Genomic DNA, 72,089 nt, shown 5'->3' on the forward strand with positions numbered 1-72,089 from the left:
ATCTACATTGCTCTGATAAGCCTACCATCTGGTGATCCCTGGGTAAAGACTCCTAGTGCCCGTGACATAAAGTATGAAATAGAATTAAAGTATTAAATAGAATTAAAGTATGAAATAGAATTAAAGTATGAAATAGAGTGGTATATAGAGTTGTAGTGTGGTATAGATAGAGTGGTCCACACAATATAATAATAATAAAACCCTCAACTGGTCTGAATTCCACCAAACAAGTATCTGGACTGCGTAGCGTGGTGGCCCCGGTACACAATTTGGTACCGAGGCCACAATATAATTAAAAAACCCTCCACGTGTCAGAATTCCACCAAACAAGTATCTGGACTGCATAGTGGAGTGGCCCCGGTACCCAATTTGGTACCGGGGCCACAATACCTCCTCCAAACATGGTACAGACAATTCGTCATTGAGATCCCATCAAGTATGTTAAAGACAGACAGGGTCGAAGTGTTATTCGTTGAATTTGTAAACCCAAAAAACTGTCCCTGTTGCACATAGTCGTGCAATGAAGACTGACTTTTTCATTTAAAGGCACGATCTTTCAAGTGTAGTGTTTGTAAGTCTAAGTCATATTATAGTTTTGGTAAAATTGGTTTATTTTGTTCCTCTTTATGGTAATTAGTAATAGAATTAAAGTATGAAATAGAATTAAAGTATGAAATAGAATTAAAGTATTAAATAGAATTAAAGTATGAAATAGAATTAAAGTATGAAATAGAGTGGTATATAGAGTTGTAGTGTGGTATAGATAGAGTGGTCCACACAATATAATAATAATAAAACCCTCAACTGGTCTGAATTCCACCAAACAAGTATCTGGACTGCGTAGCGTGGTGGCCCCGGTACACAATTTGGTACCGAGGCCACAATATAATTAAAAAACCCTCCACGTGTCAGAATTCCACCAAACAAGTATCTGGACTGCATAGTGGGGTGGCCCCGGTACCCAATTTGGTACCGGGGCCACAATACCTCCTCCAAACATGGTACAGACAATTCGTCATTGAGATCCCATCAAGTATGTTAAAGACAGACAGGGTCGAAGTGTTATTCGTTGACTTTGTAAACCCAAAAAACTGTCCCTGTTGCACATAGTCGTGCAATGAAGACTGACTTTTTCATTTAAAGGCACGATCTTTCAAGTGTAGTGTTTGTAAGTCTAAGTCATATTATACTTTTGGTAAAATTGGTTTATTTTGTTCCTCTTTATGGTAATTAGTAATAGAATTAAAGTATGAAATAGAATTAAAGTATGAAATAGAATTAAAGTATTAAATAGAATTAAAGTATGAAATAGAATTAAAGTATGAAATAGAGTGGTATAGAGTTGTAGTGTGGTATAGATAGAGTGGTCCACACAATATAATAATAATAAAACCCTCAACTGGTCTGAATTCCACCAAACAAGTATCTGGACTGCGTAGTGTGGTGGCCCCGGTACACAATTTGGTACCGAGGCCACAATATAATTAAAAAATTGGGCATCAACTGTCACCGTTGTTTAATATCTGATACACCTAAATATGGACTGCACAGTGGAGTGGCCCCGGGAGTGAATTTGGTGCCGGGGCCACAATACCTCCTCCAACTTCCAAGTGTAGTGTTTATAAAGACAGACAGCGTCGAAGTGTTATTAGTTGACTTTCTTAACCCTAAAATTGTCCCTGTTGCAAATATTCGTGCAATGGACAGTTACTTTTTTATTGAAAGACTCAAGCTTTCAAGTGTAGTGTTTATAAAATATAAACAACAATACAGTAGTTTTAGAGCACGTCAATACCTCTTGTTTTAAATTATGACACGGCATTTTACTTTTGGTTTAATTTCTTGTATTTTTTTAAATTTGGTTTTACTTTTTGAACATGGCAAACGACTGTTGATTGGTCATATAATGCAAAAAAAAAAGGTCCAAGATGGAATTGTCCTTGGGCCCTCACACCCACCCTTATGTTGTTGAAATAGGACATGCACACTTTAACAAACCAATCATTTCAGCGACAGGGCCTACCAAACAACTTTGGCTGAAATGATTGGTTTGTTTGGGCCCCCACACCAAAAAAGCTATTCATCTCTCCCTGTACAGACTAAACAGGCTCTACTGAGGCAAGATGTCGTCCTCATCCTCAACCTCTGATTCCTCTCCCCCTACAGTGTGTACTTCCTCCTCATCACACATTATCAATTCGTCCCCGCTGGACTCCACAACCACAGGTCCCTCTGTACTGTCTGGAGGGCAGTGCTGTACTTCATTGAGGAATTGATTATTCATTTTTATAAACATCATTTTTTCAACGTTCTGAGGAAGCAACCTCCTTCGCCGCTCACTGACCAGGTTCCCCGCTGCACTAAAAACTCTTTCCGAGTACACACTGGAGGGGGGACAACTCAGGTAAAATAGAGCCAGTTTGTACAGGGGCTTCCAAACTTCCTTTTTTTCCTGCCAGTAACAATATGGACTGTCTGACATGTCTACTTGGATGGTGTCAGCAAAGTAATCATCCACAATTTTTTCTATTGTGACAGCATCCAATGCAGCGAGAGTAGACATGTCTGCAATGGTTGGCAGGTCCTTCAGTCCGGACCAGATGTTATCAGCATCCCCGCCAGCGCCTCTTTTGGGAAAACTGAGCTTTTTCCTCGCAGCCATAGATGTGGAAGAAAATGAGGGTGGAGCTGTTGGCATGTCACGGTCCTCTTCAGAGGACAATCTCCTGACCAGCAGGTCTTTGCACCGCTGTAGACTTGTGTCCGCCGGAAACAGAGACACAACATACGCTTTAAACCGAGGATCGAGCACGGTGGCCAGAATGTATTCCTCTGACTTTAAAAGAGTGACCACCCTCGGATCCTGGCAAAGCGTACGAAGGGCTACATCCACAAGAGCTACATGCTTGGTGTAATCGCAATGGCTTACCAGCTCCTCCCTCACTTTCTCCAGCTGCTTCTGCAACAGCCTGATCAGGGGAATGACCTGACTCAAGCTGGCAGTGTCGGAACTGACTTCTCGTGTGGCAAGTTCAAATGGCTGCAGAACCTTGCACAACACGGAAATCAGTCTCCACTGCGCTTGACTGAGGCGCATCCCCACTCCTTTGCCTATGTCGTAGGTGGCTGTGTAGGCCTGAATGGCCTTTTGCTGCTCCTCCATCCTCTGCAGCATATAGAGGGTGGAGTTCCAACGCGTCACAACCTCTTGTTTGAGGTGATGGCAGGGCAGGTTCATGCTTTTTTGATGTGCCTCTAGTCTGCGGTAGGCACTGGCTGAATGCCGAAACTGTCCAGCAATTTTGCGCGCCACCGCAAGCATCTCCTGCACACCCCTGTCACTCTTGAGGTAATGCTGCACCACCAAATTAATGGTGTGGGCAAAACATGGGACGTGCTGGAAATTGCCCATATTTAATGCCCGCACAATGTTACTGGCATTGTCTGACACCACAAATCCCCATGAGAGTCTAAGTGGGGTAAGCCACTGGGAGATAATTTCCCTCATTTTCTCTAATATGTTGTCAGCATTGTGCCTCTTATTAAAGACTGTAATGCACAATGTTGCCTGCCTTTGCACGAGCCGCCATTTTGTAGTTGCTGCTACTGATGCAGCTGTTGCTGTTGCTGCGGAAGGGGATGCATCTACCCAGTGGGCTGTCACAGTCATATAGTCCTTCGTTTGCCCAGAACCACTTGTCCACATGTCCGTGGTTAAGTGGACAGTGGGTACAACCGCATTTTTTAGAGCACTGAGGACACTTGATCGTACTTCTCTGTACATTTTTGGTATCGCCTGCCTAGTGAAGTGGAATCTCGACGGGATTTGGTACCGGGGACACAATACCTCCATCAACCCTCTAAATCCCACTCCACTGATGGCGGACACCGGGCGCACGTCTAACACCAACATTGCAGTTACAGCCGCAGTTATACGCTTTGCAATAGGGTGACTACTATCGTATTTTGTGGTCATGGCAAACGACTGTTGGACGGTCAATTGTTTTGTGAAAGACTTAGCGGTCTTACGACTTCCCCTCTGGGAAGATGACCGACTAACAGCAGCAACAGCAGCAGTGGCAGTAGTAGGCGTACCGCTGCAGGATTCCTCGGATGAATCCTGTATTGAGGAGGACTCAGTCTGGCTGCTGACTTGGGCTGCAGGACTGAATCTGATGGAGATTGTGGAGGAAGTTGACGAGGAGGGTGTTGCTGGTGTGTATCCAACTGGACCACGGGATTTAGGTGTCCCTGTACCGATGAGGGTCCTAGCCCCAGTTCCTGAACTAACCACTGAACTATGAAGGTTATTCAGGTGACGTATAAGGGAGGATGTTCCTAGGTGGGCAAGATCCTTACCCCTGCTTATTTGAGCTTTACATAAGCTACATATGGCCATACATTGGTTGTCTGGATTTGGATAAAAATAACTCCAGACCGAAGAGGTGCATTTTTTGGTCTTCTGACCAGGCATGACGATGGGCTTTTTCATCCTATGGACATCAGCTGTTTCCCCCCCTGGTGCCTCATTTACAATAACCACATCACCATCCTCATCATCAAGTTCCTCCACAGCGCCAGCTACATCATCAATAGCCTCCTCCCGAGCCACCTCTTCCCGTACAGTGATGGGAAGGTCAGGCTTGACAACCACCAACATCCTTGGACTCGCCTTGTGGATTTGTGATAATTTCTCTTTAGAAGGCAGAGTTGTTTGCTGTTTTGTTGCTGACAGCATAACTCTCTTCAATTTTTTGTAGGGGGGGGGAGGAGGAGGAGGGCTAAGATCCGTGGGTGAAGCTGAACCACTAGTCATGAACACGGGCCAGGGCCTAAGCCGTTCCTTGCCACTCCGTGTCGTAAATGGCATATTGGCAACTTTACGTTTCTCCTCAGATGATTTTAAGTTTCTCTTTTTGCTACTTTTTCTTAACTTGGGCTTTTTGGATTTTACATGCCCGGTACTACGAGATTGGGCATCGGGCTTGGAAGACGACGTTGATGGCATTTCATCGTCTATGTCATGACTAGTGGCAGCAGCTTCAGCATTAGGAGGAGGTGGGTCTTGATCTTTCCCTACTTTATCCTCCAAATTTTTGGTCTCCATTATATGTAGCACAAGATACTGCAGAATGTGTGAACTTGGTAATATTGCAGTACCAATGGACTTATACTGCTGGATTGGTTTTGCAAATTTGGTTATAATTATTATATATTTATTTTTTTTTAAATTTTTTATTTTTTTTTACTTTTTTTTTATTTTTTAAAAACTTGGGAATAATGGGGAAATAACTATGCCCTTAGAAGCACAGAGCACAGGACACAGCACCACTGGACTGAACAGGACACGGCACAGGACCCAGCAGCACTACGGAACTCAGCAGGACAGAGCACAGGACACAGCACCACTGGACTGATACTGCAGAATGTGTGAACTTTGTAATATTGCAGTACCAATGGACTTATACTGCTGGATTGGTTTTGCAAATTTGGTTATAATTATATATTATTTTTTTTTAATTTTTAATTGTAATTTTTTTTTTACTTTTTTTTTATTTTTTAAAAACGTGGGAATAATGGGGAAATAACTATGCCCTTAGAAGCACAGAGCACAGGACACAGCACCACTGGACTGAACAGGACACGGCACAGGACCCAGCAGCACTACGGAACTCAGCAGGACAGAGCACAGGACACAGCACCACTGGACTGATACTGCAGAATGTGTAAACTTTGTAATATTGCAGTACCACTGGACTTTTACTGCTGAATGTGTGAACTTGGTAATATTGCAGTACCAATGGGCTTATACTGCAGGATTGGTTGTGCAAATTTTGTGGTAATTAAAAAAAATTAAATTCGTTTTTGGTATTTTTTTAAATAACTTTTTTTTATTTTTTTAAACACAGGGGAATATTGGGGAAATAACTATGCCCTTAGAAGCACAGAGCACAGGACACAGCACCACTGGACTGAACAGGACACAGCACTGGACCCAGCAGCACCACTGACCTCAGAAGGACAGAGCACAGCACACAGCACCACTGGACTGATACTGCAGAACACAGCACAGCACAGCACAGCACAGAACTAAACAGCACAGCACAGAACTAAACAGCACAGCACGAGATCTACCAGGACAGAGGACCACCTAACACACCCTCCCTCTACCCTGATCAATGCCCGAGTGAAGATGGCGGCGACTAGCGGGGAATTTATAGGATCTGAGTATCGCGAGATCCGACAACGGGATTATGAGTCAGAGCCTCAGTTTCAGATTTGAATTTGGCGCCAATACCCGGATCTGTCTCGGATCCGACTCGGATCGGCAATGTTCGGGTGGGCTCGGATTTCAGATATCCGAGCCCGCTCATCTCTAATTAATGGTAGTTACAGCACATAGTTATTTATGTCGAAATATAGTACAGTTTATGTGTAATATTATAAGTTATATGCATATCAGTAAAACATATGGTACACGTTGAAGGAATCATGTCATGTCTGGTATCATACTAATCCCCTTCACATTTGCGACTGTCCAGTTCACTCTGCGAAGGGATCGCAGAGTGCATACGCAAGTTATTAATGTTAAGGAATTATGGACTATTATGATTAGAAATCTTGGCGGGAAGATCAGAACCCATCCCCTCGAGAGATGACCCCCTACTTTGGATTCCTGAGCTTAAACTAGCCTATGATCTGCAACCCCCTGGACCCTCCTGATGCCTGGACCAATAGAAGCAAGCCACACCTTTGCATTGTTTTACTGTATCTCTGTTTGCATATAAGCAGTAGCTCCTCATCTAGTGTTCAGTCACCTATACCACAGACTTCAGGACTGAATGACTGTTCACTGGATCCAGAGCGCCTGCGATAAGTAACGGCTGTACTTACTATTATTTCGCTTTAATATATTCGGCTACTTTTTGAGAATAAATCTTTGTGCGTTGGAAACACAAATCGAGATTCGACAATCGTTATTGGATAGCGACAACACGCTCATAACAGCTGTAATGTTAAGCAGCGTTACAGGTAGTTATATTTGGACCATATGCACAGCCCATCAAACGTAATCCTGTGGGAAACAACGTTCCATATTTATCTAGAAATTGTCTAAAATTGGATAAAAACCTTCAGATCCACCGCTACCGTGGTCTATGAAATAGTCACTTTTCAAGCAGTGATATCTGTATAAAGCAAACTGTCTTTGTGCTGTAGCTAAGCTTTAGAGGAAAGTGTCTTCATATAGCAGCTAGTTCATCAGTATAAATGTAAAAACTCACATTTTGTATGTTAGTCCATTCAGAAGAAACAGAACCGGTTATTGAAACAAGTTATCAAATGGTGCACAACAATCTTCTTTATATAAGTCACTGAGTTTCAAATACACATGGCAATCAGGAATAACGAAAAAGGTTCTTAACTTATTATTTGCGCATTCTAGTGTGTTTCTTCAGCTTTCTGTGGTTTCATCAGCGAAAGATGAGGCTATGCTATGTTGCCTGTCTTATTTACAGAGTTATCCCATTCATGATTGGGGTACCAGCGCACACACACCAGGGCCGTAACTAGGGCTGTGCGAGGGGGGCGACCGCCCAGGGCGCAACGCTGAAGAGGGGCGCAATTTAGGAATATTTTAGGTTCATTTGGTTAAAATTGAGGGCTGTCTTTCTCGCCCCTGGGGCTAGAATTCTAAGTTACGGCTTTGATACACACATTGATTTATTCGATATAACTTAGGGTGATAGAATAAGATTACACTTCAGCAATGCAGTTCTGAGTGTTACAGTAACTGCAGTGTGAGACACTGGCTGCCATGTTTACACAAGCTACATCTGTATGCCATCAGGTATACTTGTAATGCAAAAAGAAACATGGCTGTCTTGTATCATATACATGACTGCGGAAAAATTGATCTGAAACTTGAACATGAAAATAAGATTTAAAAGTATCAGCACCAGTAATAGTTAATTATTTTGTGGTGGAATATTGGGTCTGTTGGTGGCATAATGAGTTTGTAATATTGTAGCATTAGAAGGCTATACTGTATAGGTAGGATACTGAACTGTAGACCTGCCAAATCCCTTAATGGTTTTGGACAAAGTCACAAAGTAACTGGAGCTCAACAAACAGTGGTAACCAAAAATTACAAAACACAATGACAATTTTCACTCAGGAATGTATGACCTTTCAATTGGTAAAACAATACTAATAGTTTCCCAACCAATAATAGTTCAGTAGAAGTTACAACCTATAGCATTATGATATTAGGTATTTTTGGGGTGGCAGCAGGTTGAGGAGATAATGGCTAACAAGTACACTCTAGTACAGCAGAAATCACAAGGTATTAACTTAATATCAGCAGCGCAGACTATGTCCAAAGCCTTTTTAGAAACATATTTTTTTAGGGTGCAGGGACTAATATGAAGGTGGACTGCATGTGTATAAATCAGCTCAGGTCATGTGAGGAGTAGTAGACCTTCACGAGGAGAAGATGATAATCTACTAGAAAGCATATGTTTTTTTTAAACACCTCTATTGTGGTTACTTTTATTTTCAGATAACATCAAATGAAATTTATATTCATAGGTAACACCCAAAAAACCTGCTAATAAATGTATGTCCTTTCACACCTCTCAAATGTGTTAGAAGCTAGACAATTATCAAAAGCAGTTCATATAATAAAAAGGAAGTATCGTTTTCATTTTTAGTAAAGTTCTGTAAATTACCATTCAGTTCAGAAAACCAATTTTTTTTGGCAAGTATATTTTTTTTTTTGCTTTTTTTTAGATGCAGATAATATTTAAGAGTAGAAGGCAATAACTTAGTAAGGCATTGAGGTACACGTCCTCACTCTAGGACACCTTGTAAAATCTCTTCTTACAGATACAAGGGGTGTACCTTTATTAACATGTCTAATCAAACATCAGTCACAGATAGCTTCACCAATATGTACATTGCAGTAGAGGCCATCATTGGAGTTCTTGCTATCATTGGGAACACTTTGGTGATTTGTGCAGTGAAACTGAATCCAGCTCTTCAGGATACAACGTTTTACCTAATAGTGTCACTGGCAGTGGCTGACCTGGCAGTCGGAGTATTTGTTATGCCTCTGGCAATTATCTTGAACCTGGAGATACAATTATATTTTCATACCTGTTTGTTCAATTGCTGTGTGATCATCATATTTACCAATGCCTCCATCTTGTCTCTATTGTCCATAGCGGCTGATAGATATGTGAGAATAAAGTTACCAAACAGGTAAGATTTATTAAATAACTATTCTGATTGCCAAAAGTACAAACATCACATCCAAGTTCTGCCTACAATACAATCACTTTTTTTACCATTTTCCCCTAAAATACTACTCATTACAGCCTCATTTATGTATTTAAGTAATCATGAGAGTAAGGGGATATGATGTTACAAACGTGAACATTTTTTTGTCTTTATTATGTTTTCTTTGTTTTTTACATTACTTGTAAATTGAGTGGTCAATGCAAAAAGCACCACATTAAAAATATTGTATCACACCATCTGTAAGGCTGTGTAAAAATCAAGTTGTTTTGTTGGGGATAGGGCGCTACAGCTGGCCATTTAAAGACATTTAAATTTGATGTCCTGCAATATGAAATGTCATTTTTGCATTTGCATTGTGATGCGCATTGCCATGGTTAGCCCGCATTTAGCAAGGAACACCCAAATCTTCCTAGCTTTTCCCATCAGTAGTCATCTCTGCAGTCAGTGGCTGGCTGGCAAATTTTAGCCTTGGGGGCGAGACTCAACTCAGCAGTCTATTAGGAATGTTTTAAAGGAAAAAAATGCAGGTAGCCCAGTGACCCAGCCCAAGGTAGCCCACTATGGGACCGTCTGGGGTGGGAGATGACTACCAGCTCCCCAGCCCAGCGAGCCCATGCCTGCAGTTATAACTGTCTTGACATCGCTAGCCCATGCATTTAGACATACAGATATATGCTATACAAATGAATGCACTTACATGATATATTCATGTAGATGTGCAAATAAATATATATAGTGAAAAACATTAACAATAAACTGTATATCTGATATTTGTATCCCAGCTACAATGAGAAGTACTAACCATACCTAGACTGCTGTATAAAAATAATAATGAAGGCTACAAAAAAGGGTAAAGGACAAAAGAGTAAATAATCATCTAAACTGAATAAACCTCAATATTGCAGAGAATATCTACCGATGTGCTGCTTCTTATATGCTCCATTCAACTGACTGTGCTCTTTCATGGGATGTGATCTTGCGCATTTATAATATTTGCTCTGATTGTCAAAATGTGACACTATCTGTATTTATTTCTATATATTTAACAAGTTTGTGTATGACATTTGTTTCATTTAGAGGTGCTTTTCACACCAAAATCTTCCTGCATCAGGGGCCTCACATGCCTATCTTGTACATTAATATCAGGAATTGGATTCTGGCAGAATCAGAAGTGCAATGTCTACAGCAGTACAGCTCAGGACAGGAGCCCATTAATATAACTTCCAACAACTCCCATTTGTCAGGCACCATCCCTGCTCTCATTCTTTGCAGCGGGGACAGACTCCTTTGACTAGCAATAGGATGTGATTTCTGGCCAGATAGAATAGCCGGCTAGATAGAATAGAAGCGTTCCGTTGTTAGGCAATAGGAAGTAACTTTTAAAGTCATATTGGCGGTCAGTGTGACAAACTGACCACTGGAAATACCTCTGGGCAGCCTAGATAAGACAGGATTTTGCACTAATCTAGTGCCATAGTATTGAATCGCTTCTAGGCTTGTTCCTGGTCTCTGTTAGTTACTTTCCCTTCTGGTACCTTTCTATTTTGGACTTCCTGTTGCTGACTTGTATGTTCCTGACCAATCCTTTGCCTCACGTTCTGATTCCATTTGGATCTCCTGGTTTGATCCTGGTTAAATTGACTACCCTTCTGCTTCATGTAATGGCTTGTTCACTATGCTCTGTCTGTGATTTCAGCTACCTCGCTAGTGACTGGCTCTGAGGGCCACGACCTGCACATCCTGCACGTGTGGGGCGTGTTAGATTCTGCGCCTCTTTGCCCAGTAGCATCAACTAGTAGAAGGTATACATTCTCCCAAATGTGAGAATTGCCAAACATACATCCTGTAAATTTAAGAAGGGAATTTAATAAGCAGAGAGAATAAAAAAAAATGTAAAACACATATAATTGTTAGAAATACAGAGAAGTAGGGTATGGGGCAGAGTAGAAGCAGAAGGTTTACAATACACAAGGAAAGATGGAAAGGGAAAAACTTTAGTTAGTGAGGGAGTTGTGCAGTGGAAATTAAAGGAAGGTAAAATTAGAGTTAGATAGTTATAGATAATGTGGTTTTACAGTCCAGGAGGGAGAACAAAGAGACAGAAAAACACTGTGTGATACTGGAGAAGGAGTGGACAAAAAATATAAATGATAGTATAACAAAAAAATATGCACAAGTTGAATTTAATGAATATACAGCAGTTATCAAAAATAAAGATGAAATCCTTAAATGGGATTATCAAAAAAACAGTTTTGTAGGTTGACATTCTGTCTGTACAAAAATGAAATACTTATCTGCCGGTAACCGTAGAGCACTGCATGAAGTAACTGCAGGGGCCGGCTAGGCTGGGGGGCAGAGCGGCATTTGCCTCCGGGCCGGTTCCATAGTGGGCTACTTTGGACTGGGTCACCTGCATATTTTTTCCTTTACAATGTGACTAATTGAATGCTGATTGGAGCCTTGTCCACCGGGCTAAAATTTGCCAACTCTCCCCTGAGTAACTGGATGTTCTGAAAATGGATGTCCAGAATGGTGTGGCACAGAAAGCAAAGGTCTGTGCGCAGTTAGTGAGAGAAAGAAGTAGGATTATATCTATGTACTGTTTGGGTAGGCTGTAATGTACAACTGCATTTGTAGATACCGATGATGATGACGATACCGTGTGTGAGTGTGGGATTCACTTTAATAATCGTTATGTACTGATTGCTATGTTATTCATCCTATGTCTTAAAGATTATATAAATAAACTAGAATGTGACAGTGTTTGTGCATAAATAGGGTATAACTTTTGTGTAATATGACTGAGTTGTATAGTCATATTCACATATACAAGTATTGCTATTGAAGTGTATAGTTAGTGTTAGTAGTTTAGGTTCCAGCAGACGCGATACAAATAGCCATTGTGTACTTCTAGTATATACTTTCATGAGTAAAGTACTGTAAGTGGTGCGAGCAGGAGTACAGATATTTGTGAATATGTGAGGCAAGAAATTATGAGGCTCATGTATTGTTGGACTTAAGTCCTAAGCGTGAAATGTGAAACGTTAATTAAACATGTGCAGTAAAACAGCATACGTTTAAGACTGCAACCTCCATTAAAAAAAAAGAATTCAGCCCTGTGCTGACCAGACTAGGACTTGTTTTCACGGTGGCAGGGGGATCCCATGCTGTGGGTTTCCCTGTTCTAGTGCCATCAGCCCTGGCTGGGATAGTCTAGTGCAGGTATCGGAATTTTCAGAGGGACCCCATACTTTTTGTGCCCCCAATTTTGCTGATACCATCCAAGCTGGTAGCTCTAGAGCTGGTTTCCCTTTTTTTTTGCTTTTTTTTTTGGGGGGGGGGGTTCACGTGTTTTTCCTCATTATTTAGTAGATAATCATCATCACTATCATTTATATAGCGCCAAAATATTCCATAGTGCTTTACAAATAGGAACTAACACAGTAATAACCAAGCTGGGTAAAACAGACAAAGAGGTGAGAGGGCCCTGCTCGCAAGCTTACAATCTATGGAACCATCAGCAGCAGCAGCAAAACCCTTGCACTGGCTATAAATACATAAATCCCTGCACCCTATAAAAGTATGTCCCCCCACCCCATGAGTCAAACCAGCAATACTGTAGCCAACCTAGCCTGGTATGGGCAAAATCAGGAGGACCAAGCTGTGTCAGGTACCGTCCTGCTTTTACTTCTAGACGGACGCCTGCCCCCTTGAGATGCCCGCGTCCCGTTGACATTCTATGGTCCTAATTCGCACGCATGTGCAGGGCACTGCATTCCATCGCATGTCGACGAGACTTAACCAGTCTTGATCTGCATGCATGTGCAGAGCATCACATTCTGTCACATAGTGACTAGAGACATTCATTCCCTGCTAGTGGTTGGTTGCGTTTTTACCGCCGAAAACCGCAGCACCAATCAAGGAGTACTTCCCTTTATTTAAAGATCACTCTAACACCATTAGAGTGCCAGAGTATTTGGACTTTTGCCTTGCTCCTGCGTTTTTTGTTCCTGTTTCCTGTATGCTCATTTGGATTCTGACCCCGGCCGGTTCCTGACTTCTTCTTTGGCTCCTGATTCTGGCTTAGAGTGATTTCCTAGTTCTGACTCGGCTTCCTGACCATTTTTCTGCTTTTGATTTCGGCTGTGACTGTCTCTCTGGTTTTGACCCGGTTTTGCTAACTATCCTTTGTGTGTGCATTGCTGCATCCAGGCCTCCACCCTGTATTCTGCTGCACCGTCACCACTGCCTCGCTGGTCACCTCTCCAGCTAACTGATACTGAGAGCCGTGACCTGCACACCTCCATACTTCCTTGTGGGGGTCCCTGATGAAAACTAGAGTCGTGTTAGACTCTGCGTCTCAGTACTCAGTAGCGCCAACTGCTAGTAGGTGTCACCATCTCCATCCTCGTGGTTGTAACAGTATACTCTGCCCATGTCCAATACTGAAGGCACCGGTGATCTCTCCGTCGCTGACCTTCTGCTGCAGCTGGCACGCAATGTCGATCAACAGGAGGTTAATTTGACGCAACTCCTGCAGTATTTAGAGGGACTGGCTACAAGTCTGGATCCCTTCAGAGAACTCTGACTCCTCCAGCCCACATCCTCTGTTGCCAGCCCGTCTTCTTCAGTTAATCCAAATTCTGCTAGTTCGATTCACATTCCACCTCCTGACAAATTTGGTAGTGATCCAAAGAGATGCAGAGGGTTCCTCAACCAGTGTGCCATCCAGTTCGAATTATCCCCTGGAAATTTTTCTACTGAACGAGCCAAGGCGGCAGACATTATTTTGTTGCCCATGGATCAAGCACTATCATGGGCCTCCCCTCTCTTGGAGCACTTTGACCCCCTTTTGCAGAATCCCTCTTTCTTTATTGAGTCCTTCAGAAAAGTGTTCGATGACCCAGGTTGGGTTGCATCTACAGCATTCAGTATTCTGAAGCTACGTCAGGGAAGTCTCAATGTTGGCCAGTACGCTATTCAGTTCAGGACTCTCGCCTCAAAAGTAAATTGGAATAATGAGGCACTTTTAGCAGCTTTCTGGCAGGAGCTGGCAGATCGAATTAAGGATGAATTGACCTCTAAGGATTTACCTGCCAGCCTAGATGACCTCATCTCTTTATGTGTCAAGGTTGATATCCGATTTCTGGAACAGACTCAGGAACGGGAACTGTCTTGCCGGGCTGCTCCACGCTTGGTTCCCACCTTTCAAAACCCAACTATTCCTCCTGAGGAGCCCTTGCAAATAAGGTATTCTCATCTGACTCTTGAAGAGCAGGACCGAAGGTTTAAGAATCATCTATACCTCTACTGTGCTGACCCTGCCAGTTTTGTGGCCCTCACCAGAAGCTCATCCAAAGTCCCTCCCATTGGCTGATCATTCCTTGCTTTGAGGCTTTGTCTTAAAGCTCTCAAATGGGCCCATGAATCCCTTTTCACCGGTCATACTAGTGTCAAGAATACCATCTTACTCATCTCTAGGCATTATTAGTGGCCGTCTATCTAGGCATATGTGCAAGCTTATGTTTCTGTTTGTGGAGTCTGTGCCAGACATAAGACGACTAGGCAATCACCATCAGGACCTCTGGTTCCACTTCCTATTCCAGAGAGACCATGCACTAGTATTTCTATTAATTTTGTCACCGATCTACCATCTAGTCATGGATTCAATACCATTTGGGTAGTAGTTGATGACTCATTTCATCCCTCTCAAGGGACTACCTTCAGCCTCTTTTTTTGCAAATCTTTTTATCAAAGAGATTTTCCGCCTTCATTATTGTCCCCGGGATATAATCTCTGATAGAGGAGTTCAATTTGTTTCACTTTGCAAAGAGTTGGGTGTCGGTCTAAAATTTTCATCAGGCTACCCTCTTCAGACCATCGGCCAGACCGAGTGGGTCATCCAAGACCTGGAGCACTTTCTCAGTTCTTATTTCTCAATCAATCAGTCTGAATGGAGTTGTTTTCTGTGTTGGGCAGAATGTGCTCATAATAACCTTGTGCATGAATCCACTGGTTCGTCTCCATTCTCTCTCACCTATGGGCTCTACCCTCTCCTACCTGAACTGTCTCGACCTGGTTCTTCTCTCCCGGTCGTGCAGAGTCTCATTCAGGATTTCTCCCAAATATGGTCTCAGGCTAGATCAAAGTTATTGGAATCCTCCAACGCTACAAGTGCAGCGCTGGTCGCCACCGCAGAGCGGTTCCTAGTCTTGAAGTTGGAGACGAAGTGTGGTGGCCCACACGAAATTTGAGACTTTGAGTTCCTACCATGAAGCTCGCTCCTCGTTATATTGGGCCTTTTCAGATACAAATCATTAATCCAGTCATGTTCAGACTTCACCTCCCTCTGTCACTTAAGATTCATAATGTTTTTCACATTTCTTTGTTCATGCCGCTCATCCTAAACAAATATGTAAAGAGACCTGCTTCCCTGGTTCCGGTGAACACTGAGCATGGGGAGGAGTATGAGATCAATCGGATTTTAGATTTCTGCGATTTTTTTATCCCTTTTTGGTAACTGTTAATGTACTGTATGTCGTGTGTATGTCATTTATGACATTATTTATACCCTATGCCCTGTTCCTTTTTATATTAAATCTAAAATTTAATAACTTTTATCCTCAACGCTCTAACGAATCAATAAGCCTTTTATGAAGTGAAGTGAAGTGTTGCTTTGACTGTGTTACTCTTTTGAGTGCTTAACTGTGTTAACTCTTTAATTGATGGTGTGTGAATTGGCAAACCTTTTGCTAACTAGGGGAATAGTGTGTGCCAGCATGTACATTTGTTTGACAATATTTTGGTGTCCTATTGTCTTAATACAATAGGGGTAGTAGAGATTAGGTGTGTATGTATGTGAGATAACAGTTTTGGGGGTAATTCAGTGAGATCTGTAGCCTGTGTGATAGGTGAGTGCAAGATTAAGTGCTGAAATCCTGTGTAACTCCTTACTGTAAACTTTCAAGTCACATACGGTGGGAGCTGAAATTTGTGATTTGCATGCTCAGGAAAATGGAGTACTTAAGGTCTATACATAGACGTATCTAGCTATTGCATCTCTCTACGTGTAGAGAGGTGGAATGGAAGAGTGTAGGGGCATTCTATACACCCTATGTACTATGCAGAGTAGAAAGCAGCTGCAGATATGCCTGTTAGGAGACATATCTAGTGCTGCTGTTTTTCCCCTGGTGCAAGATGTGTCCCTATGATGATGATTATCAGCACAGAACCTGCAAAACCCCCCCAAAAAAAGGAAAGAATTCAACCCAGGGGGTTAGTTTTGTCACTATGGCAGGGTGACCCCAACCTGCTATAGTTACATTCTCATCGCTGGCATAGACTAGTGATGGTTACGGTATTTTGGGGGGACCCCATGCTTTTTTTCCCTCCAGTTATGCCTAGGCTGGCAGTAGTAAAGCTGATTTTACTTTTTTTTTTGTATGGGGGGTGGGCACAAATTTATTCCCCATTTATTTAGTTTGCAGCCAGTATGCAAAATACGCTTAAAGTGTGCCAACCGTATCATATCAAGGCTATCTTAGGATACCTGCGACTCATTGCATACTTTTCACGGATGTCATTTATACCTACGCTTTTAGGTAAATTGCATTCAACTCTAGATAAGTCCCATGAAAATTGATTATGCCCAAAAAAAAATCAGATTTAGTATTGAATTTATCTTTAAGAAAGTTTGTCATTTCTGGCAAATTTGCAAATTTGGCAGATTGTAGTTTGAGGTTGATTTATCTGCAGATTAATATGTAAAATGCTTTCAGTATTGCTACTCTGGATGTTATTCAACATAAAACTGGAAATAAGTTAGCAAAAGATAAAATAAGTGTTGGGAAAATATTATGTACTGCATTGAAATGGAGAATGATTTTAATGCTTCTGATTTTGAAAATTTGTTTAGACAAAATGATAATTTGAGAAAAGTGAAAATGTTATTTGTGTACTTCATTATCATGTCTATGGCATTCTCAAATAAAGAAACATTTTACATCACACTTAAAGGAAACCTGTCACATTTAGTTTTATTAGTGGTTTGTATAATGCCAAGTGCACCATTTAAGAGTCCAAAAAAGTATTTCTGTGCTCCCTCCACTCTGTGAATTCAGAGACAGTGTGAAAGTCAATCTGCAGTCTACACTATTCTCGCTGCCAAACGTCTTTCTTTCAGTTGCATTTCATGTAAAGAGACAACTGCCCAGGAGTGAGCATAACTCAGACCATCTGACACATGGGGTATATTTACTAAACTAAACTGTTTTGAAAAAGTATAGATGTTGCCTATAGTAACCAATCAGATTGTAGTTATCATTTATTTAGTGCATTCTACAAAAGGACAGTTAGAATCTGATTGGTTGCTTTAGGCAACATCTCCACTTTTTCAAACCTGCAGTTTAGTAAATATACCACATGGAATCTATACAGCATAAAGAGTGCAGCTTGTTATTATTTTCTTCTCCTGAACAGAGGCAGCGTTGAAAAACTCCAGGGTTTTTTTCTTGCACACTTACATAGTGCACTAAGATGTCAAAACGTGAAAGGTTCTCTTTAATATAATTGCTTTTATATATCTTTCCCATTGCATTTATACTTGGAGTGAAGTAGTAGTCTATGGCACTGAATTATATCTATATATTTATTTGATGAACTGTGTGAAAGACACAATTTATTGAAATCACTAAGTTTTGCTAAAAATTGCAATTACATAAAACATGTCAATTTCACCAACAAAATATTTATAAATACTAAGATGACTTTAAAAAATGAATATGCAATTACAAATCAAATGAACAGGATTTTCAATGTTTCACTTTAAAGAAAAATGTAAGGCAACTTTAAAAACCTTACGACAGTAGTTCCCAACCTTTCGATGCAATGACACACATGTAGATATGCATTCCATGTGGTTAATTTTATTGTGACACACCAATATTAACATTTTATAATAGAGAAAAACAAGGACAAAAACAAATACATTTTAAACATTAAGGTAAATATTAATTCATTGTTCTAATGTTTGACTTTAAGAAAATATGTAATATATCATCTTATTTTGTTTTTACAGGTATAGAATGTTGGTCACCAAAAAAAGGATTTATTTGTCTATTTTTCTCTCCTGGACTTTGTCTGCAATTGGGGCACTGGTTCCAATGTTTGGATGGAACAATAGGTCCAGCCTTGGAGAAGAAGAAAGGAGCGTCCTGAAATGTAATTTTCCAGGTGTCATGAGTCTGGACTACCTTGTATACTTTTGTTTTTTTATTTGGGTCCTCGTTCCATTGTTCACAATGGTGGCTTTGTATGTCGAAGTCTTCCTCATAATACGAAAACATCTGAAACAAAATATCTCCGTCTTCCAAGTAAAAAGGTCAATCTATGGCAAGGAATATAAAACTACAATCTCACTTGCCTTGGTTATGGGCCTCTTTGTCCTGTGCTGGTTACCTATATCTATTCTGAACTGCATAAACTATTTTTACCCTGAGGTTGTACAATCTGATGCATTCCAACCTGTTCTGCTCTTGAGTATTGTGTTGTCCCATTTAAATTCTGTTATGAACCCCATTGTCTATAGTCTAAAAATTAGAAAGTTTAAATACACATTCCTTAATATCATACACAAATATATAATTTGTAGGGATGAAACAGTTGAGGTCTCTAGTACAGAGAATACATTTGAATAGTACAAGTGCAAGATTAGCTTGTTGACATTACAGTAAGGCTTAGATTTGTAGAGTTGCATCTGAACAAAACACCAGAAATATAATTTCTTCAGTGCCTTATTAGGTGATCACCAGAAACACAGAAACATAGAATTTGATGACAGATATGAACCACTTGGCCCATCTAGTCTGCCCATTATTTTTACTTTTTTTTTTATTAACCTATGGTAATCTCAAACCCTATTTGGTACTTTAATGTAATGATATCCTTATGTCTATTCCAAGCATGTTTAAACTGCTCTACTGTATTAGCCTCTAACACCTCTGATGGGAGGCTATTCCACTTATTCACTACTCTTTCTGTGAAGTAGTTTTTCCTCAAATTTCCTCTGAACCTCCAGTTTCAGTCCATGTCCTCGTGTTCTAATATTTCTTTTCCTTTGAAGAATGTTTACCTCCTGTACCTTGTTAAAACCCTTGATATATGTAAAAGTTTCTTTTATGTCCACCCTTTCCCTTCTCTGCTCCAAACTATATATAAAGATCTTAACTCTTTCGGGTAAGTATTGTGCTGTAGGCCATGCACTTTTTTAGTCGCCCTTCTTTGTACAGGCTCTATAGTTTTTATATCCTTCTGGAGATATGACCTCCAGAACTGAATACAGTATTCTAGATGAGGTCGTACCAATGATCTATAGAGTGGCATTATTACTTCTTTCTTTCGGCTACTGACTCCTCTCTCTATGCAACCAAGCTTCTGACATAGTGTTTAGTTGAATGGTAGGTTATCTAATGTATCACTTCATCACACTGTGATATCCTTGGAACCCAAGTCATAAAATGTCATTCACAAAAGTGTACAAATGCACCTACTGCAGTGCAAATGCCATTTGCACCTGAATTTGAATCCACACAGATAAGGCCAAGGTCGGGAATTGAACTCATGACCCCAGAGCTGGGAGGCAGAAGTGCTAACCACTTAGCCACCGTATTGCCCACAGATGTTCCTATTTATGCATATTATGCACCCATCGTATTTGAATGGGATTGAAAAGGATGAATTTTGGTACATTCGATGTTTAGCAGGGCGCTTCCAGGGCATTATTTGCCCTACAAAAGGGCTTGATTTTTACATAATGGTGGCAGAGGAAGCCACATTTTTCTGCCTGTAAGTTCAATGGGAAACTCTTTCTAGGTAAACTCTATTTTGGAAAGCACATTTTAAGATACATTTCAACCAATGTCACAAAAGCATTCAAACATACAAAAGTGACAGACATAATACAATCTATGTCTCATCACTTTTATAATTCATTTTTGACATACATTATGCTAAATAAGCATTACTTTAGGAGTATAACAGAAAATATAAAATTAATTTAAGGAATGGTTCTAAATAGGTAATAGGCTTGGCTTTAATATGATTGGTTAAAGAATATATCCTTTCAATATGAATGATTCCACACAGAATGAATGGGAAACTGTTCTTTTCATAGAGGTGTGAAGTATTACCCCTTATAGAGCAGCTAAAGTATGTTGCTTTTCTCTAAATGTGATCTCATTGTAAAATGTTTGTAGAAAATGGCGTAAGGGTAGTTAGAACTTTAATTCTGTGATTTGGAAAACTGCCAAAGAAAGGGTGATTGTAAAGCATTAAACTTCCCATATGATGTTTTTATTTTTACCATAAAGCTACCAACGAAACAATCGCTACATCACAATTCATATTCTGGATAACATGAACAAATGTAACTAACTAATATTCAATGCATTTTTTTATTCTACATAGATCTCTACTCTTTCCTTTGTTAACTATAATAAATAAATAAAAATAATAATAAAAAAAAAAAAATATATATATATATATATATATATATATACACATTTCTTTAGCTTTATAAAAATATGAATAAATAACAATGGTGTTAAACAATATTAATAAATAATGAAACAGAGCAAAACTGTCTAGCTTATTAAATGCTTTTAGATAAAACAGTTTCTTAAACAGAATATGTAGTGACCCAATTTCTGTGTGTGCGGAAGGCCTGGTAAACTATGTGTGAGAAGAAGCCAGTAAATAGTGGAAGCATGTATAGAGGTAAATAATCACAGACATTTAAATCCAGTAGCTTTTGTTGACGGCCTTGTATGTTAGTAGAAGAATTTTATAATGGATTCATTGAAATACAGGCAGCCAATGTAGATACTAACAGAGTGGCTCAGGAGAGGAAGAACGGTTTGCAAGGAAAATCAATCTAGCTGCTGCGTGCAAAATAGATTGTAAGGTTTCAAGTCTGACTTTGGGAAGACTAGTAAGGAGGGAATTGCAATAGTCGATGCGGGAGATGATGAGTGCATGAATTAATGTTTTTGCGGTGTCTTGTGTGGGATATGTGCGTATTCTGGAAATATTCTTTGGGTGTATGTAACATGATTTAGACATAGAGTTGATGTAGGGAATAAGCGACAGTTGTGAGTCAAGGATTACACCTAGGCAACGAGCTTGCGGGGTGGGATTTATGGTCATGTTATCAACAGAAATAGAAATGTCAGGCAGGAAGCTTCTGTTTTCGGGTGGGAAAATTATTAATTCAGTTTTTGAAAGATTGAGTTTGAGTTGGCGAGAAGACATCCAAGATGAAATGGCAGAAAGACAGATAGTAACGCAAGACAACACAGGTGGTGAAAGATCAGGAGAGGATAGATAGATTTGTGTATCATCCGCATAGAGATGATACTGAATCCAAAGGAGCTTATTAGTTTTCCAAGAGAAGTGGTGTAGATAGAGAATAGCAGAGGACCTAGGACTGAGCCTTGTGGTACTCCAAATGATAAAGAAAGTGGAGCAGAGGTGGATTTATTGAAATTAACACTGAAAGAGCGATTAGATAGGTAGGATGAGAACCAGGATAGGACAGTGCCTTCAAGACCTAGGGATTGTAGCGTTTGTATGAGGAGAGAGTGGTCAACAGTGTCAAATGCAGCAGAGAGATCCAGGAGAATTAGAAGAGAGTAATGGTTATTACTTTTTGCTGTGATCAAATCATTGACAACCTTGGTCATAGCAGTCTCTGTAGAGTGTTGAGAGCGAAAGCCTGACTGAAGAGGATCCAATAGGTTGTTTACTGTAAGAAAGTGTGTGAGGCGAGTGTAGGCAATTCTTTCGAGAAGCTTGGAGGGGAATGGGAGCTGAGAGATGGGGTGATAATTTGCGAGAGAGTTAGGGTCAGAACTTTGTTTTTTTAAAATGGGAGTAATCACTGCATGCTTGAATAGTGATGGAAAACTACCAGTAGAAAGAGATAGATTACAGATTTTAGGTAGAGGGGGAATGAGCACAGGAGACAGGGATCTACCAATCTGTGAGGTAATGAGATCAAGAGGACAGGAGGTAGAGTAGGAAGATGAGAAGAGAGTAGAAACTTCATCTTCATTTGTGGGATCAAATGAAGAGAGAGTGTCAGAGGGTACTACAAAGGAATCGAGCTGATTGCTTGTCAAGGGAGATGATATCATTTCAAGTCTGATGTTATCTATTTTGTCCTTGAAATAGGAAGCAATATCCTGGGCACTGATGGTAGTTGGAGGATTTGGGGCGGTAGGATTCAGAAGAGATTTAAATGTGTTAAAGAGGCGTTAGTAGTCTGAGCATAGATGAGAGATTGGAAGTAGGTTTGTTTAGCAGTGTCCAGAGCATTTCTGTAGGAGTGGTAGATATCAGTATATGTGATGAAATCATTAGATGTACCAGATTTACACCAGTAACTTTCTGCTTTAGGAGAAAGTTTTTGTAGAGTTCGTGTTGCTTTAGTGTGCCACGGATGACAACGAAGTCCTCCCTTTTAGCAATCAGCAGGCCTAGTGACTTACCCTTACCTAGGTCGTTCTCTCCCAGGTGAATTTCTAATATGTCCTGTGACCCTTGGTTACTAACTTCATCCTCTAGGACAGGAATAAGTGACTCCCATTTCCAGCCTTTCTTCCTGACCCACCTGATGTTTATGGGAAGGGGAAAGGAACTCCAGTACTTGGCTAATTGGAGGCACACCATTAATTAGGCCTTTATCCAGGGAAAAAAATTGAGAAAATCCCTTTGTGCCCCCGCTAAAAACAACGAGCACCATATTATTATTTAAGAAGGTTATTATCACTGGGTCTTCTTTTATCTTGAGCTGTCGGGTGAATCCTTGCCCAGCCTTTAAGGGCTTTGGATATGAGGAATGATTTTGTGGGATCTATTCTACTTTGTATACGTGACATAAAAGAAAATCCCGCTAGGGCCGGGACATAGATGTTTTAGATGCCCCATTCTTATATTTAGACCACATAAATTCAAAAATGTCGTCTTGCTGCTGCTGAAGTGTTCCCACTCTGTCACCTATGAAGTTTACCCACTGACGCCAGGCTACTCGGTACGCATCTTGGTGGTGTTGGCGAAAGATGATTCCGCGAGTCCCCTTATACCGGCTCGACCATCTGCTAAATATAACAAGTACAAGGGATCCAAATTAGTTGCGCATGAGGGGCTAGCTCTCTAAATTGACACCAGTGGAAATGCGAAACAACATCAACAATTCTGTTCTCTGTACCGGGGACATGACAGGCTCGAAATGAGATATATCGTGAGTGAGACAACGCAAGACTAGTTTCTGCAGCAAATTGACTGCTGGTAAAGAGGTGGTGGTTTGACTGTTAATTGCTTGCACTACTCCGAGCAGGGGCGGGCTGGCCCGGGGGGCAGGGGGGCAGTGATCCCCCGGGCCGCTCAGTCTGACCGCTATTAGGGCCGGAGGGTAGGCCAGATGTAATATACAACCTTTTCCCCGGCGGCCGCAAATGATGACATGAGATGTGACCGCGTCAGCGCACAAGCGGCCGCATCACAGGACAGGGGATGCGGCCGCCTCATCAATGATGCGGCTGCATCCCTTTTCATGGGATGCGGCCGCCTGTGTGCCCCCGGGCTTCTCTCTCCCAGCCCGCACCTGACTCCGAGGTTATCACACCAAAAGTCCACATTACCGCCACAGAACCGATGCGCCCACAGTTTCAGAGCAACCACTATAGGGAATAGTTATAACACTAGCAAATTACGTATTAAGCCGTTGTCACGCCAAGATGCCGGCCAATGGGTGGCGCACCAATCCCCTTGGCAGAAGGCCCTGAATCTGATGGCACCGGAGGCGTCCGTGTGTAGATTAAAGGCTAGGCTGGAAATTACCGGGGCAGACCATATGCAAATTCCATTGAAACTCTGTAGGACTTCCAGCCAAATTTGCATATCGTGTTTTAGTTCACACTTCAGACGAACCCGAGAGTGTGGCCTAGTTAGACCGGTCGTGACCAACTGCAAAATATTCTGCCCATCGGGATGACGCGACAGGCGAAGTTAACGGAGCCTAAAAGGGACTGAACGCGATGAAGAGGGCTAGATGAGAATGACAGGACCTCCACTATTAAGTCCGATAGTTTCTTGACCTTATCTATGGGCAACCTGCAGCACCCAGCATCGGTGTCAATCTCAATGCTCAATTAAGACAAAGAGTTGTAGGCCCTTCCATCTTATCCTGAGCAATGGGAACACCAATTTCCTTGAAGGAAGCTTGTGCGGATGATAGCGTGTCCATGCATACAGAGGATAGCTCAGGACCTATAAACAAAAAAAATCGTATAGATAGTGTGCTATCCCATGGTGGCCCGTACCTCTCTAGATACACCAGTGCAGGAAGGAGCTGAACGTCTCAAAGTATGCGCATAAGGTCAAGCACCCCATGGGAAGGCTCCTATCTATATAGAAACTGTCTGGTAGTCTAAATCCCATCAACTGGAATGAATCGGGGTAGAGAGGCAGAAACCGAAATGTGGATTCAATGTCCAGTTTTGCCAACAGTGTCCCATTTTCAAACTGTATTACTAGGTAAGGGCTTCATCAAAAGATTGATAAACTACTGAGCTATTGCTGACCTCGATAGCATCATTAACCAAGCACACTTGTGGGTGGGAAAGATGTTGTATTAGGCAAAATTTTCCTTCAGTCATTTTAGGAACTACGCCTACTGGGGAAATTACTAAATTAGCTATGGGTGGCATTTTAAAAGGACCAACCATGTTTCCCAATCTGACTTCCTTATGAACTTTTTGAACAGGATTCCCAGCAACAAGTAAGCCAATCTAAGGTTTTTTGATGGGACCGTCCTTACCTCCTTACATGTGGGGATTCGGAATCCGCCTTGAAAACCTTATTCCAAAAAGTAAGACTGGGACACATTGGGGAATAAATTAAGCCACCTATTCAAAACTGGGATATTAGTGGGCGGAGGGGCCTTTCCCAGAGACCCTTGGGTTGTTGCAGCCTCTACTAGTGCTCGCTGTGGCTCTGGGGCAATCTTTGGCATGGTGGGTCCCGCGGCAGTTCGAGCATGCATGTTGATATTTGCATGGTTCCCCCCGTGAGCATGTGGCGGAGTTAAAGGCAAGACAGCAGTTCCTAGAACTATAGGGAGGGAGTCGCCTCCCTTTCGCTGGAAACCTGGTGTCTACGGTTGTCTGGGTGTCTGTTACACTAGGTCGCATCAGAGCCATCCAGGTTTCTACGTCTTTATATGCAAAAGGAATTATTAGTTGGCCCGTAGCTTTCCCTTTGAAGCTCTCATCGTATCTGGGCCATCGCAAATGGTCATTTTGGTGATAAGGTGTAAGTAGCGCTATACGCCAAGAGAGAAAAAGAAGCTTAATTATAAAAGATAGTACACCTGTGACTCCTGTGTCTTCTCCCAAGCGATGCACGAACCAAGAGACCAGCCTGCCCACAGAAGGAAGATATATATGGTAAGAACTGTGGACCGTCCCTGTGGCACCCATTGGCTGGACTCTGCATAAGCATTAATCCTCAATGTTAAGTCCCTGTCAGACACACACCATTAGTTTAGGCACGTTCAGTCTATTACTTCTCTTAGCATAATGACAGAGTCACAGTACTGAGCTGTGAATGATGATATGCAGGATAATTGCTAAAACACACTGTGCTTAAAAGGTAACAGAAATATGCAGACATATATGAGGTACACAGTGTCTCAGACAATCTCTTGCAGAACACAGTCACTGGTAATAGAATGACACTGATTGACAATATCAAACAGTCACTAGTGCAAATGGTGTACACTTCAGGCAGGTATGTAGACAGGCTGTTGGTAACACAGATGAAAAAGCACAAACAGTTCACCACTCAAAAATAACAGCAGCACTACTGAGATAGGCCCATAGCCCATTATTGTGTGTGAAAGAAATGCCTAACCAAGAGTAAATACTCTAGTATGTAACTGTAGTAAAACTTCCTGTGAGTAACATGCACCAGATGGAGAAGTTGTTTGTGAACCAGGCCAAGTAGTCTATGTCAAAAACCATCATACTCAGTAACTAGAGCCAAGAACCAGTACCAACGGAGATACAAAGCCAGGCATCTGCCAGACAAGTAAACAAACATTATCCTTCAATTTTAGTTATTGTGTCCCTGATGATTTAAACAAATCTGTTGTGTAGAGAACAAATAGCATTTGTTTGTATTAAACCTATGACAGATTGGCACTAGACAAAAAAATGTTTGTGGCTAAGGGATTAGAGTTGATGGCGTAGTCCGTAGGTGTTCACCTTTTTCCACTCTGCTTCACATCACTCATACAATCCCATCTTCTATTCATCAATCCACCTTGCTTAATATCTGACTAAGCCATAGACTTAATTACATGTTGCAGATGATTAGATGCTGTAGGGAAATTAATGTAATTTCTAAATGAATTAATTTAATTTCCCGCTCCTTTCATATTTATTTTTCTCTTCCCTTGGCGTAGGTGTCCACGTAGGTGTCTGCAGTAATTTCATAACTGCACTGATAAAGGAAATTGTAGCAGCAGTTTAGCATAGGTATATGGGGTGGCAGGGCCGGATTAAGGGAATGGAGGCCCCTGGGCTAAGGGGACCTCCATTCCCCTGTGAGGGCTTCCTCCCGGTGAGCCGAGCCACCCCCAAGACACTTACCTCCTTCTCCTGGCATTGCGGTCCTTCCCCGGCGCGCTGTATGCTCTTTACCTCTTTACTGAGGAGATCTCGTGAGAGTGAGACTCACGAGATCTCCTCAGTAAGGAGACTACAGCGCGCCGGGGAAGGACCGCAGTGAAAGTGCTCAGCAGCATTGATCGCACTGGGGGCGCCCCCGGCCCTGACCAATCAATACTGCTGCTGAGCACTTTCAAGGGCCCCCTGGATGCCCGAGGCCCCTGGGCTGTAGCCCAGTTAGCCCTAGGGTTAATCCAGCCCTGGGGGTGGGGTACGGTTTAACGGTGCGGAAAATTCCGACACCGAAGAGACCTACAAGGAAAATTCGAATGTCTAAAAAAACGATTTTAATATAACCAGACTTACCTCCAAAGCAACGCTGTACATCTCCGATCGCAGCAGCATGCTCCCCGCAAGTTTTTCCAAATACACAGATGTCCGGCACAACACTTTGACTTCCTCGCGACCAGAATAAATCTCAATTTAAAGCGGCAATGGTGGGACCCCTCAGGTTAACCCGACATCACCGCTTTAAATTAAGATTTATTCAGAACACGATGACGTCACCGGGTATATGTTGGCTGTTGCTATAATGTGAGCTAATGACTGCAACATATCAAAGGAACAAAGGTGACTGGTATAATACTGGGGCAACTAGTAAATAATTTAAGCATTGAAAGCTGGAAGCAATAGAGTTTGGCATAATACTTAGCTACTGTAAGCTGACATACGATTGGAAGCACTGAAGGCTTGTGTTATACTTGGGCATTAAAGGCTGGTAAAATATTTGCAAGGGAAATATTTTAGTACCACCACTCTGAAAAATAATTTAGTGATTTAAACATGTGAAAGTGCTATACTTTTGCATATATACTGACTAGCAGAATTGAAGCCTGTATGGAAACCTTATATCCAGCTCTAGCAGATAACTGCACATTAAGCTTCTCGAAACACCCGACAACATAGCCCACATCAAGAGCTAATTTAAATACTGCATAAGGCACTATAGCAATGTATAATTGTGAAGATACCGAGTTTTCAAGTCCAACTCTACCCACTTCACTCTGGCTGGCCACCTACGGGTGCCTTCCTAGTACAGGGAAGCCTACCCAGTACCTTCTAGGATTCGTATAGTCACTCAGCCAAATGCAGTTAGAATCATCACTAGAATATTATATACACACAATGAAATGCCAGGCAGGTTCACCACATCATCTGTACCCTTACCCAACTAGCTTAAGCAGTTACAGGCACCTGGCTGTCCAGACTTGACGACCCATGGATCTGCCGATGTATTTTGCTGGTAGAGCCACCCTGCAGCTTCCAGGCGTAAATTAACAGCATGAATATCACCTCCTGCCCTGGAGCGGCTCCTTATATCTAGGGTCAAATTTCCACAGTCTTTTCCCCTCCTTGGGTAAACCCCTGGATCTCTCCTTGTTAAACATTGGTGAGTCCTGGACTAGGGGTTGGAGAGGGGAGTGGAGATGAGCTGTACTTCCACAGAAACTTCTCTGTTAGATTGTAGACCAAATGTCTGGAGTAGTGTTGTGACAACAATGGATACTAATTAGACTTCCCCTTACCAGTGTCTTTCAACCTGATCCCTACCCATAGCCCACCTGGCTTCACTTTAAGGACAATGAATAACAGCGTCCATGCAATATCAACAAGATGCGATAAACAATACACATATTTACAATGAGCTACAATGTCCACTTATCCACATGCAATTAGACACTGTAGTTGAGCTGGGGAGCAAAAGCACGGGCTATAAAAAGTACATGCTATAATCCACATATTGTGAGAAACGAGGGACAGACTGGTTAAGGTGTTATCAAATTTGTTTTGTCAAAATAACCTTTAGGAAAGGAGGGGCATAGTTTTACACCTGATTTAATCAAGAATGATATGTGAGAATAATTGTACATGGCATTGTGCTTTTGCTCAGGCATTACTATGTTCGGTTTTACAAAAGTACATGTACACTATAAGCAGAAGTGTTTTACCCATGAACTTCCTAAACCTGGAAGAACCTTTGTATGATTGTATTTTAAAAAGCAGAAGAAACTTTGCGATAGAGGAACAAAGCAAAAAATGACTGCACACAGTTATACCCTTCTATGGGGTTCTGAAATTCATGAATGCCTTCCAAAAACCGGAAGCTTTAATTATTTATTTTGTAGGTGTCATGCCAGATGTACATCATTAATACATGTAGGTGCACCATGCTGGCAACCTAAGCTCATATAGTAGGCACAGAGCACTTTGTTGGTTCTGTCGCAGGGCATTGGCACTTTCCCATAGAGAGAAAAATTTACATCTATTGACTTTTTTGTTATCTCAGTTACTTTAGTGGCGAAAGAAGATAATGTGACATGGGCATTGTACAGGTCAAGCTCAAGTGGTTCTAAATTCTCATTGTGTTTTGCTGAAATATTGGGAGGAAAATCAAAACACCAAGAAAGGTTTCTGTTAATTTAACCATATGAAGGGAAAATCCTATCAGACACCATACATGGCAATCAGGTCAATATGTCCAATACAGTGGTCAATGTTATTTATTCATATCCATGATATTTTACTAAACCTCACGTGTACTATCCCTTTCTACTGTGCGCTAATAAATTTGGCAGATGTCGACTCCTGGTAGGAACATGAGCAAGACTCAGGTTGAGGTTCTAACCTAGAGAACACAGACACGAACCAACATACAGTCACGCCCTGTGTAGGCTCCAAGGCTTACAAATGGATAAGTGAGAACCATATATGTGCTTTGTAAAAATAAATCTTTATAATGATATAAAATTACACTGATTTCATAATATATTAAATTGGAAATACAATTTTTTGCCGTAATTGCTTACATGTTCAGCAGAAAACCTCTTGAGATATGTTAACTTTAATACTAAAAAAGTCATTTGTCATGCGCAAAACTGTTCACACTGGCTGATGGAATGATTTGAGAGGAGCAAGTGCGTTCCTTGCTAAGTGCTGACTGCGTCTGGCATTACAGAACAGTGCAAAGACAAGAACTCATTTTGCAGAGCGAGATTAAAATGAGTTAAAGTGAGCTCAAGGGATGGAGAGATTGCATTTTTAGGTGTATTATTTGATTTTCATTCACCAATTTGTTTTGACCAATAGGAGCAAATTGAAGATTTGCTGGTAAAAACCGCTTATAGCAAATCGTGTATTTGTATCTGAATGTGGGCAAACCAACATGTATAGAATATTTGGGCTTTCTTACATATATAAAATACCAGTATTGTATGTTCAAATGAGCCATTCCCAATAAATACAAAAATTTGTATTGGCTACTGCATTCTTTGAATGATAACTCATTTGAGTCTGATGATTAAATGAATCTGAATGAGCAAAATCATAATATTAAAATGAGCGTGTTTTACATTTGTTACATCTAAAGATGCATTTTATTTAATAGGATATCTATTTAATTTTACTTCACTGATAAGATTACTCAGATCAAATATTTTGATGTTATATGAATTTCTGGTTATGTGTTTGGAAGTAAATAGTTTAAACCTCCTTTTTACAAAGCTGTGGTGCCAAGAGATAATGTACGTTCAGATCGAAACCAGAGATAAAGGAAGCATTTTATGCGGTTTTCTAAGAACAATCAACAGAACAACAAAATGTACAAAGAAAATAACAATATATATAACAGTAGCAAATGTGATCTTAATAGCAATAATACAGATATAACAATAGACTGAACCAAATAAGCAAACACAACTGTAAAGTAATAAGAAACAAAAAACATAAAATTAAGACAAAATATTAAAAGGAGCCAAGTAAGATCTGTTACCTACATGTGTTGTGTTTAGGGATGTGCATTGGCCACTTTTCGCGTTTTGGGTTCTGATTACCTTCAGGTTTTAGGTTCTAATGAGTTTTGCCAAAACACCCCCTCAAGATTTTGGGTTTTAAACTTTGGGTTCTGATTTTTTATTAAAAAAAGCATAAAGACTGCTAAAATCCCGATTTTTTTTTTATTTTTTTTTTCACTCCTACGCTATTATTAACCTCAATAACATTCATTTCCAGTCTATTCTGAACACCTCACACCTCACAATATTGTTTTTAGGCCAAAAAGTTGCACCGAGGTAGCTGGATGACTAAGCTAAGCGACACAAGTGGGCGGCACAAACATGTGGCCCATCTAGGAGTGGCACTGCAGTGGCAGACAGGATGGTAGTTTGAAAAACTAGGCCCCAAAGAGCACATAATGCCAAAAAAAGAGGTGCAAGATGGAATTGTCCTTGGGCCCTCCCACCCTTATGTTGCGGAAAAAGGACATGCACACTTTAACAAACCAATCATTTCAGCGACAGGGCCTACCAAACTACTGTGGCTGAAATTATTGGTTTGTTTGGGCCCCCACACCAAAAAAGCAATTCACCTCTCCATTTACAAAGTAAACTGGCTCTACTGAGGCAAGATGTCGCCCTCATCCTCATCCTCTGATTCCTCGCCCCCTTCAGTGTGTACTTCCTCATCCTCACACATTATCAATTCGTCCCCGCTGGACTCCACAATCACAGGTCCCTCTGTAGTCTCTGGAGGCCATTGCTGGTCTTCATTGAGGAATTGATAATTCATTTTGATGAACATCATCTTCTCCACATTTTGCGGAAGCAACCTCCTTCGCCGCTCACTGACCAGGATCCCCGCTGCACTAAAAACTCTATCGGAGTACACACTGGAGGGGGGACAACTCAGGTAAAATAGAGCCAGTTTGTACAGGGGCTTCTAAACTGACTTTTTTTCCTACCAGTACAAGTAAGGACTGTCTGACATGTCTACTTGGATGCAGTCACCAAAGTAATCCTCCACCATTTTTTCAATGGTGACAGAATCCAATGCAGCGACAGTAGACATGTCAGCAATCGTTGGCAGGTCCTTCAGTCCGGACCAGATGTTCAAATTCGCTCCTGCCTGCTCTGCATCCCCGCCAGCGGGTCGTTTAGGAAATTTCAGCTGTTTCCTCGCTGCCACAGGTGAGGAAGAAAATGAAGGAGGAGCTGTTGCCATGTCACGGTCCTCTTCAGATGACAATCTCCTGATCATCCTTTGCCTATGTCGTAGGTGGCTGTGTAGGCTTGAATGGCCTTTTGCTGCTCCTCCATCCTCTGCAGCATATAGAGGGTGGAGTTCCAGCGCGTCACAACCTCTTGTTTGAGGTGATAGCAGGGCAGGTTCAGGCGTTTTTGATGGTGCTCCAGTCTTTGGTAGGCAGTGGTAGAATGGCGAAAGTATCCCGCAATTTTGCGGGCCACCGCAAGCATATCCTGAACACCCCTGTCACTTTTAAGATAATGCTGCATCACCAAATTTATTGTGTGGGCAAAACATAGCACGTGCTGGAAATTGCCCATATGTAATGCCCGCACAATGTTACTAGTGTTGTCCGACACCACAAATCCCCAGGAGAGTCTAAGTGGGGTAAGCCACTGCAAGATGATTTCCCTCAGTTTCTCTAAGAGGTTGTCGGCGTTGTGCCTCTTACTGAAACCGGTGATACACAACGTTGCCTGCCTTGGAACGACCAGGCGTTTCGGAGATGCTGCTACTGATGCTGCTGCTGCTGTTGCTGCGAAAGGCGATGCATCTACCCAGTGGGCTGTCACAGTCATATAGTGCTTAGTTTGCCCTGAACCACTTGTCCACATGTCCGTGGTTAAGTGGACAGTGGGTACAACCGCATTTTTCAGAGCACTGAGGACACTTTTTCGTACTTCTCTGTACATCCCGGGTATCGCCTGCCTAGTGAAGTGGAATCAAGACGGGATTTGGTACCGGGGAGACAATACCTCCATCAACCGTCTAAATCCCACTCCACTGATGGCGGACACCGGACGCACGTCTAACACCAACATAGCTGTCAAGGCCACAGTTATCCGCTTTGCCATAGGATGACTGTTGTCGTACTTCGTCGTCATGGCAAACGACTGTTGTACGGTCAATTGCTTAGTGAAAGACGTAGCGGTCTTACGACTTCCCCTCTGGGAAGATGACCGACTCCCAGCAGCAACAGCAGCAGTGGCAGTAGTAGGTGTAGCGCTGCAGGATCCTCCGGAAGAATCCCGGATTGAAGAGGGCTCAGTCATGCCGGTGACATAGCCTGCAGGACTACCTCCGATCCCGATCGAGGAGGAAATTGACGAGGAGGGTGTAGCTGGTGTGGATACAACAGGACCAAGGGATTTAGGTGTCCCTGGACTGCTGACGGTCCTAGCCACAGTTCCTGAACTAAACACAGAATTATGAAGGGTCTTCAGGTGACGTATAAGGGAGGATGTCCCTAGGTGGCCAAGATCCTTACCCCTGCTAATTCCAGCTTTACATAAGCTACATATGGCAATACATTTGTTGTCCGGTTTGAAATAATTCCAGACCAAAGAGGTTGATTTATTGGTCTTCTGCCCAGGCATGACGATGGGCTTTTTCATCCCATGGACAACAACTGTTTCCCCCCCCTGGTGCCTCATTTAAGAAAAACACATCATCATCCTCCTCATCAACTTCCTCATCAGCGCCAGCTACATCAATATCCTTCTCCTGGTGTACAACATTGACACCTTCATTATCAAAATCTGGAACTGCACTGTGGGTGATCCTTCCAGCATATGCAGAGGGCGTGCTGCAAATGGTGGAAGGAGACACCTCTTCCCGTACAGTGCTGGGAAGGTCAGGTATCGCAACCACCAACACCCTTGGACTCGCCTTGGGGATTTGTGATGCCATGTCTTTAGAAGGCAGAGTTGTTTGCTGTGTTTTTGATGACAGCTTAACTCTCTTAAATTTTCTAGAGGGGGGGGGGAGGAGGGCTTAGATCGTTGGGTGAAGCTGAACCACTAGTCATGAACACGGGCCAGGGCCTAAGCCGTTCCTTGCCACTCCGTGTCGTAAATGGCATATTGGCAAGTTTTTGTTTCTCCTCAGATGATTTTAAATTCCTTTTTTTGCTAATTTTAGTGAGCTTTGGGTTTTTGGATTTTACATGCCCTCTACTATGACATTGGGCATCGGCCTTGGCAGACGACGTTGATGGCATTTCATCGTCTATGTCATGACTAGTGGCAGCAGCTTCAGCATTAGGAGGAAGTGGTTCTTGATCTTTCCCTACTTTATCCTCCAAATTATTGTTCTCCATTATATGCAGCACAAGAGAGCTTACCCCTAAACCACACACACTCGGCAAAGCCTTTAAAAATTAAATGCGGCACAAGAGAGTACCAATGGACTGGAGTTATACGGCTGTACCACTGGACTTATACGGCAGGATCAGTGAACTTAAACAGCAGTACCACTGGACTTATACGGCATGATCAGTGGACTTAAACAGCAGTACCACTGGACTTATACGGCAGGATCAGTGGACTTAAATAGCAGTATCACTGGATTTATACGGCAGGATCAGTGGACTTAAACAGCAGTACCACTGGACTTATACGGCAGGATCAGTGGACTTAAACAGCAGTACCACTGTACTTTGTCACTCACCGGACCGTGAGTGCCTCTTTACTGGTGCGTGGCTCTCCAGTATTCCTGCCAGCACCTATCCTGAACCGTGGCCGCAGGCCATCCTGATGGTCAGTTCCTAAGAACTCTTCTGACCTTTGCTTTTAGTTAATTGGTTGATCAGGCAACGCTCCCTATTTAAAGCACCTGTGTTCATTACCTCGTTGCCTGATCTTGGAGTCTCATTCCCTGTGAGTCTCTGAAGGTGTTCCTGTGTACTTCTCTGTGTCTTCAACTTCCTGCTGATTCCTGCTCAACTCATTGCCAGTTTCCATTCGCTACAAGTCTCCCGTGTTCTACTATGTCTTCAGTTCCCTGCTGATTCCTGCTCTAATCATCTGCGGCTTCCAGTCCGCTATTACCTCCAGTGTTCTACTTGTGTTCGCTATCTCCAGTGATTCCTGCATTTCTCATTGTTGTTCTACCCGTGTCAAATTCTCTGCCTGTGTGCTGACCCGGACCCTGATTACCGCTATCACTCACCTGTGGTTTCTTTACTCGTGCTGGCGTGCAGCCGCTCAGCTGTTCCTGGGTTCTCTCGTGGACAGCCTGCTCAACTGAACCGCGGTATGCTTACTTTCTATTGACTGTATTCGTTTACTGCATATCCGCTTGGACTGTTCTCCACTTACCCACGGAATCCTCTATCTCCCTGAGACTGTGTTATTACTCCGCATATCTGCTGGGAAGTTTACCTCTTTGTTCAGTCGTGAGATACATATGCTAATTGACCTTCTGCTATTAGCCTGGATTCCAGTAGTGAATTTGTCTCTGTCAAGCAGCGCCTGCCACACCAACATAGACTTGTGCATATTGTTTGGGATCAAGTTCCTTGTGCTCTCAGTGTCTACATTCTATGTTTCCACTCATCGACACCAGTACCTATCCCCACCTATAGCAGTGGTACAACTTGCTGTACGCAGACCACTGACTCCCAGTTACCTACCTGCACCAGTAACAAGTCCTCTCACTATAAGCAGTGGTACAACTTGCTGTACGCAGACCACTGACTTCCCCATTACCTACCTGCACATGGAACAAGTCCTCTCACTACAAGCAGTGGTACAACTTGCTGTACGCAGACCACTGACTTCCCCAGTACCTACCTACACCTGGACAAGTCTTCTCACTATAGCAGTGGTACAACTTGCTGTCCGCAGACCACTGACTTCCCCGTTACCTTCCTGCACTTCTTCACGTCCATAAAGATCCTCGTGTTCATATCTACCTAATCATTAACCAGATTGCTGCTAGTCATTGACTTTTCTATTTGCATCCTCTCACCATCTGCTGAGTCATATGTTCCGCTAGTCACCCTGCTACCAGAGGACCACTGTGTAACCCACACTACTCTGGTAAGATCATCATCTGGTGATATCCTGGGCAAAGACTCCTAGTGCCCGTGACAGACTTATACGGCAGGATCAGTGAACTTAAACAGCAGTACCACTGGACTTATACGGCAGGATCAGTGGACTTAAACAGCAGTACCACTGGACTTATACGGCAGGATCAGTGAACTTAAACAGCAGTACCACTGGACTTATACGGCAGGATCAGTGAACTTAAACAGCAGTACCACTGGACTTATACGGCAGGATCAGTGGACTTAAACAGCAGTACCACTGGACTTATACGGCAGGATCAGTGAACCTCCCTCTGTGAAAAAATATTAGCAGTCCTAATAATCGGCATATGTGCCTATTGTAAATAGATTAGTACAGAATCCAAAATCTGGTGAATTAGATGTTCACTAGATATCCTTTACCTTGCACTATAATTACTCGTGTGAGTTGTAGTATTGCCTGTATGTTACCCAGAACACAGTGGAATTATAAATAGCTATATAGGATTATTGGGATGCTGGTACTGGGATATCACAAATATGACAATAATGTGTCCTGTAGGTTGTCTTATAACATGGAAGTGAGAATACAGAGTTTAGATCGAAATCCGCGATCTCAAATAAATGTATCCCTTTAACTAATACTTCCTTTCTCCATCTAAATAGATTGAAAGGGAAAATTAGAGGCTATAGATAATATATTTATTATATGGGTTGTTTTTATACCACAGTATAGTCTCTATAGTAATTTAGTTATTAAAGTGTAAGCGCTATGCAAATGCAGAGGACAGAGGACACCACCACACACCCTCCCTCTTCCCTCTCCAATGCCCGAGTGAAGATGGCGGCGGGCAGCGGGGAATAATATGAATCCGGATCTCGCGAGATCCGACGGTGGGATGATGACATTGTGCCTCGTTCTGAGTTTTGCGTCGGGCGGGAATTCCCGAACAGTGCTCGGATCCGGGCTCGGATCAGCACTGTTCGGGGGTGTTCGGATTTCACAAATCCGAACCCGCTCATCCCTAGTTGTGTTAAATGCCAGTGATACCATGGACCTGATTCATTAGTGGACGCAATCTCGGCGCGACTTGTGTAACATAATCTACTCACATATACGCAAGATACGAATGTCGAAATTCAACAAGCAACGTATCTCAAGTTACACAGCTGGATGAATTCGGTTGCAAGTTGTTTATGTTGCATGATCTTTCGCAGTGCTCTAGCTTGGGATTATAGTTTTTTTCTTGCGTATGTCTCGCTTAACACAAATGGTTTGCATCGCACCGAATAATCCAATGAACCATCCTTGAGATAATTATGGATACATTTATATATACTCAGAGGGGGTACACTCACACATTAACAATCATAATTTCAATGAGAGAAAAGGGGAAAATGTGTATCACTGAGGCACTCCTTGGATAAATACATTTTAAATTTAAAAATGTCAATCTTTTGATATGATATTGATATGCATTAAAATACTTTTGAATGGAAATTCTTTTCAGACTTATAGTGAAATAATTAAAACTTGAGTGAAATTAAACTGAAAAATAATAAATTAACAGTTAAAATGGCAGAAAAAACTGGCTACCACGTCTCTGTCGCAGACTCTTGGTATATATCATATAAATTTATGAGCCAATAATCGTCTGCTAAATTATAATAGTACTGTAACACAATTAACAACCACCAATAAAATATATATTTGTTTGTTTTAAATTTGTGTATATAAATTTATTTTATCTGTTTCATTAGTTGCCATAAAGTAATATAAATGGTAGGTCAGAGAGAGTAATAATCATATAAATAGACTACTGATAATAGTTCATTTATATTTGTTTTTCTTATCACAGTAACCTTCTGATGTAAATGAAGCCACTCCTGTATGTGAAATATATATTTATCTCTCTTATCTCAGTGGCTCTATGTTCCGTAATATGCTACTCTTGTTTGCAAAAGGGCATAGGGATAGAGAATTTTTCTCCCATACCCCCATTTTGTCTATCTGATATATAATGCTGACAGTAGTCTAAATTTGAGAGAGTGATTCCTTGTATATTATATTCCCCCAGAGAAAATGGTACTGGGTCCAAGAAACGAAAATTTCTACCGCTGACCTAGCTAAATTTAGACATATTTAAGCTACAGTATACATTTGAGATGCAGAGCGGCTGCTAGAGTGGCTGGACGTCGACGCGCGTTTCGCTATAGGCTTACTCGTGGAAAACTGAGGGCAGGCTCAGACAGGCATTAAATAGTGAGAACTTTGCCTCCCTATGTGATATTTTGCCTTGTTTTCAACTCCGAGGGTGTGCAAAAGTACAGAGCCTTCTCGGATCTGCTAAGTTCGGTTCTCGAGGAACCGAGCCTGAGCATCTCTATAAAATAGAGGAGCATTATTAATGTGGCTCAAAAAGATTCAATACAGTTTAGACATTATAAAAAACAAAAAAACTCCACATTACAGAGAAAACATGCCTCTCAAGATAAAAAAAGGTAAATAAATTAATTTGCAAACTATTACTTATAATCTTTCACAACAACCACTTTAAACTCTCAGCAATTGTATATGCGCTTCAGTAAATCTTTTATAATGGTTTGTAATGAGAGAAGAGTATGCTGGTGTAGGGTCAGCTGTGTTATGAAATGACTACAGTGACAGAGCTGTGTTTAATCACTGCTGCCGCTATTACTTTGGACTTAGACATGGACTTGAGCTGGGGCAAGTGTTACATATGGTATTATTTATATTGCTGCATTCAGCAGAGTATGAATCATACGTATCCAGAGGTAAACGCATACTTTGAGTAGTTCTCAGTGGTGTCCGCCCATCGCACGCCCCTTTACACTCCTAAGGACGTAGGGTGTCGTAAGTGGTCTTTGCGCTCGTCTTCAGGTACTTTGCTTACTTATTCATTCGCATCTCACTTCCTGCGTAACTTCCAGTTCTGGGCATGCGCAGTGTGATTTTGCATACAATACGCACTAAATCGTCAGATATGTCCCTTGATGATGCAGGCCCTACATGTCAAACATGATCTTGCTCTTGGGGGTGGAGTGTTTATAGAGGGTACTCCTTTGACCCCCTCCATGCATTCACTTATGGTGAGCTCAGATAAATGGAATATGCAAAGTCCAAATAATTGCACTACAATCAATCAATGGGTTTTATTCTAAATAGCCATTTATAAGCTTTCACTAACCATATCATGGTAACATAGACTAAACTAATATAATCCAAGTGAAGATAGAGGTAGAGTGTAATGTAATGTAGTAACAAAATATCAGCAATAGATTACTAGATTGAAACAGCATACTTTATAGATATACTGTAGGTGTTTATGCTTATCTGGTTGAGCATGTATTTTTCCCCAAAACTTCTTGGTGTCAGTGCTTCTACTATGTATATTCCTATGAACAGAGTGAAGGTTCCCCAAAGGCAACTCATAGGGTAAAATACACAAATATAATTTATCAATGCAGGTTAACTCTGAAATGTTAAAAATAACATAATAGTCCTTATCTAGGTGATTCGATAGAATAAGAATCTCTATGCGCAATAATTTATAGTAATTTCCATTCTCTTAATAAATATTTATGTACTTGGTGTGTCCTCACCAAATGATACTCAATTAGATTTGAATTTCCAGTGTAGTTATCATATAGTTATCACATAAAAAAAAACATATATACATTTATAGTATAGTAAGTACACCACAATTATTGTGAATTTATTGTGAAATGTAGTCACCTTTGCTTTGCTAGCTTGGGCTTTAAATAATTTGTGCTACATCCTTCCTTTTGAAAGTCAAATTTAGAAAGATACCTTGAGTAGATTGGGGGCAAAAGAAAGAAAAAGATTATAGTGTAGGACAGTGGTTCCCAAACTTTTGCAGTTCGCGGCACCCTTAGAGTCTCCAAATTTTTTCACGGCACCCCTCCAAAATAATTATTGAGCAGTTCTCTTTTAGAAGTAGTTGGGTCAAAAAATTATAATAAGTATTTAGGTCAGGACAGAAATACTTATTTAGTTGTATGCAAAAATGCCCCCTCTGCATCAAGACACTCTGCCCCCTCTGCATCCAGACACACTGCCCCCTCTGCATCCAGACACTCTGCCCCTTCTGCATCCAGACACACTGCCCTCTCTCACACTGCCCCGTCACCCTGTCCCCCCGCCTCTGCCCTCTCTCACGATGTCCCCCTCCTCTGCCCTCTCTCACGATGTCCCCCTCCTCTGCCCTCTCTCACGATGTCCCCCTCCTCTGCCCTCTCTCACGATGTCCCCCTCCTCTGCCCTCTCTCATGATGTCCCCCCTCCTCTGCCCTCTCACGATGTCCCCCCTCCTCTGCCCTCTCACGCTGTCCCCTCCTCTGCCCTCTGTCACGCTGTGTCCCCCCTCCACTGCCCCTCTCACGCTGTGTCCCCCCTCCACTGCCCCTCTCACGCTGTGTCCTCCTCCACTGCCCCCTCTGTCACTCTCCTGTGCCCCTCTGTCACTCTCCTGTGCCCCGCTGTCACTCTCCTGTGCCACTCTCTTCTGTCACTCTCCTGAGCCACTCTCTTCTGTCACTCTCCTGAGCCACTCTCTTCTGTCACTCTCCTGAGCCACTCTCTTCTGTCACTCTCCTGAGCCACTCTCTTCTGTGCCGCGCTGTCACTCTCTTCTGTGCCCCGCTGTCACTCTCTCCTGTGCCCTGCTGTCACTCTCTCCTGTGCCCCGCTGTCACTCTCTCCTGTGCCCCGCTGTCACTCTCTCCTGTGCCCCGCTGTCACTCTCTCCTGTGCCCCGCTATCACTCTCTCCTGTGCACCGCTGTCACTCTCTCCTGTACCCCGCTGTCACTCTCTTCTGTTCCCCCGCTGTCACTCTCTCCTGTGCCCCGCTCTCACGCTCCCTCTCACTCCTCTGCCCCGCGCCAGACATAAAAAAAAAACAAAGAACACATAAACTTACCAATCCGTCGGGCGCCGGGACCCAGCAGCCTCCTCTCTCCCGCAGCTGTCACTGAATATCGAAGTCAGTAACAAGCTGCTGCGGGGGAGAGGAGGCTGCTGGGTTCTTTGTTTTTTGTTTTTTTTGTCTGGCTCGCGGCACCCCAGTGACAGCGCCGTGGCACCCCTGGGAGCCGTGGCGCACAGTTTGGGAACCTAGGGTGTAGGATATTCTATATAAAGTGATTTTACAAATAGTGTTGTTAATACTCAATTACTACTGTTCAGAGTGCATTTTTGTAATAAAAAGTGTTGAAATGCAAGTAACTTCACATGCTAGGTTACAGAGTATGCTTCCTCCATAGTCCAGCTGTGGTTGGAAATTTCAATGGGTAAAGAAAGATAACACAAATAGCGTACTCCGTGTTATACGTGGTTAATTTAGCACAGTTTTTCCTAAACTCAGTTTGAGGGGAGCACCAACAGCAGGGTTGCCAAGAGGAATTCAGGGCCCCGCTACAACAACTTAATGGGCCCCCCCCTATAGTTGAGCACGTCAAAAAAATGTGTGCAGCTGCTAATGCTGGGTGTGTTCATACAATTGGGGCGCGTGGCTATTCATCATTAGGGCGTGGCTAGCAGGTGAAAGTGCTATGTCACCCTCCTACAGAAAAAACCTGCATTGTTGTGCACACCATAGACACAAGGGTGCAGTGCCCGCTCGCCAGAGCGTGACATATGTCCCAGCACTCCTGACTTTCAGGACATCTAGTACCATAGTGTAGTATAGAAAGAATGCAGTGTGTACATAAAAAGCTCAGAGTCCTGGCCTGCTCCTTATATTGGGCAGAACACTCACCAAAAATTGGGATTGTCCCACTTGAATCACAACATTTCACAGACTCTCCTGCTCTCTCCTATCTGTTCTTGTCACTTTCATCACCTGTGCTGTTGCTTTCTTTAGTTTCGGCTTGTCTGGGTCCTGGAATATTAGGGACCCTATTTGGAAAATAAATGGGTACATTTAGAAAATTACAACCAGCTCCGGTGTTAAATCAATACCACCCACGAGTAATATTTAGGCCTTCCTCCAGCCCCAACATTAAAATAATAGTATTCCAATTTAATAAATAAACCTATCTACCTCCCGCCAAACAGCCCCAACAATAAATTAATAGTATTTACATTTCATAAATATACCTGTTTCCCGCAACCATCACTGCCATTAAATAATTCATAGTCATATTTAATAAAGAGACATGTGCCATCACACACAGACACTACCACAAGCCGCCTGTGCAATCACACACACTACCACAAGCCCCCTGTGCCATCACAAACACTACCACAATCCCCCTGTGCCCTCACACACACTACCACAAGCTCCCTGTGCCATTACACACACTACCACTAGCCCTCCGTACCAACACACACACATTACCACAAGCCCCCTGTGCCATCACACACACACATTACCACAAGCCCCCTGTGCCATCACACACACATTACTGTGCCCCTTCATCATCATCATCACGCTGTGCCCCCTTATGATCACACTGCACCCTTCATGCTGCTTTTCCCCCTTCACCTGGCCCCCCTTCATCACTCTGTTCCATGCTCTCACCCCCCTCTCCTTCATCACTGTGCCATGCTGCTCCCCCCACCTCTTCTTCATCACTGTGCCATGCTGTCCCACCTCTTCTTCATCACTTTGCCTTTCTCTCTCCCACCTCCTCTCCTTCATCACTGTGTCATGCTGCCCCTCCCCCTCTTCTTCATCATTGTGACATGCTGCTCCCCCCCCTCTTCTACATTACTGTGCCTTTCTCTCTCCCACCTCCTCTCCTTCAACGCTGTGTCATGCTGCCCATCCCCCTCTTCTTCATCATTGTGCCATGCTGCTCCCCCCTTCTTCTACATCACTGTGCCTTTCTCTCTCCCCCCCTTTTCTTCATCACTGTGCCTTTCTCTCCCCCCCTTTTCTTCATCACTGTGCCTCTCTTTCTCCATCACTGTGCCTTTCTCTCTTTCCGTAACTGTGCCTCTCTTTCCATCACTGTGCCTCTCTCTCTCTCTCCCTCTCTCCCCCTCCATCACTGTGCCTCTCTCTCTCCCCCTCCATCACTGTGCCTTTCTCTCTCTACATCACTGTGCCATTCTCTCTCTCCATCTCCCTGTGCCTCTCTCCACCCTCTATCACTGTGCCTATCTCTCTCCCTCTCCATCACTGTGCCTCTCTCTCTCCCCCTCCATCACTGTGCCTCTCTCTCTTCCCCTCCATCACTGTGCCTCTCTCTCTCCCCCTCCATCACTGTGCCTCTGTGGAGAAGTGCCCCGTCCGTCGGCCTGGAAAGAGGGTGAACATAGCAGAGGAAAGAGACTAACCAGACCTTCGCTCCCTCGGTGAGTATCCTCTACCTTCTTTTACAGGTCCCGACGGCAGTGGACAGGCGAGCCAATCACGGCTCAACTCTCGCTGCTGGCCAATCAGAGGCCGGATCGGCGAGCCAATCCTGGCTCGCCTCCGGCCATTCAAACTACTGGCACCGCTGCCGCGAGCCAATCAGGGCTGACGTCAGCACGCCGACGGCTTTATAATCCGGCAGGCGCCGACACGAGGTCAGTCCGGCGGCGGAGGAGAAGAAGGAGGACGTCGCGTCCAGAGCTCCAGCAGCTGAAGCGGCAGGGAGCCCTTGTAAGGGCTGTGAGCTACCCTGCCGCCAGAAGACTTCGATCAAGAGCGCGGGACAAGCGGAGTTTCCTGCCCAGGGGCACTTTCAGGCACTAAGCCTGTGGCGCAGGTAGGGGCGGCCATTGTAGGTGTTCAAAAGGGCACAAGGCCCTAGTCTGTAGAGGGCACAAGGCCCTAGTTGTTAGGAGGGCACAAGGCCCTAGTTCCTCAAAAGGGCACAAGGCCCTAGTCTTTAAAGGGCACAAGGCCCTAGTCTTTCAAGGGCACAAGGCCCTTAGTTGTTAGGAGGGCACCAGGCCGTAGTGCGTTAGAAGGGCACCAGGCCCTAGTTAGTTAGAAGTCGGTAGAAGGGTGCAAGGCCCTCAAGTGCAGAGAGGCATAGACCTCTGGTTAGGGAAGCGATAGGCTTCCGTGAGCGTAGCAGGGCGGCTGCCCTGTAGCTTAGCAAGGACTCCGGGTCCTTGCTGGTAGAGGCCCTTGTAGTTGGCAGTGGGCATTCGGCCCAGATCTAGCGGGATGCTAGGTCCTGACATAGAGTAGGGAACACTTGGTTCCTACATAGGTACGAAGTAGAGTCCTAGAGCGGTATTTAGAACCCCTCCATCCGTCCGCAAGGGCACCTAAGTCCTGAGTCCCAGGACAAGGCGGGCTTAACGGCAGGGGCTCGGGCCATGGGCGTAGGCCTGTGGGGGCACAGCGTCTCAGGATGCAAGAGTGGTCAGTCGGAGGTAGGTACGGTGTGGTGAGGTCGATAGTGTTCCCTCGGGATTGGGTAAGTAACAGAGGTGTTGGGGGAAGGGCTGTTGTTGTGTTTTTTTTCTTGTCTTGCAGGTGCTGATCGGAAGACAAGGTAGCGGCAGGAGTCAAGGGGGCATCGTCGGAGAGTCGCGTACGTGAGTATAGCCGCGGCGAGGACTGTTCCCTTGGTGCACTCACCTTGTGGAGCTGTCCCTCCCGTATTCTCCCTTTCCCTTATAGCAAAATGAGTGCCCTGTACACGAAGTCAGGGGCCTTCTCCCCCTGTGGCGTTTCGGCGCTCGGACACCCCCCACCCCTCCCCCCGGCGGCACCTCACACCTCTCTCTCCCCCCTTCATCACTGTGCCTCTCTCTCTCCCCCTCCATCACTGTGCCTCTCTCTCTCCCCCTCTATCACTGTGCCTGTCTCTCTCTCCCCTCCATCACTGTGCCTCTCTCTCTCTCTCCCTCTCCATCACTGTGCCTGTATTTCTCTCTCTCCCCTCCATCACTGTGCCCCTCTCTCTCCTCCCCTCCATCACTGTGCCTCTCTCTCTATCCCCCTCCATCACTGTGCCTCTCTCTCCCCCTCCATCACTGTGCCTCTCTCACTCCCCCTCCATCACTGTGCCTGTCTCTCTCTCTCCCCTCCATCACTGTGCCTCTCTCTCTCTCTCTCTCCCTCTCCATCACTGTGCCTGTCTCTCTCTCTCTCCCCTCCATCACTGTGCCTCTCTCCCCCTCCATCACTGTGCCTGTCTCTTTTTCTCTCTCCCCTCCATCACTGTGCCTCTCTCTCTCTCTCCCCCTCCATCACTGTGCCTTTCTCTTTCTCTCCCCCTCCCCTTCTTCATCACTCGGTGCTGTTTTCCTCCCCTTGCCTCTCCGTCCCCTACTTGCCTTTTATTAGCTTCTTTCATCTCTTCTCTTCTCTCTTCTGTCTTGATCCTCTCTGCGGCGCTTCTCACTGAATGTCGGGCGTAACGTGATGACGTGATGACGTCATGCCCGACATTCAGTGCAAACGGAGCAGAGAGGAAGGAAGAGGGACACCGGTGCCGCGATCACGTGAGTATTTGTTTTATTTTTTTATTTTTAAATAGAATTTTAAAAAATATTAATAAAAAATTTATATAAAACAAAAGATATAAAAAATATTTTTAGAAAAAAAAAGAAAAAGGTCGGCTGTGAGGGCTATTAAAGTAATTTTATTGTTTTAAAATAAGCATTGCCCAATCAATTGTATGTGTTTCCAAAGCACAAAGTGATTTATTTTAGCAGATGTAAATAGTCAACAATTTAATACATTATTATATTAGGATAAAGTACAGTACAGCCAATACCAAAAGATAAGTACATACCAATGCTATCGCATGCGCTCGCTGCACACCCGGGGGGGCCCGGTGGACAGTATATCTGTTAGAATACTGTGTCAGAGTTGACTGAGAACCAGGGGGTGTGCAGCGATGATTATATACAGTACAGTGTTACACTTGAACAATAGAGATGACGTAGATTGTTTCTAAAGGTCCAGACGTTGGGTGAGTCCAGGGTAAGCAGATCATAGGTTGATTCAATCTAAGGAATCCAAAGGTGGGGGTCATCTCTCCAGGGGGTCTGCTCCTTTCATAGCCAGCATCATAAAAAGGATTATTCCCTAATATCAATAACTAAAGTATGCAATGTGCGATCTCTTCGCCGACTGCACCGGACAGCTGCTGATGATTAGGGGATCAATATGATATCAGGCATGACACCTTTCCTATAACCTAAACCTTTAATAACACTAAAATGTACATATAATCATATTATATATATATATATATATATATATATATATATATATATATATATATATATACTAATAATAAACCAAATATTATCTGCTCATAAATTACAGTGTAATGAAACCAATATGAATATGAATTATATAAATAACTAAATGTTGTAATGCGAGTGTGTGCGTGCGTAGTTTACCGTGCGATTGCATCACACCACGTGTTACGTGGCGTACGCTTCGCAATCGCACGGAAAACCAATATTAAACCAATATACTTTCGTTCATCCAATTATACGACTTCGACATTGCCCTGGCAGGTCTGGGCCTGGGTAATTTTTACCTGCCCCTCCCCCCGTTTTGGCGGCCCTCACTGTATGTTTTCTTTATTTCTTTGTTGGAGCATGGATGTATTTATTACTGACTGACACATTGCAACAGAACCACAAATGAAGCAACTTTAAGTCAGTATTTTTCAGTTCTTGTTCTTCAGCTAGAATCCACCCTATTCAAGGTATTTCAATGTGTTGTAAAATAGACATATCTCTTTTACTCTTCCATTAAAATGTTTTTTGTTTTTTTTTAAACCTGGGAATTAATAATAGCATAGATCAGAGTTCATGATTTGCTGTAAGAAACTTGAAATAGTCCACTTATTACACCTTGGTTTTCCTGTGGTTGCAAAAGGGTTCTCAGTAACTATGTCCACTCTCATTTCTTCAGAAATGACTAAAATAAAGACATCACATTTATACCCCAGTTAATCCCAATTAGAATGAACAGAATTGAGAAGACCAGGACAAAATAACTGGAAAAGAGACATCTTGCTAATTCCTACACTAATATCAATGTCTCCTGACCCTAAGTGCACTTGTTTGATTGTTTTAAAAAATTCTATTAGTTTAACAGAATAAATCAGTCCATTAAATAAACAATGAAGCAGGTCTAGTGTAGCCTAAGTACATTTTTGCATTGCGTTTGTTTCAGGAATATTTTATTTTTATTTTTCACACAACCCAAGTGAATTTTATATTAGTTTTCAAGACATATAAGGCATTCTAATGTCGCTGTTATGATTTAACACACATAATGAATGCATTTGTCGTATGCAATTTTTTACTGATTTAGCATATGTTCCCATTCATTAATGTATAATATTTACTGATGTGGGACACAAAGATGTATTATATTTGTTATTATGTGATTGCTTTCTCCAAACATTGTTCCACTTTTCTTTATAAGTAACACCAAGTCCACTCCTTTCCATTACTTAACTTACAACCCTCACAGATTTCTGTGTTAAGTAGATACTGCATTCATGCTAAATAAAGGCCACAATCACAATGCAGATATATATGTAATAAAATAGTGTCTTTTACTTATAAACAATGTTACAATATATCTTTAATAACATAATCTTACACACCGTATATATAATAGTTCAACATAGATGATACAATATATTTAAGTAGGTACACTAGCTTTCATTATTAATTTCTTTTTATGTTGCCTATATGATTCCTATCGACATGTGAATGTGTATAAAGCTCAGCATGTACTCCATTGCAACACTATATTATCACAATCTAGCACAGCTATACAATAGCTTAATTCATTACAAATCTCCCCAAAGATCAATGTTATGCTTTCTCATAAAAATCCTTATAAGATACAATACTACTACTCACAGAAAATTATGCTCCAGTATAATTGTTCTTGGTGCAACTTTGCAACTTCACACCTCTCAGTTCAAATTTACAGATACCAGTACAACTTCACGATTGCCAGTATAACCTCACTGCTCCCTGTAAAAACACATGTGTTGTTCCCAATACACTCCTATTCTCCATATATCCCATTTGCTCCAATTCCCATTACTGTCCATCCATATTCCCAAATGCTCCTATTCCCATGTGCACCTGTTCCCTTAATATTAGAATCACTGTCCCCATAATTTGAAACATACATCATGACAATCTCAACATTAGCTATGAATATCGATGTCACATTCCAAATAATCAGTGTTCACATAATATGCATAAATCACGTTAATCTTAACATTATCTATCAAAATCCCAATCCCAATCATCACTGTTCCTAAAATACAGATGCATCACATCAATCTCATATTACCTATCGATATCAATCATTCTCTTAGCGTGATAATCTACAATATTTCTTATTCCTAACAATCCTTCTATTTCCTATAGTATTCCCAATTTCCATACTCAGCCTTCCTTGTGTGTATTATTCATTGTCTATTCATTGTCTGACATGCGATTTTTGGGCGTTATGCTGTCTTCAAGGATCCAAGCAGAAAGAGCAATGATTGTTTACATGTGTCTGCGGTATTGGCAGAACTCCCAATCAGAACACATAGGCTGATGTGTGTGATAGGTGTTAGCAATGTTGGTTATAGATGTTAAGCCACAAACAAGTTGTGAACTTAACCAAGGGTGTTGGTTTAATTATTAAACTTCAGCAGATGGTTAATGCAGATACTCACAGATGTAAAGTCAGTCAGGCAGCAATACAATATTATGCATATGGTATAAACACTCTGGGCTTGAGTCATTAAGACACGCATACTGAGCGCAGCGCACATGCGTGCATCGAAGTACATACCTGGCAGTTGCAAACGTTTAAAGTCAGCAAGATGCGTATCGTTGCATACGCATCTCAATGATTTCGGGTGCAACTGTTCCTACTGTATGTGCTGACGCCCGTCCACGTCATGAAAAACAAAGATGTTCGTCCATACGGCATTTTTCTGCTGTACCTGCGGCAGCGAACGCTATGCTTTCGAATGCCATAGGAACATTGTAGGTGTATCTCTCAAATGTTGATTTTTGTATTTTACTGACTACCCTTGTTTGTTAAACCTTGGTCGTTGTAACGAACATTAAAATAAGTGTTCCTCCCTGTTATGCTACTTTGTTCACCTATACCAGCAATGGTCTCTGTGAATCCCAAAGTGTCAGCATGCCTATTGCCCTGCCACCCATGAATACATGGTTGTTGTTTCTATAATTGACAAACTTTGCCACTAAGCCTGGCATTAATACGAGGTGTGCCCCTATTATACTGTACTTGGTCTCTTCCCCCACTGCTTTACTTAAATTAATCATAATAATATAATAATAATTTGTAAATCAAAACACACACCCCAGCTTTTCTAACAGACGCCTGCGAACGGCCCGCTATGCATTCACTTTGTCCTTGTTACTCACATAGCGATCTGTGGGTTCAAAGCAACGGTCAAGTGTTGCTGTCAGGACCTGCAGTTTGGTACGTGAGAAAGTAGATGCTCGCATGTTGTCAGAAAAGTGAGACAGTTTAATATCCTGCATAGCTATTGGTTCTCAGTGCACGTCGGTGCGTTTGCACGTCATTCGCGGAACCATTAGTAAGATGGCTGACTCACCTGTCAATTAAATTAATTTTCCTGCCAATGGGTGGGCCTAGCGTGCTAGCGCCTACGCAAGAGAACGCACCGGTATCTGCTATAAAACTCACACTGCATTCGATAGTCGGCCCTGACAATTTATGCATGGCTGACAAGTTCTTAATGCTAGGAATAGTATATGACCTGTTGATTTTGAGGTAAGTAAAATGGCCATAGGTGTGCAGCCTTACATAGCATATAAGGAGAAGGAATAATTTGTCTTTCCTATCTGTTCTTTAGCTTTCCATTGGCTATTGCTGGATATTTTACTCAAACGTTCACCTCCCATTTTGAGGTAAGTAAAATGGCCTGTGGTGTGCCCCTTTTATGTATAGTAATAGACTAAACTTTTTTTATTTGAATTTGTAGAGATGTCTGAACAAGAGGCAAGTCAGCCTTCCGGATCATCCTCCGTTTGCGGCCAAAGAAAAAACGGCAGCCAAGTTTCACTAATGCAGAAATCGACATTTTGGTGGAAATGGCTGTTGATAGGCTCCACTCCACTCCGCGTCAGCTCTCGGCTGGATCCAAATCCAGAATATGGGAAGAAATAACAAATGAGGTCAATGTCGTGGCTCCAATAAGATGCAAGGTACCTGAGGTCCAAAAAAGGTAAATATGGAATTAGCTCTTTGTTCTTATATAAAATGTGTCAAGATTTTGCTGCTAATTTCCATCTCTGTCCCTCCCGCCATCTCTGCCCCTCCTGCTATCTCTGCCCCTCCTGCCATCTCTGGCACCCGTGCACCCCGTGCCACACAATCGACGGCTGCTGCACACCCACTCTCTGCTGCTCCACTGGCCTCTGCTTTCTCCCCACTGTTGCCTTCCACATCATGGGTTACCCGAAGCCAGACTCATCCAAGAACAGCAGCAACTATTTTTCCAGCAAAGAGGCCACGCAAATCAAAGTAAAGTTCTCTTTTTTATTTTCCTTACATTGTAAATAAAATATATAATGATATACTTCTTAGCTATGTATGTTTTATTTAGTTAAAAACAAACTTACAAGAAAAGTAGGTGTCCAGGACATATTCTTTAAAGGAGACAGCATCAACCGAATCAGGAGGGCCAGGGTCAACATCTAACACCTCCTGGCCAGCAACCTCGGCCTCTTCCACCCACGGAACCCCACTCCTAATGGCGATGTTATGGGATACCACACACAGAGCAATGATATCACACACAGTGGTTGGCGCATACATTAGAGCACCAAATAGTGGCAGATGTACAAATTAGAAATAACGCAGATATTACTTCAGAGAAGCTTACATAATATACTCAATTTATTTTGACCCAAGGATAAATCTTTTGGAAAGCTTTTTATATGGGGAGCAGTCTAGGTGGTATTTTAAGTTAAACATCACAATTTAAAGTAACTGGGAATAATATTGCAATGCTCCATTGTAATATGTCTACTTAGCTATAAAACTTAAGACATGAATATTAACACGTTAAAGTACAACATATATGACGTCTATTTAGGTTAAAGAGAAAAAAACTAGTACCTAATAGCCACACGTTACCATTCGGCCTTGCACCCCTTGCCTCTGTTGCAATCTTTGCCACGTCCCTGATTGCCTGAAGGCAAAGAAGTCATGTGCACTCCCTGGCCACACAGCTACCAGGTCACAAATCTGGAGAGACACTTCGCATAGAGCCTGGACGTTTATCAAGTGGAAATGCTTGCTATTCAAATAAATCGCAGCATTCCCACCCGAGGGGACCAAGGCTACATAAGTACCATATACTGCCCCTATGGCAGTAGATGGTACTTGTCTAAGGTGGAAAACTGCCATTTGATCTGCACAAGGGACTCCTCATCGAATGGCAGATGTATGAATTGCCTAAGCTGCGACAGGAACGCCCGCAGAACAACCTTCAGCACACGACTGAAGGACTTCTGGGACATCCCTGCGGCAACTCTCACAGTGGTCGGAAAACACCCTGAGGTGCAAAAGTGCAATACCGCCAACAGTTTGGTCAATGGCGGTATTGATGTCGGGATGTTGCACATTGGCTCCAGGTCACTCTGCACAATGCACAGGGTGTCCAGGATGACACGAGGCGGGAGCCGATAACGACGAAACGCCTCAGCATAAGACATCCCAAAGAGGCTGACACGAGGCCTGAAGACACGCTCCCTGAGCCGGTGACGATGGACTAGTTGCTGGTTTTGGAGGCGTGTACGCTGGTTGCCCTCCTGCGCTGCCACATATACCTCGACCATTTCTAAGATATGCTATGGTTGAGAGAGAAGGATGTTACAGAAAATACATTATCTCATCACTTTGGAAATGTCACTCCTGTTTGCACAGGAAACATTTACAATATACTTACAACTACAAGTGGGTTGGCCAAACTCATAATGGGGCTGAAAAAAAAAAAAATAGTTACAAATAAAACAGAGAACACAATATTGTATCACAGTAAATGCAGTCATAGCAGCATACAGGGCGCATGCTGTAATCAGAGCTTTATAGCAATGTTTAATTGCAGAGAGTATGCAGGTGATTGGGAGCATACGTGATGATCACATGCTAGTGGTTTGGCACTGACAGATAAACTAGACCCCGAGCAGGTGCATATTACACGCCTATAACCACGCAATTGCATACTTTCGCCCAAGTCTGACTTTGACGTCCCTACACGGGAACGCCTTCATTGTGAATTGACTATGGTGCCACGTCCCGTCACCACCCTTTTCACGACCCAGCCAGTCGTAAGTGGCGATTGCGTTCGTTAACATGAAGGTTCTGCATTCGTGTCTGAACGAGTGCTCATTTTTCTGGGCAAGTGCACAAAACTTTTGCGTACGATACGCACAAAAAGAGGACATATGTCCCTTAATGACTCAGGCCCCCTGATTATATAGTGCACGTCTGTGTAGTATATTTATATTTGTGCTAAACAATACTGGGAGCAGGTTTCTAATGGAGATATAATCTTAAAGAGCCTCCAGTCACTTTATAGTATTAATAGGACACTAATAACATGCAGCTCTAGCCGATGCGTCTTTCTCCATCAACGGTCACTGGAAGATCTCAGCAAAAGCTGAACTTCTGGTCGGCGCAGGCACAGAAGCACAAAGCAGACATTCAGACTATGCCCCATTTCCTTTTACCACTAGACCACCAGGGATCAACAGAACATCCAAGAGACAGAACATAGCGCTCCCCATTAACATGTGGTAGGAGCCCTGTGTAGAAAGTACTGACATTCACTGATATGTAAAATGTCCCAATGGGTTGAGAGTGGGGTCTATACGAATACAGGCAAGATTTTTCAGAGATAGCTCCATGAATCGTGAAGTGGATATGCACCCATGAAATGCATTTGTGTTAGGACATCTTTTGTGCATGCAGTTTGTCTGTTCCATAGGAGGTGCTGCTGTTGTGCACTTTGTGGACTTTATGACCCTTGCTCAGTTCATTGCTGGTCATTGTTTATTTCCTCCTATGTACAGAGTGTTGCTCTGATCTCAAACTTGATCCAGCTTTTTGGGGCCAGTGTCCCACCAGTTTGTTTTCTGATTTCCTGCATCGCATCAGTTTTCTGATCTTGGCTGCTTGCTGTTTGACTGAACTGTTTCGCCATTGCACCTACGAGCTTTGCATCCTTTAACTCTGGGTCCTGATCTGCCTCCGGCTACACTGCAGCATCTTCCCTGCAATCTGAACCAGATCTTCAAGCATCTTTCTGTGCTAGTCTCTTTTACAAACTCCTGTGTTCTGATCCTGACTGACTTCCTGATCATTTCACATGTCTGCATCCAGTTCCATGCTTCTGAGCTTACTTGGACCTCTGTGCTATTCACCTTTAATAAAAAGATCCATTTCCCCCCAAACAACCCCAACATTAAATTGATAGTATTTACATTTAATAAATAAACCTATTTCCTCCCAAACATTAAACAATTTGCATTCACTTTTAAGAAATAGCAATCTTTCTCCCCAAACTCAGCCACACATTCAATTAATAGCACCCAAACCACCCCAGCATTGAATGAATACTCCCATCATCCCACCCTTAATCATACTTGCCATTTCGCGAGAGTCTCCCGGATTCCCGGGAGAGTGTGGCAATCTCCCTGATCGGCAAAATTCGGTTTAAACACCGCGATTCACCCGATTTCGGCGCCCCACCCCCTGCACGCCCACGTCCTAGCCGGCATCTCCCAGAAGAAAGAAAACAAATGTTGGCAAGTATGCCCTTAATAGGTCCGCCATAACTCCACTATTAAATTAAATATCCTCAAACTTCACCCCACCAATAAATTAAAAGCTGTCACTCTCAATCTACTATTAAATTAATATTTCACACCCCATCCACATCACATAAAGTGCCTTCCCTACACTTACATAAAATTCCCTTTTCCCCCACTCACACTTATATTAAAATTCCCTCCAAGCCTATTTTTACAAAGGAACTATTGTACTTATACATAAAATTCCCCCATTTACATTAAAAGCTCATGAGAAACCCCCCCCCCCCACACACACACACACACACTCACACACACTTATCCTCTTAATCTAGTGATGTGTCTTGTGTCCTCTTGCTGCACACATGAGACATGCAGGCAGTGGAAGAGAGGGGCGGGGACACACAGCAGAGGAGAGACAGCTGTGAACAGCGCAGACCAGGGACGGATTTACCATTAGGAAACCAAGGCAATTGCCTAGGGCCCAGCAGTCCCCAGGGGGCCCTCCCAGGGCTGGCGGTGAGACCACCCTTTAAATATGGGCCGCTACTTATGGGCCAGTGCTATGTGCTTGCTTTTCCCAGGCTAAAGTCTGCCAGCCAGCCCCTGAATAAGTGTATATGTTATGCTAAAAAACTATAGTGCTATGGATTTTTTCATCAGGGGGCCCCAAACCAGTATCTTGCCTAGGGCCCCATGAGGTCTAAATCCGGCTCTGGTGCAGACAGAAACTATCTGCATACAAGCTGCAAAGTGGCTAGTCTCGTGGGCAGGGTCCCCGCTTACCTAGACCTCGATGATATCTGTGCCTGCAGACTATCACTAGTACCTTGTAGACCGCTCCAAGATTCCCAGCGTAACCTGAACATTCAGACCCTCTGTGCCAATCCTGTGTACTCTGCATTATCTGCCTTTCATTTGCTACATCCCAGTTTACCCATACTTGCCAAATCTCCCGGAATGTCTGGGAGACTCCCGAAACCCGGGTCGGTCTCCCGGACTCCTGGGAGAGCAGGCAAGTCTACTGCATCCCACAATTCCCTGTCCAAAATAATACGATTTGCAATGAATCGCGTCATCTTGGCCCCGCCCCAGGTGACAAAACATCATTTTTGTTGCGGGGGTAGGGGGGGAGGGGGGGCAAAATGTCGTGATTGTCTGCACCCCGCCCCTCCCGCCCTCTAGTCACACCCCTCTCCCGGACTGCACTGCCTGAAAGTAGGCAAATATGAGTTTACCTGTATATTCCGTGCCTAAATAAACCACTTGGTTTTATTTATATTTCTCTCTGTGGTGTTCATACTAGGGGGCATATTTAGGAATGATCGCATAATATGAAAGATAGTTTTCAATCCTCATTGCATAGCTAAGGATTGAACTACTTTTCAGATTTATTAAAAAACCTCCACAGGAACAGTAGTTCCGAAAAACTGCTGTTCCTGTGAAATGCAAAACTAACTTACCACTGCCTCTTCACTTCTGAGGAAGTTTGTGGTCCACGGGGGTCCTCTTCTCACTCCAGTGCGCATGCGCCGACTGAAAACCTCGGACATGCGCACAAACATCCCTGCAATGCACAGTTGCAGAGAGAGCGGTGTGTGACAGGGAGGGAGCATGTGATCCCTTTACACATGCGCTGTGAAGCTCTGCTCTACGGAGCAGAGCTGAACAGTGTTAAAAACTATCAAGAACGGTAATGTACACCAGCCTGAGCTGGCGTACATTAGCATAGATATAAAAGTATTTTCAACAGTTGTTAAATTGCGATACATAGCAGTCCCCATAGACATCTATGGGGACCGATATGTACTTCGAGAAAAAAATGCAAGCAGCAGATATTTATGATATCTGCTGCAATGCAGTGTTGATAGATTAGAAAAATACTTAAATATGCGTCCATTCCTCGAAAACAGCTGTTTTCGGGGAATTTACAAGTAAATTAACTATAATAAATAGGCTCCTAGGAATCCTGACAGCCTGTCACTCCTTATTATGATTTCAAGTTTGAGCTTACATCCACTTCAATGACTTTGGCCTCTATGTTTTTGTGGCTGTTAGTATTTTTATTCCATATTCTGGACTGTTTTGCTATATACTACTATTTGTTACTCTCCAGCCTAAAAGGCTCCAGTAACTTCCTATCACGTATGTTAATCATAATAAGTCACTATTATTTCACCTAATTTTGACTCAGCTCCAATTGTTCAGTAATCACACAGTGATTTGTAACACATTTGGTAGACAAACTGGCATACTTACTCACATGAAGATACATTGCTGGTCTGCACATTTTACGATTTTTAAATTATCCTTAATGTGTAGAATGTTTTTCAGTTCTTGTTTATCAATCAATGGTTTTTGGTGCTATCCTTACCTCTGTCATTGTAAGACAGAATACCTGCTTCCATAATCTTTAGAAATCCTGTAAGGGTGAAATAGATTAGTGCAATTAAGAATATATCGTATATAGAAAAAGCTGTTGCCATGACAAAGTAATCTGCTGTGCTTTGTATTATCCCACAGTGTCCAAATGAAAACAATATATTTTTGTCTGCAAGAAACAAATAACAAAACACATTAAAAATATAAATAAACAAAATAAATTATCACACCTGCACCTTTTTCTAACTGTGACCCAGTTACCAAAATAATCTGCTATTTTATGTTTCCATTCCCTTTTATACTTGTCCCAACCAGTACCTACTCAAATAGAAGTTTTACATGTTGTCAATGGACATCAGTATTGCCAGATGCTGATTTAGATCCAGAATCTGGTCTTCTAAATAATTGACATTGAAGATTACCCTCACAGGGTAAAACTCTGATCTCTCCTAAACTTCAGAAGAGGATGCTTCGGTGGGCACATTTATCTCAGATCTCCTAGCAGGCTGGTTTCCATAAACCTATGGCTCTAATTTTAAGGGGCTACTAGTGGCCAACTTTTCACCAGGATTTGAAGGATTTTATCTCTGGATTCTCAATCTGTGCCCAACAAAATTTCTTGACAAGCCTTTCTGATTCCCTTGCATCCTTTGCTTATTCCTATGATAGCATGGTTCCATTTCTCCATGGACAAGTGTATCACCATATAATTGATAGTTGATCATGATCTAAGATAGTTCAGTTTGTTTTGTTAACTGGCTTACCTAATGCCTCTACCATGACCACTCTGTTTATCAAGTAAATCTTCTGTTTGCATGGATGCCTGATGGAAATTTTGTCGGACCATGGAGTGCAATTTGTTTCCAAATTTTGGAGATCATTATGTAAGCATTGTTACACTCATCTCAACTTCTCCACTTTATATCATTCCCAGTCAAATGGACAAATGGAACGACTGAATTAGGGTTTAGAGACCTTTTTTTAGGATCTCCAATCCTACCAATCAAGTTAAATGGGTGGAATTTGCACACAACAATCATTTTCGTGAAGCTTCTACTTCTTTCTATAGTGTGTGGTCTTTCATTCTTTGCAACCAACATTTTCCTCTCTACCTAGTACTGAGGTGCCTGCAATCCATTCTTTAAGCTGGAATTTTCCTAAGATCTGGTCTATGATATGGTCTATGATGGCCTAAGATCTGGTCTACCTACAAATAGGTCTGGCTATTTGACTTTGTGTGAATCCTGATAGTGTATTTCTAAGTACCAGGCCACATGCCTATGCATTTTGTCGCCAAGGACAAATATGTATGATGATATGATTGTTAATGTGCATATATCTGTTTTTTGTTTTTTTTAAAAGCAATGTTGTATATGATACATATATTGTTATTATTATTGTTCATATTTATAGAGTGCCACTAAGTGTCTATAGCACCATACAGGAACAAACAGTAGGACAGGTAAAATGGCAAGGTACAATTAACAATGAACACTATAACTCATGAAGCTCAAAGCACAGCGAAAGGGAATGGGTGAGGGATACTCAGCACAACTGCAAACCTGAGCCCAGGACGGTGGGATTGGCTGACAGGTTAAGAGCTACTAAAAGGTTCAGAGAAAAGTGAGAGAGGAGTTGGAGGGTAGAAGGCCCAAGAAGGAGGTGGGCTGAGTGGTTGGAGAGCAAAGTTAAAATTGGTGGAAACAGGAGGAGAGAGGGCCCTGCTCAAGGAGCTTACAATCTAAAGGGAGGGGCAGACATACTGAAGACACAAGGGTGATACGGGGACAGAGTCACATGGAACTAGAGAGGAAGAGGAAGAAGGAATGAGAGGGAGAGGCAGCTGAAAAGGTGGATAATTGGATGACTGAATGGCTTTTAAGAATAGGTGGGTTTTCAATGCCCGTTTGAAACTGCACAGATTGGGAGATGTTCTGATGGAGTGAGGGAGATCGTTCAAGTAGTGGGGGCAGTGCAGGAGAAGTCTTGAATGCATGCGTGAGAAGAGGTAATCAGAAGGGAAAAGAGATGATGATCATTGACTGATTGCAGTGGGCGGGATGGATGGAGTGTGAATATAGATTAGATTAGAGATGTAGGGAGCAGTGGAGTTGGCAAGGGCCTTGTATGTGAGGGTGAGGAGCTTGAAAAGAATTCTGTAGGGGAACGGGGAGCCAGTGTAGGGCTTGGTAGAGGGGGGAGACAGAGGTGTAGCATTGAGAAAGAAAGAGTACAGTTTGAAAAGGGGTGAGATGAGATTGGGGGGATAATAAGGAGAAGGTTACAGTAATCCAAGCGGAAGATTATCAGAGAGAGGATGAGAGATTTGGTGGCATCCTGGGGACGAAGGGCCGAATGCTATCAATGTTATGTAACTGGAAACGGCAAGAGAATGAATGTGTGGGGCAATAGAGAGAAGAGTTGAGGATGACACCTAGGCAGCAATGTTGGGGAACAGGAGCAGGGGTGGTGCTAGAATGCTGGGCCCCATGCAAAAAAAAATTTGCGCCCTCCCATTTTATACATTATTTGTTCATTTAATAATGATTTTTCTTTTAATACAAATTATATAATACACTTTAAAAAAGAGAGTAATACAAATAAATACATTAAAAAGCAAACATGAATTGCTTTATGAATGATATAAATAAAGAATATGTATTCTTTGTAATAAAATTTTACTTTTTTGGCAAATTAGTTTGGTTGTGCCCCCTCCATCACACGCTGCCCCCTCTCCTCTACGACATGCTTCCCCCTCTCCTCCATCACACGCTGACCCCCTCTCCTCTATGACATGCTTCCCCCCTCTCCTCCATCACACGCTGCCCCCTCTCCTCCATCACACGCTGCCCCTCTCCTCCATCACACGCTGCTCTCCTCTCCTCATCCATATTGTTGCCCACCTCTCCTCATCCACACCCTGCCCCCCTCTCCTCTACCACACGCTGCCCCCTCTCTTTCATCACATGCTGCCCTCCTCTCTCTTTCATAACATGTTGCCCCCCTCTCCTCTAACCTTTATAGGAATTGTTTTCAAAAGTTGGGTGCCAGAAGAATATTTTGTTGGATCTTTGGACACCTGACTCCTGGGAATTGTCCAGTCCTGTTTTAGTGTGACCCATAAAATCAGGGGGTTATGTTTTACAGAGCAGGGTAAACAAGAGTTGTATTGTTGATTCCATGCTGCTTTCAGCATTTGTTAAAAAGGCTGTATATAAAATCGTAGCATTTGCCAAATAGATGAATTGTTTGACAACTATTTTACAAGCTCTGATTCTACATTATCTACAAAAACTATTGCACTCCTCAGCCATGAATGCACACATCACAGTAATATCAGAAGAAGGCAATGATCCATTACTGAACCAAGACTATTGCCCTATATTGCTGATCAATGTTGATACCAAATTGTATGCAAGAATCTGCCCAACATGTTGTGTAAGATTCTCTAATTCTGGATCACGTTGGATGTGTCCCTGATAAAATAAGTAAATAAATAAATAAAAACCTGATTGCCATTTTTAAAAAAATGTCAATCAGGTATTTGATCCGGTGGATTGATATAAATGAAGAATATTTATTCTTTGTAATAAGATTTAAAAAATTTGGCAAATTAGTTTGATTGTGCCCCCTCTTTCATCACACGTTGCCCCCTTATCACACGCTGCCCCCTCTTCTCCACCACATGCTGCCCCATCTCCTCTACCACACGCTTGCCCCTTCTCTTCCATCACACACTGCCCCCTCTCCTCCATCACAGTCTGCCCCCTCTCCTCCATCACACGCTGCCTCCCTCTCCTCATCCACATCACTGCTTCTCTCTCCTCATCCACATCACTGCTTCCCTCTCTTCATCCACATTGCTGCCCCCCTCTCCTCATCCACATTGCTGCCCCCCTCTCCTCATCCACATCGCTGCCCCTCTCCTTTTTCAAAATTGCTGCCCCATCCTTTCTATTACCTTTTTCCTTCTCTTTTCTTTTTCTGTCTTCTTCTCTTCAGTCTTCTCTCCTTCTCTTTTTGACTCGGTGTGCGCATCCTCTCTGGATCACTTTGAATGTGTCCCTGATTAAAAAAATAAATAAATAAGTAAAAACCTGAATGCCATGTTTTTGTAAAAATATCAATCAGCTGTTTGAACCGGTGGATTGATATAAATGAAGAATATGTATTCTTTGTAATAAGATTTAAGATTTTTTGCAAAATAGTTTGGTTGTGCCACTCCTTTCTTCACACAGTGCCCCTTCCTTCACCACACGCTGCCTCCTTATCAAATGCTGCCACCCACTCCTCTGCCACATGCTGCCCCCCACTCCTCATCCACATTGCTGCCCCCCTCTCCTCATCCACGTCGCTGCCCCCCTCTCCTCATCACTGCCCCCCTTTCCTCCATCACACACTGTCCCCCTCTCCGTTTTCAACCTTGCTGTCCCTTCCGTTATATACTTACCTTTCTATGACCTTCTTTCCTTCTCTTTCCTTATTCTATCTTCATCACTTCGGTCTTCTCTTCTTCTCTTTTTGGCTCGGTGTGTGGCTCCTCTAGGAGCGCATATCACTGACAGTGTAGAGATGTGATGATGTCATGCCTGACACTGTCAGTGAGAAGAGAGCAAAGAGGAGGGGAAGGATGGTGCCGGTTGTCGGACAAGCGGGGATGGCAGGAGGTGGGGAGCGCCCCTCAGTCTTGACGCCTTGCTTACTGCGTTCCACCTGCCCTGAACCGGAGAGATAGAGGAATTGTCAACAGTGATAGAGAGGTCGGAGGGGGAGGGGGTTTGAGATGAATGAAGGACAATGAGTTCGGTTTTAGCAATGTTCAGTTTAAGAAATCTAGAGGACATCCACGAGGAGATGGCAGAGAGGCATTTGGACACCCTAGAGAAGATGAAGGGAGAGAGATCAGGAGATGAGAGGTAGAGTTGAGTGTCAACAACATAAAGGAGGTACTTGAGGCCAAAGGAACTGATGAGTTCACCCATGGAGGAGGTAGATAGTAAAAAGAGTAAGGGTCCAATAACAGAGCCCTGTGGGACCCCAACGGGAAGGGTGGAAGAGGGGGAGAGAGAAGCAGAGGTAGAAGCAGAGAAGGAACGGTCAGCAAGGTAAGAGGTGAACCGGGAAAGAATGGTGTCGAAGAGGCCAATGGACTGGAGGGCATGAAGCAGGAGGGGGGTGGTCCATGATGTCGAAGGCGGCTGAGAGGTTCAGGAGGATCTTAATTGAGAAATGACCCCTGGCTTTAGCTGATAGGAGATCATTGGTGACTTTAGTCAAGGCAGTTTTAGTGGGAGTGAAGGGGGCGGAATCCTGATTGGAGAGGATCAAGGGGGGAGTGTTCAGAAAGATATGTGGTGAGACGGTTACAGATGAGCCTCTCAAGTATTTTGGAGGCAAAGGGGAGAAGAGAAATGGACTGTAGTTAGAGAGTGAAGTGGGGTCAAGATTAGGTTTCTTTAGAATGGGTGAGATGAGATCATGTTTAAAAAAAAAGAGGGGAAGATGCAAGTGGAGAGGGGCAGATTAAAGAGGTAAGCGAGGTGGAAGCAGGCAATGGGGGAAAGGAAGTGAACAATGTGAGAGGGGATAGGATCCAGGAAGCAGGTTGAAGGGGGAGGATGAAATGAGAGAGTGGACTTCCTCACCTGTGATAGGGCGGAAGGAGTATAGGAGTTGGTGACTAAAGGGAGAGGAGGGTAGAGTGGGGGGGTGGCGGAAGAGTGATGGAGGAGGAGTCTGATGGCCTCGATTTTAGAGGAGAAAAAGGAGGCAAAGTCAGTGGCAGTTAGGGAGGATGGGAGGGGAGGAGGGGGGCAGGAGTGTGTTGAAGGTGGCAAAGAGGTGGCTGGGGTTAGAGTACTGTGAGGAGTTGAGGGACTTAAAGAAAGATTGTTTAGCAAGTGAGAGGACGAAACTGTAAGATGAGAGGAAAAAACTTGAAATGGAGCAAATCAGCCAGGGAACGTGATTTCCTCCAGTTATGTTCAGCGGTATGAGCACATTTTTGGAGGAAGCAGGTAAATTTGAAATGTCACAGTTGGGGTCACTGTATGTATCACTGTTATGTTTGAGATGATTTCAATGCTATTTTATTATTTTAAAATTTGTACTGAAAGGATTCATATTTACTTCAGTCCCATTCTGAATCTTCCCCTTATTATTATAATTTTCCTCTACCAAGCTCTTTCCCTCCTCTGTCATTCTTAAGTCTCTCTCATCACCCCATTCCATCTATTAACCCCTTCATTCCCCTCTATTTATCAATCACATCCTCTTCAGTATTATTCTAATTTAGACTTTTCTTCCTGTCAGCATTTTCTCTCCCTTTCAGCATTTTTACTCCTGTAATTTTATATCACCTGAAACATTATAGCCTTTGTAATCATTTATCCCCTCCTGTAATCATTGATATATACTTCTGCAATGATTTATACTGTAATTATGTATTTCTGCCCCTGTAAATATATATCCACCCTGCCATTAAATATCCGCGTCACCGAATGACCATTGATCTACTCTTTAACATTATCACCCCACCCCTGTAGCCATTGATCCTCCTATAGCTTTATCCCCCCTGTAGCCATCAATTCCAAAGAGCATAGTCTCCCCACTACTGTAGCATTACACCCTGAAGTCATTGATCCCCTTGTCACATTACTCCCACCCTAGTAGTCATCAACACCCCTGTAGCATTATTTGCCCCCTTTAGCCATTGATCCCCCCATACAGAGCCATACTTGCCAAGCTTTTGTGGGACCATGTCTAGCCGTTTAAAAGAACTAGACCACCTTTTAACCTAGTGCTGCTCCTTTATCCCTTTTCTTGCAAATTCAACTGTGTTCTGTTGGTACTGTATCTTAAATGCTTCGGTAACTTATTAGTATTATACTAAAATCCCCACAACATGATTGTAGTAATGATAGCATTCATTTTACTTTTATTAACAAACAAGATGAAATCTCTCATTCTATGTGTCACTTTATGAGCTGATTCTCAGTTTGTGCTTTTTCATAATACTTACTTATATTTTATGGCCATATATTTGTATATGAATGTAATTGCTTAGATTGTATATTTAGCTGCTATACTCAAACTAATACGATCACATACTGCCTGTATTGCATCAGTATTCTCTTTAATGTAAGGAAAAGGATTATATAATTATGGCATTGTTTAGACCTTCTTTAGAACTCGATGGTGAATTTTGAAGATTGTTCCAGATGTCCTCCATTAAAATATTCTTTGGTTCATGATTCAACTTGAGGAATGTTCTTTGGATATGGGATCTCCATGCACTGAATCTGAAGAAAGTTGTGCTGAAAACTTATTGAAGCTAAGTGATTTTAATTGTGATATTAATTCTTTGTGCTAGTATTTTAGGATTATAATCTTGATAACTTGATATTTTATTAATTCAATAATTCAACAACTGATTATAATTAGTCTATAATCTACAAATAATTACAGAGTAACCTCATTGGCAAATCTCTAGAATTTTTTCATTGATCCTGTAGTAATGGAGTTTAGCTACAACATCAGGTATCAGATCTTTGAATTCTTCTTGGAAATTAGAGATGAGCGCACTCGGATTTTGTGAATCCGAGCCCACCCGAACCTTTCCGATCCGAGTCGGATCCGAGACAGATCCGTGTATTGGCGCCAAATGAAAACTTGAAACCGAGGCTCTGAGTCATAATCCCGCTGTCGGATCTCGCGATACTCGGATCCTATAAATTCCCCGCTAGTCGCCGCCATCTTCACTCGGGCATTGATCAGGGTAGAGGGAGGGTGTGTTAGGTGGTCCTCTGTCCTGGTAGATCTCGTGCTGTGCTGTTTAGTTCTGTGCTGTGCTGTTTAGTTCTGTGTTGTGCTGTGCTGTGCTGTGTTCTGCAGTATCAGTCCAGTGGTGCTGTGTGCTGTGCTCTGTCAATTTTGAGTTCAGTGGTGCTGCTGGGTCCTGTGCTGTGTCCTGTTCAGTCCAGTAGTGCTGTGTCCTGTGCTCTGTGCTTCTAAGGGCATAGTTATTTCCCCATTAATCCCAAGTGTTTAAAAAATAAAAAAAAAGTTATAAAAAAAAATACAAAAAAAAAATTAATTACAACAAAATTTGCAAAACCAATCCTGCAGTATATAAGCCCATTGGTACTGCAATATTATATTACCAAGTTCACTGATTCAGCAGTGTATAAGTCCATTGGTACTGCTATTACAAAGTTCACTGATTCAGCAGTATAAGTCCAGTGGTACTGCTATTACAAAGTTCACTGATTCAGCAGTATAAGTCCAGTGCTACTCTCCTGTGCCGCATATAATTCTTAAAGGCTTTGCCGAGTGTGTGTGTGTGGCTTAGGGGTACGCTCTCTTGTGCTACATATAATGGAAAACAAAAATTTGGAGGATAAAGTAGGGAAAGATCAAGACCCACTTCCTCCTAATGCTGAAGCTGCTGCCACTAGTCATGACATAGACGATGAAATGCCATCAACGTCGCCTGGCAAGCCCGATGCCCAATCTCCTAGTACAGGGCATGTAAAATCCAAAAAGCCCAAGTTCTCAAAAAATAGCAAAAAGAGAAACTTAAAATCATCTGAGGAGAAACGTAAAGTTGGCAATATGCCATTTACGACACGTAGTGGCAAGGAACGGCTTAGGCCCTGGCCCGTGTTCATGACTAGTGGTCCAGCTTCACCCAAGGATCTAAGCCCTCCTCCCCCCCCTACAAAAAAATTTAAGAGAGTTATGCTGTCAGCAACAACAACAAAACAGCAAAGAACTCTGCCTTCTAAACAGATGACATCACAAATCCCCAAGGCGAGTCCAAGGGTGTTGTTGGTTGTGAACCCTGACCTTCCCATCACTGTACGGGAAGAGGTGACTCCATCCAGCATTTGCAGCACGCCCTCTGCATATGCTGGAAGGATCACCCACAGTCCAGTTACAGATTTGACTAATGAAGGTGTGAATGTTGTACACCGGGAGGAGGATATTGATGTAGGTGGCGCTGAGGAGGATGTTGATGATTATGATGCAGACAGATACCAAATTGCCTTTCTCAATTTCTATTTATATTCTAGATTATATAACAGCTGAATAGTTTTCTGTTTTACTCCTAGTGGAGAGGGGATCTGATGCAGACAGATACCAAACTGCCTTTGTCCATTTCTTTGTATATTTGAATTTCTAGTTCTACAGTCTATGCAGGCTGCTTTATTTATATTCAACTACAAGTGTAGGGCGGGGGGGGGGCATAGATAGCCACCAAAGTAACGTGGTCCATTTAATTTCACTTTCTAGCTCCACAGTCTGTGCAGCCTGCTTTTTTTTATCTTCAAAGTATTTATATTTACAAGCCTTGCAATCTAAATTAACTAGAGGTAGTGACGTGGTAGAACTCCAAAAGGCAGTTTGGAAGCCCCTGTACAAACTGGCTCTATTTTTTAACTGAGTTGTCCCCCCTCCAGTGTGTACTCGGAAAGAGTTTTTAGTGCAGCGGGGAACCTGGTCAGTGAGCGGCGAAGGAGGTTGCTTCCTCACAACGTTGAAAAAATTATGTTTATAAAAATGAATAATCAATTCCTCAATGAAGTACAGCACTGCCCTCCAGATAGTACAGAGGGACCTGTGGATGTGGAGTCCAGCGGGGACGAATTGATAATGTGTGAGGATGAGGAAGTACACACTGTAGAGGGAGAGGAATCAGAGGTTGAGGATGAGGACGACATCTTTCCTCAGTAGAGCCTGTTTAGTTTGTACAGGGAGATATGAATTGTTTTTTTGGTGTGGGGGCCCAAACAAACCAATCATTTCAGCCACAGTTGTTTGGTAGGCCCTGTCGCTGAAATGATTGGTTTGTTAAAGTGTGCATGTCCTATTTCAACAACATAAGGGTGGGTGGGAGGGCCTGTCAGGATAAAGCATAGATCTGATATGCTGAAATAGAATATTGGATGTCAGGACCCAAATAAATCTTTGCATGAATACCTAAAGTAACCTGATGGTCAATTCAGATAAAGGTGTGACCAAATGAGGTCAAGAACATGTAATTGAGTTAGGTAAACCCTTTGTGCAGAGACCAGCTTTACATATGCAGATCACAGACATCCATTGTATTTGATCATGTATTTCCCTAGCTAATTTACTTCCCTTCAATAGGTAGTATAAACACACACTAACCCCTAGGTGTAAATTAGAGAGCTTGCATTTATTTACAAGGGATAATTCATAACTGCAGGGTAAATAGGTTGTATCAAATGAATCCATTGATAAGCTAGTGTAACAGTTAAAGACGCAGCGTCTGATGTAATGGTGTTTGGAGGTTTTTACATCCCAGTGTGAGGAGATAAGCCGGCCACTTTTAGCAGCTTTCAGGACATAGCACTGTTTGCTTGTGACACTTAAATAGACTTGTAGGTACCGCTCAGCATGTGGCCTGGCTCAATGAGGCCAGGGGATAACATAGCCTATATGTAATACTGTATAGACAGAAAGAATTCAGTTTTAAAATATGCCACTTAAAATCAATAAAAGCAGAGATCAACCACCTATTCCTCAATAGCATGATGAAGGGCAGCTCATATGGTAAATTAAGAATTCTGCCCCACAGAGAAATGAAGAAAAGGAGTGGAAGCTCTGCGAATGCCCTGTACTTAGGCATGTTTGATATGAAAAGATGTACAAAGTCATAGGGGATTGGTTAATGATAAAATTGGATCGATGTAACGTTGTCCAGGACAAATATATCACATTGTAGAATTGGTTAATAAATCAGGCAACAGGTAAATTTGGTTTGAAAAGGTGTCCCAGGACACACCCCCGATTAGCATTAACCCTGCCCCTGTGAATGCCGCACCCATTTGAGGTTGCTTAAAAATCTGTGTTCTGAGGGAACAAATTGTCAGACTTTTGGGGATCAATCTATTTGAAGGACTGTCCATTATTTCTGCCTGCCCCAGGCATACAGATTATTATATGTAAGTAATGCTCTGTACGTTATCTCTTTTATTTTAAACTGTTTTGCTTGTTATGTCAAATTTATTATTTGTTTATTCCTTATTTTTCTTTTTATCTGAATGCCCTGTACCTTTTGTATATTAAATCTAAAATTTAATAAGTTGCGTCCTTGATACTCTAAATAATCCATAGCCTTTGTAGAGGAGATTGCTCGTCCAGGTAAACCCTTGGAATGCCAGTGTGTGATTTGTTGATACATTTGATTAACAAGCTGTGTGTGCTTGTATGTACATTTGTGTAACAGTCTGGAGGTGTGAAGAGTTAACCCTGTGTGTGCTGGTGGGAGTCTTGCTAGTTTGTGGAACTAGAAGCCTGTGTGCCAGTGTGGGATAGTATATTGGGGTCCTATTGCCCGTACCCAATAGGTGGTGGCTGTACCTGAAGTGTCTGGGGGTGTGAGAGCGCTGTGTTTGGGGGCGATTCCGTAGGTCTAAGAACCTGTGTGATAGGTGAGAGAGACTGCGGGCTGAAATCGTGTGTGACCTCATACAGCAAACACCCCAACGTCACGGCAGCTGGGAGCGCGTTCGTGACAAATTGGTGGCATAGCGGTGGGATGATTTAATTTCTTAGAGTATTAAGTGCATGGTTTAAGCAATTAACCCTTGCACTTATAAACTGATTGTAACCTTGCGAGGAATACAATAGTTTTACAAGGACGAAACTCAGGGCTATAATTTTTGAAGACATACGTGCAAAGCAGTTCCCTTCCCTTCTCTCTTGTTTTTCTTTTCTATCTTTTATTTTGCAAAGTGACTGCAAGGATGGCAGCTGCTTACAAGAAAAAAGCCAAAGAAGTTTTAATTGCCCTGTGTGAGCAGCGAGGTCTCGACTGGACAGATAAAACTAAAAAGGAGCTGATTCACGCATTATTGGAGGATGATGCAAAGAAGCAATGTGATATGGAACCTGAGCTGGGGAGCAAGACAGACCCAGAGGATCAAGGTGTGGATAATGTCACTGAACCAGAGGATCCAAGTAGGTACATTTTCATAAATCCAAAGAATCCACTTGTCATGATGAGTATGGCAGAGCTAATTGAAGAAGCTCAGCTGCGAGGTTTCTCCTGCCACAACAAGACACGCAGGGAGATCATCAAACACCTCGACTGGGAAGAGGAAAGCCCGATACATCCTTTCAGCGAGTATCGCATGATGGTCCTTATTCCGGGCTACACGATGAGTCTTATGGAACGGCTGGACTACCTGGAGGAGAGTTTTGAATACGCTCAGGAAGAGGTATCTTTCAGGGGTGGACTTCATACCCCATTCTGGCTAGATCAGTGTCGCCGGGTGGCTGACGAAAGGCAGCACCTGCAGCAGCTTCTTTCACAAGCTGGAGCAGTAATCGCCCAGCCTGTAGGGGTGGCCCACGAGGAAAAGGTACCCCTGCCAGATACAGATAACATGGAATATGCTACCGAGATTTTGCATCCAGAGGCCCCTTTTAATCTGCTGGGGGAAGCTGATGATGCTAGCAGCATACTACCAGATGCTGCACAGAATTTGCTATTGGAGGAGGCTGATTTTAAAGAGGACATAATTGTTGAGAAGACTATTTCTGGGGGAAAAATGGAAGTGCCTGAAGATATTCCCACAAATGTTTTAGTAGTTACTGATCTTGGGTGGTTAAATTCTCAGTATGTTCCCGCAAATGTTGTTCCTACTATCTCCAATTCTGTTACACAGTGTGACTCAGCCCAGGTAGTATGGGATAATGCTGAACCTGCCAATGATGTGACTTTGTCTAAAGAACCTGAACTGTTCTGTAATCATTTTGCATCTGGTGCTGTGCGAGTGAAATGTGATGATGAGAAGCTGATACGTGCCAGTGTTAACTCTGGCAATTATGATGATTTACGGGAAGAACCCGAGGTGCCAGGATGTGATAAGGAAAGAGAATGTCTTATTGGACCTACTGCCTATAATGAGGATAATGTCAATAACAGTATTGTGTTAGAATCCAAACCTGTTTTTACACTAACATCTTGTCATGGGATAGGGACAGCGGACATTGTTATTGCAGATGTTGGCATTAATACTGGTGTAGATAATATGCTTACTAGAAATGGGACAGATGACAATGTGATTAATTCTGTTGTGCTAGAGAAAGACAATGTTTCTACCCAGGTAATGTGCTCGGAAGATGCTGTACCAGGTAACTGGGAGGGAGGGCAGAGTGAAGATGTGTGTTCTGTGCCTGAACCAGCTGCATACAGAGCGATTGAGCATGTGGGGGAGACACATAGTCCTGACCAACGGGAAGTAGCGAGTGACAGCAATTCTTACTTTGTTGCTGGGACCTGTAGTTCGAATGTTCACCACTCAGATCTACATCTGAGTTCTGACCATTCATCTGAGTTTTCCATAGAGACAGGGGGGTCAGTTGCTAGCCCATACTCACTTAGCCAGCCGTCTAACAGCTTAGAGGAGGTAGATGAGGGGCCCATACTCCCGGCTACTCTACATCCCCAGATAGATGAGTCCAAGGGGGAGGGGAGTGTCCTGTTATGTAGGCCCCAAGATAAGAAGTGCATAGGGTGTCCCACTGACAGGGAAGGTTGTAACTGGGGAGCAGGGCAGAGTAGAAGTAGGTATTCTGCTGTGCCAGCCTTAAGGGGTTCCCACTTAGAAGTACAGTATCAGGAATTCCCGGCCATTTTTCCCTCAGGCTTTCACTTAGAAGACATGAGGATTAGAGACAAAGTGCACACTGTAACAGGGTTGGTACATGAGAACGTGATGCAGGCCCAGACCAGCCAGAAGCAGTGGTATGATTCCCCTGCCAGGATGATAGAGAGAAATTTTCATGATAATCGGTTGAAGGCTCATAATGACAGTGAGAGTCAGCTAGCAGCTATTACAGTGGACCCAGGGGGAAATTAGATGAGATGATCTTGGGCACTGACCTGTCAGTCAATGCCCATGCCATCTCTTGAAGGGGGGAGATGTCAGGATAAAGCATAGATCTGATATGCTGAAATAGAATATTGGATGTCAGGACCCAAATAAATCTTTGCATGAATACCTAAAGTAACCTGATGGTCAATTCAGATAAAGGTGTGACCAAATGAGGTCAAGAACATGTAATTGAGTTAGGTAAACCCTTTGTGCAGAGACCAGCTTTACATATGCAGATCACAGACATCCATTGTATTTGATCATGTATTTCCCTAGCTAATTTACTTCCCTTCAATAGGTAGTATAAACACACACTAACCCCTAGGTGTAAATTAGAGAGCTTGCATTTATTTACAAGGGATAATTCATAACTGCAGGGTAAATAGGTTGTATCAAATGAATCCATTGATAAGCTAGTGTAACAGTTAAAGAAGCAGCGTCTGATGTAATGGTGTTTGGAGGTTTTTACATCCCAGTGTGAGGAGATAAGCCGGCCACTTTTAGCAGCTTTCAGGACATAGCACTGTTTGCTTGTGACACTTAAATAGACTTGTAGGTACCGCTCAGCATGTGGCCTGGCTCAATGAGGCCAGGGGATAACATAGCCTATATGTAATACTGTATAGACAGAAAGAATTCAGTTTTAAAATATGCCACTTAAAATCAATAAAAGCAGAGATCAACCACCTATTCCTCAATAGCATGATGAAGGGCAGCTCATATGGTAAATTAAGAATTCTGCCCCACAGAGAAATGAAGAAAAGGAGTTAAAGCTCTGCGAATGCCCTGTACTTAGGCATGTTTGATATGAAAAGATGTACAAAGTCATAGGGGATTGGTGAATGATAAAATTGGATCGATGTAACGTTGTCCAGGACAAATATATCACATTGTAGAATTGGTTAATAAATCAGGCAACAGGTAAATTTGGTTTGAAAAGGTGTCCCAGGACACACCCCCGATTAGCATTAACCCTGCCCCTGTGAATGCCGCACCCATTTGAGGTTGCTTAAAAATCTGTGTTCTGAGGGAACAAATTGTCAGACTTTTGGGGATCAATCTATTTGAAGGACTGTCCATTATTTCTGCCTGCCCCAGGCATACAGATTATTATATGTAAGTAATGCTCTGTACGTTATCTCTTTTATTTTAAACTGTTTTGCTTGTTATGTCAAATTTATTATTTGTTTATTCCTTATTTTTCTTTTTATCTGAATGCCCTGTACCTTTTGTATATTAAATCTAAAATTTAATAAGTTGCGTCCTTGATACTCTAAATAATCCATAGCCTTTGTAGAGGAGATTGCTCGTCCAGGTAAACCCTTGGAATGCCAGTGTGTGATTTGTTGATACATTTGATTAACAAGCTGTGTGTGCTTGTATGTACATTTGTGTAACAGTCTGGAGGTGTGAAGAGTTAACCCTGTGTGTGCTGGTGGGAGTCTTGCTAGTTTGTGGAACTAGAAGCCTGTGTGCCAGTGTGGGATAGTATATTGGGGTCCTATTGCCCGTACCCAATAGGTGGTGGCTGTACCTGAAGTGTCTGGGGGTGTGAGAGCGCTGTGTTTGGGGGCGATTCCGTAGGTCTAAGAACCTGTGTGATAGGTGAGAGAGACTGCGGGCTGAAATCGTGTGTGACCCCATACAGCAAACACCCCAACGTCACGGCAGCTGGGAGCGCGTTCGTGACAGGGCCCAAGGACAATTCCATCTTGCAACTATTTTTTGGCATTATGTGGCATTATGTGACCATTCATAAAAGAAAATGCCAACAAATTCAATAAATTAAATCAAAAGTTAAATGCCCTGTCATTATTTAAAACAAGAGGTTTTGACGTGCTAGAATTAGTGCAGTGTTAAGATGTTATAAACACTACACTTGGAACTTGGAGGAGGTATTGTTGCCCCGGTATCAAATTGGGTACCGGGGCCACCCCACTACGCAGTCCAGATACTTGTTTGGTGGAATTCTGACCAGTTGAGGGTGTATTTATTTTATTGTGGCCCCGGTATCAAATTGGGTACCGGGGCCACCCCACTACGCAGTCCAGATACTTGTTTGGTGGAATTCTGACCAGTTGAGGG

At 42.7% G+C, this 72,089-nt stretch overlaps 1 protein-coding gene across 1 annotated transcript; it reads left to right on the forward strand.

The window, feature by feature from the left end:
• Positions 1 to 8,911: 8,911 nt before the first annotated feature.
• Positions 8,912 to 19,356, forward strand: LOC142140392 (adenosine receptor A3-like). Its single transcript, XM_075198163.1, has 2 exons — positions 8,912 to 9,261; positions 18,377 to 19,356. Exons 1-2 carry the CDS (start codon positions 8,912 to 8,914, stop codon positions 18,993 to 18,995), a joined length of 969 nt encoding a protein of 322 aa, XP_075054264.1. The 3' UTR covers positions 18,996 to 19,356.
• Positions 19,357 to 72,089: the final 52,733 nt, after the last annotated feature.

This window comes from Mixophyes fleayi, chromosome 2, assembly GCF_038048845.1.
Source record: "Mixophyes fleayi isolate aMixFle1 chromosome 2, aMixFle1.hap1, whole genome shotgun sequence".
Lineage (NCBI taxonomy): Eukaryota > Metazoa > Chordata > Amphibia > Anura > Limnodynastidae > Mixophyes > Mixophyes fleayi.

Coding starts and splice junctions, on each gene's coding strand:
- LOC142140392 (XM_075198163.1), top strand. CDS start 8,912: ATGTCTAATCAAACATCAGTCACAGATAGCTTCACCAATATGTACATT. Junction 9,262..18,376: donor AGAATAAAGTTACCAAACAG/GTAAGATTTATT, acceptor TTGTTTTTACAG/GTATAGAATGTTGGTCACCA.